This window comes from Nicotiana tomentosiformis, chromosome 11 (genome assembly GCF_000390325.3).
Source record: "Nicotiana tomentosiformis chromosome 11, ASM39032v3, whole genome shotgun sequence".
Classification (NCBI taxonomy): Eukaryota; Viridiplantae; Streptophyta; class Magnoliopsida; order Solanales; family Solanaceae; genus Nicotiana; species Nicotiana tomentosiformis.
In genome coordinates, this window is record NC_090822.1 from 45,614,632 (window position 1) to 45,686,720 (window position 72,089).

The following is a 72,089-nucleotide window of genomic DNA, read 5'->3' on the forward strand; positions in this document are numbered from 1 at the left end:
CAAATATTCCCACTTAAAGCTTCCGAATTGAGAATCATTCTATCAAATAAATCCCGAACCTTGCGAACATCAAAACCAACCATATATGCATGTGATAATATATCATATAAAGCTACTCAAGGTCTAAAAATTGCTGAATGGAATGCTAAAGCTCAAAGTGACTGGTCGAGTTGTCACATTCTTCCCCACGTAAACATACGTTCGTCCTTGAACATATCAAGAATCATTCCAAAGGCATCAAATAATGCACAAGCTCATCATACACACACCCGTGAGCGATCACATGCCATCTCAATCCATATAAGTTCATTAACACAATCCGACTGAAGATCATTCCTTCCACTTAGCTTGCCATTCTTAGAATCAAATTCCATCCTCCAGAACTCCTTCTTAGTTCTGATTCTTCCATACATACAATGTATCAGTCTCAACAAACCATAAATATGTTCCCAAGACATAATCACACGAAGTAACCCATCTCTCAGATACCCATAGCGATATATTCTAACCATAATAGCTACTCTTTATCAAACTCGATACTGGCAATGTACCTCATAAAATATAACCTCATCCCAAACCCTCACAATGTTGCAAATGGTGAAAGAAACATACAAAAACTCATAACCACACATCAAATTAATTAGTCATGGAATTCCTTTGCCCGACAAGTACCACTGCCAAAATTTGAGCTCACTAGTGATATTCTGCTTCAAAACATACCCTATCTAACTTCGATTGCACTATTTTCAGATCCAATAACCTCGTCTCAACCAGTACAAACTGTTCGACCAACAAGCCATACCAAATGTCGTCTAAAACTACATATGATGCAATTCGTGCACCAAATAAGCAACAACCCAAAAGTAGTAAATAACGAAAAGAGAACCAAATGAGAGGACTGTCTAACAAGCCTGACATATTCAATAACGAAAGCACAATGATATGAATCCTTTCCACAAGGTAGAAAAAAACACACAGAGAAAGAACTAGAAGTCATATCCAAATATAATATTGTTGTAGCGTACAACCCGATCCAATCATCATACCGCTCCACACGAGGATACTCATTGAGCCATAATCCTCATGCTCACTAACTACATACATATCAACAACCAGCACATACCGTGCATAATGATCACATCCAATTCACACCTAAATACGAGTATGAAACGTCGCTGCAATTGTAAAAACCCAACACAAGTCGAGGTCGAATCCATAGGGACCATGGTCAAACTTCAAATCCTTAACTTAACTAGTTTCTCAACCAATGGTCCAAAAGACATCCTAGCTCCTTGGGACCCCATCCAATCATACCAACAAGTACAAATACATCATTCAAACTTATACAAAGCCTCAAAATACCCATGGGAACATCACAACAAAGAATCGAGGCTCAAACCGAATAGAATTTCTCTTAAGTTGTTAAATCTTGATTCTTTCAAAAGAGTGTCTGAATTACACTTAAACACTTCGGATTACTTTCAAACTTTTCACACAAGTTCAATTCAAATAGGTAGACTTATCCAATGTCTCGAAACACCAATTGGATTCCAATGACATCAAAGTCAACTCTTGGTCAAACTTGTGAACTCTTATGTTCTTCAAATTGCCAACTTTCGACAAATAGTATCGAATTCTTTCAGGAACCTCCGAAATCAAATTCGAACATACGTACAAGTCCTAAATTATCATGCGAACCTATCAAAACAATCATAACCCGATTCCGAGTCCTTTTATCTAAAAGTCAAACGCTGGTCAACTCTTCTAACTTTAAGCTTCTAAAAAGAGAATCACTCTTCCAACTCAATCCTGAACCACTCGAAAATCAAAACCAACAATACACACAAGTATTAATACACCATATGAAGCTATTCGTGACCTCAAACCATTGAACAAAGTGCAATTCTTAAAATGACCGATCGGGTCGTTACATTCTCCCCCACTTAAACATACGTTCATTCTCGAACGTGCCAAGAGTCATTCCAAAGCCATCAAATTACCGTATAAACTTTCCATACACATACCCATGAGTGATCCCACATCACCGTAACCTATATAAGCCCTTCAACACAACTTAACTGAAGATTTTTTCTTCAACCTTAGTTTATCAACCATACACCTAAATTCCAATATTCGAAATTCCTGATACGATCCGATTCTCACATAAACATATTATATAAATCTCAACAAGATATAGAAAATCATAAATATATTCTTGAGATATAACCACACGACTTAACCCATTGCTCATATGTCCGCAACAATATCTCTGACCACAATAGCTGCCCATTACCAAATCCGATACCAGTAACATACCTCATATCCAATAACCTTGTTCCAAACCTTCATAACACTGCTAATGACATAAGAAACATGTAAAAACTCATAATCACTCACTCAGTGGAAGCTATTCGACTGACAAGCCACACCAAATGCCACCTAGTCACATACAACGCAATCCGTACCCAATTAGTAACAACTCGAATATAGCTGAAGATGGAAAGAGAACCAAATGAGATAACCACCTAACAAGTCCAACAAATACCACCACAAAGCGCAATGTTATGAACCTATCACACGAAATAAGTCCGTTGCGATGCGTGAAGCAGTGGTAAGCTATGGTAGAGGTGAACCTTTCGTGAAGTGAAGTTGGTTTTGCTTTAGGGGTGTAAGAAGAAATTATCTTTTTATTCATAGAGAGCAGCGAAAATATAAGGATATAGAACTGTTGGGTGATTGGTGGAATCCGGTGAGAGGAGAAGATAAAGAAGAAGAGACAATGCCAGTGTGAAAGAAGAAGAGAAGAGTGGCAGTTACGCGGTTAGGTTTTTGGAGTGGATGAGAAGTAAGCCTAATTGCAATAATATGTAATTTAAAGCCACTAATTTAAGGATGGTGGAGCATTTTAGGGAGAGGAAGACGAATTTGTATATGGTGTTCATTAATCTGGAAAAAACATATGATAAAGTCTCAAGGGAAGTCCTATGGAGGTGTTTGGAGGCTAGAGGTATTCATGTAGCATACATTAGGTCAATTAAGGATATGTATGATGGATCTTAGACCCGATTAAAGAAATTGAGAGGAGACTAGGGACACTTTCTAGTCATGATGGGGTTGCAATAAGAATCAGTTCTTAGCCCGTTCTTATTCGCCTTTGCGATAGATGTATTATCGTGACATATTTAGGGAGAGGTTCCATGGTGCATGTTATTTTGCAGATGATATAGTGTTGATTGATGAAACGCAAGGCGAAGTTAATGCTAGGCTGCAGGTTTAGAGACAAACTCTGGAATATAAAGGTTCCAAGCTAAGAAGGACTAAAACTGAATACATAAAGTTCAAGTTTAGTAATGCAACTCATAAAGATGAAGTGGAAGTGAGGCTTGATACGCAAGTTATCCGTAAGAGGGAGACTTTCAAGTATCTTGGGGTAGTAATCCAAAGTAACAAGGAGATTGATGAGGATATCACACATTGTATTGGGACATGGTGGATGAAATCGAAGCTTGCTTCCAGTGTCTTGTGCAATAAAAATGTGCCACCAAGACTTAAAGGCAAGTTTTATAGAGTGGTGATTAGACCGATTATGCTGTATGGGATGGAGCTTTGGCTAGTGAAGAACTCTCATGTCCAGAAGTTGAAAGTAGCGAAGATGAGGATACTGAGATAGATGAGTATGCATAGTAGCAGGGATAGGGTCAGGAATAAAGTTATCCGGGACAAGATAGGGGTAGCCCCCATTGAGGATAAGATGCGAAAAGTGAGGTTGAGATTGTTCGGACATGTGAAGAGGAGATGCCGAGACGCCCCTATCAGGAGGTGTGAGAGGTTGAACATCGTGGGCCTTTGGAGAGGCAGAGGAAGGCCAAAGAAGAATTGGAAAGAGGTGATTAGGCAGGACAAGGCATCTTCAGCTGACTAAGGGCATGATCCTTGATAGAAGGTTGTGAAAGTTGAGGATTAAGGTAGAATATTAGTAGTAGTAGAGCGTAATTTCCTTCCATTCCGGTAGCTATAGTTTACTCTTGTTTTTCTTTTTCTTAGATGTACAATATTATCCAATGTTGCTTCTTCTTCGGTTAGTTACTATCTCGCTACCGCTATGTTTTTTCTATGATTCTTTGCTATTTTTATATTTCAATTTGTTTCACTGTTGTAACTGTACTTGCCTGAGTCGAGGGTTTGTTGGAAATAACCTCTCTACCTACACAAGATAGAAGTAAGGTCAGCGTACGCACTACCTTCTTCAGACCCTACATGTAAGAAGATACTGGATATGTTGTTGTTAACGCCACTAAATATGCAAACCAGGTAATCAAAAGAGAATGGAACTCTTTACTGTGATATGCTTGTTTGGACGACCATGTGAACGTTAAAATTTTAATTTTTCCGCAATTTTCTCCTTTTGCTCAAAGTTCAAGAAATGAATCAAAGCATATAATTCGTAAAGGGTCTTTAGGCTTGAAAGGGATATTCAAGAAACCAAACGGTTTCGGCCTAAGTCTGAAAACCCCTTACATTTTATGAGCTCTTTTTCTTTCATTATTTGTTTTTGAAGGGCTTAATTTAACTAATAATACCGTAAGTACTAAAATATGGATTTTACATTTTAAAACAAAATACTATATCTGATTTGCCACTAGAGTAACTTTTTACTCCAATCTTTAATCTTGATTTTGAACCATTCAAAAAAGGTCGTGACCATCAATCAAAGTCATGATTTGAGAGTGCTATACGGTATATTAATAAAATTATCTCCGTATTATTATTGGTAACACATGTACCTACTTGGTCTTTTTACAAATAGGTAATGAGAGTTTATCCAAAATTATAACAATCCAATTTCTCGTTTTATCAATTTGTAGTCCATATTTTAGTTTGAGCCTTCGTACACATCAACATTACCATTTGAGGCTTGTTGGGAACTTGGGATGGCTTGGATTAAAATACGAGGGGTTCGGGTAGGTTTCAGCAACATTGGAACACATGGAAAAACTACAAAAATACAGGTAGACGCTATGGTTGGCGCGTGGTGCTCCCTGTGGCGCTGAGTGCGAATAGTATATGTATCTACTGCACGAACCAACTATGTTATTTCACCTATTTTTGGATTCTTGAGCTCGGTATTAGGAAATTTTGGACTTGAAAATCAAACTTGTGATTGAGATAAGTGTTCGAAACATCCTTTTGAGATTATATCAAGATTTGTGCTAAGTTTCACAATTAAACACATGAAACTTGATGGTGGAAACTAGAGATTTAGGCACTAGCCCTAAAAACACTAAGTTGATGTTTGAACATTTAATGGAATTCGAATGGAAATTTAAGCATACATTTGGACTTGTACGGTTATCGGTAATCTAGATTCGAAACTTATTTTAAGTTTTGACTATATTGATCTGGTGGTAGAGTTTTAGTGTTGACTTAGACTTTGATCATGTTTTGAATTATGAAATTGAGCAATAGCTTTATAAACGCTAACTCCTCAAATATCGGATACTACCTCGAATGAAATATATAATGGTCAACACCAGATAAAATGTCACATCTTAAGTCAGAGAAACTCACGGATACACTGACTTCTAATCCAAATATTATGCACGATTCTGCCGAGGTGAGCGGCCCGATCCCATAAGAGTAATAGCACGATTTTTTGTTGTGGCGTATGGTCCGATCCCATAATAGTTCTGCTAAGGCATTCAGCTCGATCCCATAATAATTGTGTACATTGTCGAGGGCCGACCAGCGTGAACCATAGATGCATCTCATAATACTACCGAGGTCATACGACCCTATCAATAATAGTACTACTGAGGCGTTTAGCCCGATCCCAAAGGAATAGTGAAACTTAACGGGTCACTGGCCTTACTCACAAATATATGTGTGAGTTATAAAATTTAAGAAACTTTTCGAGCATTTTTGTACGATGGGGGAGAAATCCGTAAAGGAAATATAATTTCTACTGCTAATAAAGTAGCTCCCCAAATATCTAAAATAGTAAGTCCGACAGTTTGCGCAAGCCAAGCCTCAGGAAAAAAGGTAATTTAAAGTATTTAAACAGGCAAGAATAACTCAAATATTACAATTAAAGCATGGCGTGAATCTAAGTCTACCCGGACCTAATCAGGAATTCTAGCAAACGCACGGACACTCGTCACCCTATACGTGCGTAGCTCCTATAACATGTAGCACATATCAAATATAACATCTACGGGATAAATTTTCCCTCACAAGGTTAAATGGGAGACTTACCTTGCTCCGAAATCCGATAACCGGCTCCAACGCCTTTTCAACTCCTCAAACTAATGTCGAACGATCCAAAACTAGTAAAACGACGTGCAAACCAATCAAAATATACTCAATAACTCGTAATTTAATAATTTATAACAATTCCCAACTCCACTCGAAAAGTCAACAAAGTCAACACATGTGCCCATGTGCTCGGATTCCAAAACGTTTGAAGATAAATATTACACATAGCACCACGAACTCAAATATATAATTTATTCTCAATTCCATATTCAATTTCATGGTCAAAATCCAAAAAATACCATTTCTAGGTTTTTTTCTAAAATCCCATAATTTTTACAAAATTTCATGTTTAAATCTATCTAAATTCATGTATTTAACTCACAATGAGTGGGAATCAGTTACCTCATGATAGATGATGAAAATGGCTCCTTCCAATCGCCCAAAAATCACCCAAGAAAGAGAGAAATGAGTTGAAATGAGCAAAATCCCGATTTGGCTAACATATATTCTGCCCAAGCGTTTGTCACGACCCAGAATTCCAACCTGTCGTGATGGTACCTAACACACTTGCTAAGCAAGCTGACAAACACATAACGTCAAAAATAATTGAATGGAACATGCTTAATAACTTAACAGCAAAACACTCTCATAAACATATGATAAAATATCTGAAACTCTACTACAACCACACCAAAATCTGATGTCAGCGAGTGCATGAGCTACTAAGTGTCAACACAGTCTGAAACTCTAGTACAACTGTCTGAGTAATAGAACAGTACTGAATATAATGAAAAGAAGGAGAATCAAGATCTGTGGGCGTCATAGCAGCTATCTCAAAGTCTCCGAGCAGGTACTAGCACCAACCTAATAATCACCGTGTCCATATGTACTCGGATCTACACACACAGTGCAAAGTGTAGTATGAGTACAACTGACCCAATGTACTCAATAAGTATCATAGCTAACCTTGACGAGGTAAAAGAAGAACAAATTATAAATGATGCTAGCTATCACCTGTATAGTTTCATCATTTTAACAAGTATAGAGCAATAATGAAATCAAGTCATAAAGCACAAGAAGAAACATATGTGTGTGTATGTGTACAGTTTCTCAAATACTCTGCTCAGTCAATATCCGGCATATAGAGATGATATGCAGTTAAATTAGGTAAATAATCACGAAAATTGCATGTAAATATAAAATGAAAAATTCAAACAAACACTGACCAGATTTCCTCATCCTTTCCAATTTCATACCAAACCACTGATCAGATTTCCTCAATATCCGCGTGTACACCATCAAGAGAGAAACATGAGAGGGTGACTCTAGGGGGATGGATCCATATCCACACGTAAGCACGACCAATTTAACGTGCTACCAGCCCGGCATGGTCACAGGCTCAATATCATAATCCGCCCAGCGTGGTCACAGGCACAACAACACAATGCGCCCGACGTGGTCACAAACATAATAATACAATTTGCCCGGTGTAGTCACATGCATAACAACACAATCCGCCTGGTATGGTCACAGGCATAACAATACAATCCACCTGGTGTGGTCACAGGCACAACAACAATCCGCCCAGCGTGGTCACAGGCACAATAATAATAATCCACCCGGGGTGGTCACAGGCACCCAGTCAAATCATAGCACATAGGAGCAAATAAATAAGAATATATGTACGTAAGGAATGAATATCAAATCTCATGCTCCTGGACTGGTATAAATGACATGCTAAAGTGTAGGCATGTGCAAAGTGTGCTATCATAGGTCAAACCGGCAATTTCATCATAGAATAGCATTTATCAAGTTCATTCAGGGATTAAACCTCTACGTAGCCTCCAACATGGCTCAAATAGCTCACAACAATGTTACAAAGGTGAGAAATATCATAGCTTAAAGCTTAACAATCAAATCTAGGCATATCATAACTTAAGCACAACCCGGGCATGGATAACTACCCCCGGTGTTAGCACATGGGCTCAAACCTCACACATGTGTGCACCCTATAGCACGTAGCTATCACAATAATTCAGGCAACTAGTGCCTCAACCAAGTTTAGATAAGATACTTATCTCAAGCAAACAAAATCCCTCCGCTAACAATCCCTTCCTGCGTGTATCAACCTCCGGAAGGCTCGAATCTAGCCAAAATAACATAATACTATCAATAAAAGCCATAGGGATTGATTCCAATTAATAAAGCTTAGAACTTTAACAAAAATAAAAAAGTCAACCCAAAATGTCAACCCTGGGTCTGCACCTCGGAACCCAATAAAATTCTCAAATTCCGAACATGCATTCAATTACGAGTCCAACCATGCCAAAATCATCCAATTCCAATCATAAATCAACCCTCAAATCTCACTCTCCAATAACATAGTCCAAAAATTCCCAAATTCTAACTTAGATTCATGAGAAATAGCTGTAATAATCAATGGGTATTCAATAATTATGGACAAAAGTGATAAAAATTCACTTACCTCTAGTGAAATCCTTCTCAAACATCGCCCCAAGTTCCACAACTCCAAAATTGAGAAAAATGTCAAACTCTTTGACTTTTAAGTTCTGCCTAGCAAAACCGCACGCGTGGTCACGATCTCCGCTTCTACGGAACCGCTTCTGCTGTCACACGTCTGCATCTGCGGGAAAATACTTAACTCCCGACTAGCCGCATCTGCGGCCACATTCACACACCTGTGATATCGCTTCTGCGGCCCTCGCCCGCACCTGCACATCCGCACCTACGGATCACCTCGTGCATCTGCGACCAAGGCCAAGCTACCTGACTCCGCACCTATGGACCCCTCATCGCAGAAGCGCTTTCGCTTCTGAAAAAAATCACACTTTTCTGCGAACCTCACTACCTCCCCTTCATTTCACACCTATGACCAAGGCACCGCACCTATGGTGCTGCATCTGCGGCCACTCCCACCGCATGTGCGAATGCACCAGATACCTGAAACTTCAACACTTTGCCAAAGTGTAACCAAGCTCCGCCAACCATCTGAATCACATTCCAGGCCCCTGAGACCCCATCCAAACATACCAACATATCCTAAAACATCATACGAACTTAGTCGTAGCCTCAAATCATCTCAAACAACATCAAAAACATGAATCACGCTCAAATTCAAGCCTATTGAAACTAATGGATTTTCCAACTTCTAAAATCGATGCCGAAACCTATCAAACCAACTCCGATTGACCTCAAATTTTGCAGAAAAGTCATAAATGACTCAATGGACCTGCTCCAACTCCTAGAATCAAAATCCAAGCCTGGCAATAGCAAAGTCGACTCTCAGTCAAATTTCTGAACCTTCCAAACCTTCAACTTTTCATCTTTCACCAATTCAAGACAAAATGACATGCGGACCTCCAAATCAATATCCGGAAATACTCCTAAGTCCAAAATCACCATACAAAGCTATAGAAACCATCAAAGCTCCATTCCGGATTTGTTTACACACAAGCCAATATCCGGCCAACTCTTTCAACTTAAGCTTCCAACCTTGGGACTAAGTGTCCAAATTCATTCCGAAACATCCCCGGAACCAAACCAACCACTCCGACAAGTCACGTAACCATAAGTGAACCTATAAAAGCAATAAACAGGAAAATGAGGCTACAATACGCAAGACGGCCAGCTGGATCATCACAATGTTGCCTTATGCGATCGCGGTCTAAAGCCTCGCAATTGCGAAGCAATATTACATCTGCCACCAAAAAAAGCCTACGTGATCGCGTCTGACCCCTCGCGATCGGGAAACACGACCAGTCCACCAACTGGGAATGCGGGACTAGTTCACGTTCACAAAGAACAACTCCCCAGCGCAGTTTTCACTCTATGCAAACGCGGAGCTCAACACGCGAATGCGGAGCCCTAACTCAGGCTACTATGCGAACGCGAAGCTTCACTTGCAAATGCGAAGAACATCAGGCTCCTAGCTCCAATTAATTCACGATCACAATTCTATATCTGCGATCACGATGCATTCCGAAGACATCAGAAACCAGCAGTCCCAAAACAAAGGAAAATTGTCTGAAACCATCCCGAAACATACACGAGGCCCCCAAGACCCCGTCCAATCATACAAACCAGTCCTAATACCTTATACAAACTTATCCAAAGGCTCTAAATGCTACGGATAACATCACAATCGCGAATCGTCGATCAAAATCCTTCCTTTAATTTTCAACCTTTTAACTCCGTCTAACGCATTCGAATCACGCTTAGACATTCTAGATCACGACCAAACCTTACACACAAGCTCCAATCCACTAAATAAACCTATCCAAAGTCCACGAACATCGACCGGAGTTCGATAATACCAAGTCCACTCTAAGTCAAACTTAGCAAATTTCAAACCTTCAAAAATGCAAACTTTCAACAACAAGCGTTGAATCGCTCCTGGACCATCCGATACTAAAACCGGATATACTACCAAGTCTTAAATCACTTGAACATATAGAAACTTTCAAATTCCGATTTCGAGGTCATTTATATAAAAGTCAAACCTTGGTCAACACTTCCGACTTAAAGCTTCCGAATTGTGGATTACTCTTCCAAATCAACTCCGAACTTCTCAAAAATTGAATCCAACCACCTCTTCAAGTAATAATATATAAAGTTAAGATACTCAAGGTCTCAAACCTCCGAACGACATGCTAAAGCTCAAAACAACCGGTCAGGTCATTACATCAGAATTTATTTAAGGGCCCATTGGGAGGCCTAATGAGAATGTGTATTCTATTTTAGATCGGGTTTATTTACTCAACACAAATATTATTTTGGGTGTGGAGTCGTCCAGGGTTGATCTCATTCATGCTCCAATATACTCCATGTGTTACTCTCACATGCTACGATGGGTTGTGCGACTGTTGACTATTTACACACATGATGCAGTTTTGTTTGGGGCTTGTGGTGAAATTCAAGTGAGATGAATTTTGGGTGTTGAATGGTTGATTGCACCTTGGTTATGGTTTTCCTATCTATGGTATATTGTGCTATCCGTTTCTCCAAGGTTATGGCCATGCGTTTCGTGTGCTTGTTGTTGATATACATGTGTTTGATGAGTTAGAGAATTTGGGCAATGGGTAATCCATGTGGACTGGTATGTTTGGATTAGGTTATGCGCCGCAACAGAGTTATGTTGCGATATGATCCTTTGTGTTTATTTAGTGTGTGTTTTTCCTCCTCTGTGAGATGGGTTAATAGTATTGCGCTTTGTGGTGGTATTTGTTGAGCTTGCGGGATGGTTCTCTCATTTGGTTCTCCTTCCATCATTGGTCATATTTGAGTTGTTTCTTGTTTGGAGCACTGATTGCATCGTATGTAGATCTAGGTGTCATTGGTGTGGTCTCTCCGTCGAGTAGCTTGCACTGGGTAAAATGGGGTTTTTTTACCTGGAATTTGTGCCATTAGATTTGGTTAAGGTATGTCTGGAAGAATGATATAGTTAGTTAGCTTAGATTTTTGCCATGGTTCTTGTCGGGCAAGAGCGCTCCATGACTTGTTGATCTGATAGGTGGTTACGAGTTCTACGTGTTTTTTTCATCATTGGCAGGGCACGAAGATATAATACAAGGTTTGTTTGATATGAGGTATGTTGCCGATACCAAGTTTGTTAGTAAGCAGCTATTATGGTTGGAATTTATTGCTATGAGTATCTAAGTTATGTTATATATCATGTGATTATATCTTTGGATATGGGTATGGCTTGATACAACTTGTTTAGACTTATACTGTGTATAGATACGTGAATTGGGTCTTATGATGAATTTCGGATGTTGGAGATTAGGTTCTTAGGTTTGTAAACTAAGATTGAAGAAAGAATCTTCGGCTACGTGGTATTGACGGGACTATATGGATTGAGGTAACGTGTGATCACCCATGGGTATGTGTATGATATGTTTATGCAATGATTTGATGGCTTCAGAACGACTCTTAGAACGTTCAAGGATGAACGTATGTTTAAGTGGAAGAGAATGTAACGACCCGACCGGTAGTTTTGAGCATTAAATTTTTGTTTGGTGATTCGAGGTTTTGAGTAACTTCATATGGTGTATTATGACGTTCGTGTTGGTCGGTTTTGGTTTTCGAGTGGCTGGGGATTGATTTGGAAGAATGATTCTCAATTTAGAAGTTTAAGTTGGAAGCGTTGACCAAATTTGACTTTTAGGTAAATGGTCTCAGATTCACATTTTGATGATTTTAATAGGTTCATATGGTGATTTTAGAATTAGGCGTATGCCTGGATTCATATTTGAATGTTTTTAGAAGGTGTTGGCTCTATTTGGCGAAAGTTGGCAATTTGAAGATTTGGAAAGTTTGTAAGTTTGACTGGGAGTTGACATGATTTTCGGGTTTAGATTGTTATTCCAGGAGTCGGAATAGGTTTTATGTCATTTGGAACTTGTGTGCAAAATTTGAGGTGATTTTGTATTGTTTAGACGTGTTCGGCATAAGTTCGGAATTTGGAAAGATTGAAATAGCTCATTAAGTTTGAATTAAGGTGTCATTCGTGGTCTTGATGTTATTTTGTGGGATTTGAGGCCTCGAGTAGGTCTGTGTTATGTTTTGAGACTTGTTGGTATGTTCGAATGGCGACCCAAGGGGCTAGTGTGTGATTCAGGGTGGTTGCGGGCCATTTTTGGTTGTATTGCATTGCTAATTTTGGCAAGGATATGGTATGGTCACACCTGCGGAACTTTAGGTGTAGGTGCGGATCCGCAGATGCGGCATATGAGGCACAAAAGCACAATTTGGGCAAGGGCAGGTCTGTCCGCAGATTCGTAAGAGTGTTGGCATAGATGTGCATGAGGAGCGCACTTGCGGTACCGTAGATGCGGATTTTGGCGCGCATAAGCGATGAGGATGGAGATAAATGAATTTTTCATCTGCGAAGTATTCTCCGCATATGCGATGTCGCAGAAGCGATTGTTGGACCGAAAAAGCAGAAATCCCTTAGCAGAAGCTTATATTTTAAAGGTTTTGTTCATTTTATCATATTTTGAGAATGGGAACTCGGATTTGAGCGATTTTTGGGGCGACTTTTACCACTTGGATTGGGGTAAATATTCTTGACTCGATTTTGATTATTATTCATGATTCCATCTTTGATATTGGCATTTGATGGATGAATCTAAAAGAGAAATTGGGGGTTTTGGGAAACTTTTATAAAGTGAATAATTGAGATTTGAGCATCGATTCGAAGTCGGATTTGGGTGAAACTTGTATGATTGGACTCTTATTCGATTGAGTTGTCGTAATATTTGTGAGTTTTGTCCGTGTAGCTTGTGTATAAGGATCCATTCCCTAGGGTCACCCTTTCATATTTCTCTATTGATGGTGCACACGCAGGTTGTGAGAAACCGATGGGTTTTTGGTTGATATGGATTTTGGTAATATTGATCATTTGTTGGACTTTGCATCTCTTCTCTATTTGCAAATTCCTATGATTTTACTGTATCTCTTCTCTATTTACTAGCTTCGGAGTGTATTCATTTATGCATATCTTCTCTATATGCCACCTTACTTGATGAGATGGGACACGGTACATATATTCTCTATATGTGAATCTGTGTGACTTGACTTGTTTAATCATGCATATCTTCTCTATATGCAATTATTGAAGGATTAATTAATGTTTCATGCATATCTTCTTTGTATGCAACTGATGAAGGTCAAGCTGGTATTTTACACATATTTTTTTCTATATGCAAGTTTGATGATTTAATGACATTGGACGCATATCTTCTTTATATACTAGATTGTCTGCACATTACCTCTTTGTGCACCGATGTGATTTAATCTGTGTTATATGATTAAACGGCACAATTTTTGTGTACTTGTGAAATTCAGGAATTAAACAGGTTATTAATGAGTATCATTGATAATTCTTGCTACTATTACCTCGTCGAGGTTAGTAATGATATTTGTTGAGTGTATGAGGTCGATTGTACTCATACTACACTTCTACACCATGCGTGCAGATCTTGGAGGTGAGCTGTTATGGATGACGAAAGCTGGCATTGAAGATGTACCTTCTTTCCGGAGGTATTTATTTTCATACCAGCTTTGTAAATCTAAATCTTAATGGCTCATGACTTGTACTACCAATCCTTGGGATATTGTATGAAAACTCAGCTATTTCATTTATTGAGTATATGATCTTCATTAGAATTGTGTAACTATTGTTTGGCTTACCTAGCGGGTTGGGTTAGGTGTCGTCATGACTAGGTAGAGTTTGGGTCATGACACTTGCTTCCATCAAATTTGATGAGGGTGATAGCCCATGGTATTTTAATGGCAGTTGTTCCAGGTATTTTTAGGGTCACAAGCTGGGTTGAGTTTGTTTGCTTACCATTACCTGGCAGGCAGTTTGAGGCGGGATATATAGATGCTCAGAGACTTATTGAGAAGGAATATCATAGACTCAGGGAGTCAGTAGAGTGATTAGCTACTTTTTTTGTAGATTTGTCATATTTGAGTTATTGCTTGTATAGTGCACAAATCATGTCGTTTGAGATTCTATGTGGAATTTTGTATGATTTGTTGGCCAAGCATCTTCTACTAGATGAGATGAAGTTAACGGACTTATAATTAGCGCAATCGGATTTAGATTAGGTTGGTTTGCAACAAAAATAATATTAGGTGTTGACGACCAATTTTGACCCTCCCTTTTATAATTAACTTACTTGCACTTAATAATTTTCAATAAGTATGTTAAAATATTTTCTGTTATAAAAATTAAGCAAGTAATGGCATTAATTAATAATTTAGTATTATATAATTATAAATATATTACTCTTATTATTTTTGAAACTATTAAAAATAACTCTCATATTTGTTACATAGGTTTATAAATAATTTAACTAGGTTATTTCTTAATTTTGGTAAAAATAACCCATTATTTTAAAACAAGCCCAAAATTAGTGTCACAAATAGAAAATAGAATATTTAATAATTAATTAACTAGTTATAGTAATTAATAGTGTATTTGATGATTATAATTTTATTATACTTTATTAAAATTAATTAAGTTTATTTAAATTAATTTTTAAAAAGCTAAAGGCTAAAAGGCTACAATTGCAATTGCACGATTAAATACAATGTGGCTATTCGTTAAATTAATTTCAGTCCAAAAGTACTGGCCCAAAGCATTTGACCCGGTCCAGGTCCACCCCTTCCATTCCAACTTGGCAATCCGGGCTACCCATTGAGCCAATGAAATTGCGCCACGTCATCTTTTCACAACACTCACAAAAGAAACACAACTAATCCAAACTGTCCATTCTTTAGATCAACGGCTCACATTTTTATCTCATTTTTCCCTTTACTTTTAACACCCCATCAGATTTAATCTCAGCCGTCCAAATCCAAAGATCCAACGACTATCATATTTTCTTGTTTTAATTGTTTAATCCCGAAATTATCAGGGTCGTTGATCTAAAGATCCAACGGCTAAAATTACATCCTCCGTTTTTAACTCTTAGAGACCAGCCCAACTATCCTCAAACCCTAATCATTTTCCTCTGACTCGCCCCCTCCCCCCCCCCCTATTCTCTCAACTCACCAGCTCAAATCAGTCACACTTGATCAAATCAAATGCAGAATCATCTTCTTTGCCATCCCTATCTGCGATTGTCACTGATTCCTTGCCCGTTTCATCACTTGAAATTCAAATGCCTAAAACCGAAGCCCTAGATTCAACGGTGCAATATCAAATCTTCAGATATTCTTCTATACTTTGTTAAATCTGTGGCATGTAAGGCCATCTCCCAGTGTTATCATGATTATTCTTGGTCTAGAGGTCAAGCGTAGCGACCTCTGGACATTGGAGCTTTTATCCGGTGGATTTGCCTTCAACGGACAGTTTCACCACCTCAAGTAAAAATTATCACTTCTCTCACCTCTGTCTCCTCTGATTTTACCCGATTGTGCTCACATCACCAGCTCTCCGTCACTCACCACTATCATTTGAATTCTGTTGAACCTTAAGTCATTGAATGCTACTATAAAAGAGAGCCTTCAATGCTCTTACCAACACACACGAAAATCACCTAACAAGCAGAAAATATATACCTAACTACAATATCATTTACTACACTTTAGTTTTGAGTGGAAAAATCAAGTTAGGGTTCATAACTGAGTTTTTGATTTCTTCTCCGGTTCTGAGTTCATCCACCATTCGAGCTTGAGCTTGGGATTCCTAACGGCTAAACAAAAACCCTCGTTTGGTTTGCTGCTCAAAAGAAGGTCAGTGAGCCTTGACCTTTCTTCTCTTTTAATCATCTAATTAAAGTCATATTTATTATATTATTTTCCTGTTAATTGACTTTGTTTCAGATATATTATAGCTAATTGTATCAATGTGTTTATCATTAGTTCATGACTGATCACCAAACTTTAGAGTTATAAGCTTCTGTAATAATCTGAAATCAGAATCATGTACTGATCGATTATTCTAATAATTTTGATGAATATGTTTTGAGTAACTTATGCATTGTTAGGTTTTTGAGGTTAGCAAAGAACTCCCAAATGATCCCATGTAGTTATCTTATCTATTAGACCCCCTGATGTTCTTTGTATGCTATACTAATTTGTCTTAGTATTATTGGTATGACTCACTTGATAAACTAACCTAAATGGATATGGAACCTTTAATGATAAAGATAGGGCTGTTACCTTAGTCTGGTACATCAGTTCATGATATTTAAATCAATTTCTTCTTTCAAATGTACTGCTGTGATTCTATTGACTCTTGGAAGATCATTAATCTTCTGTTAAACCTCATGACTGTGAGGTCATATCTGGGATCTCATTGTAAGAGTATGTTCTAAACTAGTTGTATCCCTGTACTTGCCCTTGTGTGTATTCTGATGGCTATTACACATTTAGCTTAAGTTATGGAGCTCAGATAAAATATATCTACGCTGTTGAGTTTCATCTGTTGTGTTAGAGTCATGACTAAGACTAAAAACTTAACATGTATAACTGATTTTTAATACAATACTTTTTAATGTCTTTTTTTCTGAACCCTATACATAATGATACTATTAGTTTGACTCAACCATGTTTGTGATGTTGTAATCCTGTTAGAATGTTCTTTGTATGTGCGCTCTTGGATACTCTGCACTTATCTTATTCTTAAAATAACATTGTCTGCCTTTCATGTTCATGTATACTTCTTCATTATCGCTTAACTTCACCAAGCTCCCTTAAATGAACTAGGCTTGGCTTATGAATCCAAGGTGAATTTTCTGCTATTACCTGTTCTGTTTGACTATAATAGTATGTATTAAATCCCAGTAAGGTTGGTATGAATATGAAGTTGAGAGCTTTTAGAAGAAAGAATCATGCCATGAGAATGACATGTTTATTTGCATCCCTGTTAACATCCTTTAAAGATTCCAATTGAAGATGATAACCTGTATATCTAATAGAAGTCTAAGACTTAATATAGGGATAAACTCTTCAACATAAGCTGTTAAGATAATATGATCAGTACTTGAGATTTCTGAACTATGCACCTTTACTACCCTTAAGTTATATGATTAGTTTTCTGGGTTTCTAAAGTGACTTGATAGGGCTCTTTTCCCCTGTGTGTGCCTGTAACTGATTTTATTGAGTACTCTTAAACCTGTTAAAGTATATGACAAAATATTACATGCTTGTATGTGAACTATGATCACTTTTGGTGTTATCTGTAATATTTTGAACAGTTATTTACAAGAAATGTACATCTCCTTATGTGTTGTCATTACTGTTGTATTGAAATTTATATTGGGTGCCTCATTAGCATTTAAACCTGTAGGGAATAGTTAGTATGAGTAGTTAAGGATATTTAGGAGTAGAATTTAGTTCTTGGTTGAAATACTCTTCCTGACACAAGCACTGCTCGGAGTCCTTGAGACCCTTATGAACTTTGAAGTGCCAAGGGTCTAAAGGGTGTCTTGGCCATGAATGAAATTTTACCTTAAGCCTTTAATTACTGACATTTGCTAATCTCTTTAGGTTTAGTGTTGAATGAAAATAAAGGCTTCACTATAAATTGCTTTACTCTTTTTTCACTTCAAATTAATTTACATTCCTAATTACTAATGATTGCTATAGTTTCATCTTGGGCCTATATTGATGTTATTTATGTTTAAATATTTTATTGGGTCATATATCTAATAATGTTTTTCTTTTTTACATGTGTGTCTGAATTGGGACTACCGAGTTCTCAAAGAACTCTGGCCCAAATTCTAGCCTAAACTCGGAGTCGTCTGAAGCAGATGTTGTTCGTTTCATTGTCTACAGGGCCCAATTTCCTTCAGGCTCAAACCATGAGTCCATTTCTTTTACTCTATTGCTTTTATAAGTTTTTTGTTATTCTCATGTGTATATAACATTGATGATAATTGATTGAATGCTTTCTTTTATTTCTTTGAATTACATTAACAACTTAGGCAAGCCTTAAAAAATATAGGTAAAAATAAAAGTACTACAACTTAGTAGTAAATAATTCTAATTGTTAATCACTTCTATTATTCAATTTTCATTCTTATTCTTATTAACAATTTTCATGAAGTTTTTGAAACTAAGACAGATTCGCAAAAGTTGACAATCTCTCTTTCTAAAACAAGAAGAAAACCGAAATACTAGAAATGATTTCCAAAAGCGGGCTATTTCTACAGATCAAACAAACATTGCTGCAATCAAATATCTTGAAACGATTTCTTCAAATTTTGAATATAAGGTTTGAAATCAACTTTCAAAGTATATCTAAACCTCACTTCCCCAACAGTTCTTACTTTACACAAATAGCCACTTTATTTTGAAAATCAAATGTTTTGAACTTAACCTCATTCATTAGTAAGTAAGTATTATAAACTCAGTGTTCTAAACACTCTTTCAATTGTATAGACATCTTTAAAGGCTTTTCTTAAAAAAATATAATGTACACTTTTCAAAGTATATACACTACTTTTCTTTCAAAATGATAAGTTTTAAAGCGTAACATAAGGTGAGCCGTACATTTTTAAGTACTAAGTAAGTAAGATATAAACACTTAATTCTCCGAACCTAGTCTAAGTCCTATGGAGCTACCTTAGGTAGATTCTAGGGCGTGCCTAACACCTTCCCTCTAGAAAAACAAGAACCATTACCCAAATCTCACTCGTTAGCAGACTAACAGGATAATGAACTTAACAATTAAAAAGGTACCCTCGTATACCTTTAAATATTAGGCGGTGACTCTCTTTTATCATCAACAAGGACACCACTAGCTGCATCTTGTTTTGACTCATACAAAATAGGGTGCAACATTAGGCAGCTCAGAATAGGCAATGGTTCATATCGGAAGAGAGAAATCTGTGACTTGTTCCTATGACAGGTAGTTATGAGTCTCTACATATTTGTTTCATTATTAGCAGAGTCTTGAAGACCTAGAAGAAGGATTTATTTAAGTTGGGGCATTTTAACTAGTGTTGGGTTTTGCAATGAGCAGTTATGGGAAAAAAAGATGTGGGATGCATCATATGGTTACATTCCAGAAGTTCAGCTATGACTCAATACATGTCTTTCAGATTGAGATATTGGATATATACAAGATTTGGGCTTTTGAGGAGGTTCCAGCTAATAAAGATGAGTTCATGAGCTTGCAAGCTAAGGTTAACGAAGAAATCCTTAGTTAATGGGTTCTAATGGTATTTTCAGTATGGATGCCGCATTAGATCATTGATAGGAATGTGTAAGATGAGTATTCATAGTTGCTTGATGGCTTCGGAAGGATTATTGATATGTTCAAGAACAAACATATTTTTAAGTGGAGTAGGATGTAAGACCGAACCGGTCGTTTTGAGTTCTAGCATTCCATTCTATGGTTTAATACTTCACGTAGCATTCCATTCTACGATTTTTATTTAGTGATCTATGACTTGCAGGTACAGATGGTTCGGGTCCTGAGAGGCTCGAGGGTGTTTTGGTATGCCTATTTGACAACTAGAAGTCTTAAAGTTAAAAGAGTTGGCCAAAGTTAAGATTTTAGGTAAACGAGCTTGGATTCATGATTCAAAGGTTCTGATAGGTTTGTATGATGATTTTGGACTTTTACATATGTTCGGTTTAGCACCGGAGAGGCTCGGGTATGATTCAGATGAATATTATGAAAGTTGTACTTTGAAGAACATAAGAAAGTTCATAAGTTTAGTTTAGATTGATTTATAGTTATGAAATTTTCATATGTATTTTGAGCTCATGGACAAGTTGGAATAGGGTATATGACTAGTCGGGATAATTTGGAGGGGTCATAGAGGGCTCGAGCGAATTTCAGCATGTTTGGAGAGTATTTAAGAAGTACTAAATTATAACAGCTGCAGAAAGTGCGGTATCGCACTTTAAAGTGTGGTCAACAATTTTAATTATTGAAGTCGGCAATTTGTGTAACGACCCGACCGGTCATTTTGAGCATTTACGCTCCTTTCAACTATCCGAAGTCTTGAATAACTTCCTAAAAGGTATTATGACTTGTGTGAATTGTCAGTTTTGATTTTAAGGTATTTCGGAGTTAGCTTGGAAGAATGAATTTCATGTTGGAATTTAAGTTAGAAAAGTTGACCAGATGTGGACTTATATGTAAACGACCTCGGGTTTGAATTCTGATAATTCCAACAGCTCCGTATGGTGATTTTGGACTTAGAAGCGTATTCGAAAAATTATTTGGATGTCCGTAGTGGAATTAGTCTTAAAATGTCGAAAGTTAAATTTTTGGGAAGTTTGACTGGGGGTTGACATTTTGATATCGGGGTCGGAATCCAATTCTGAAAATTTGAATACCTCAGTTATGTCATTTATGACTTGTGTACAAAATTTAAGGTCGATCGGACGTGATTTAATAGGTTCTGGAGTCGTTTGTACAAATTAAAATTTTTAAAATTTATTAGGCTTGAATTGGAGTGTAATTCATGGTTTTAGTATTGTTTGAGGTGATTTGAGGGTTCGACTAAGTTCGTATGACGTTTTAGGACTTGTTGGTATATTTGGTTGAGGTCCCGAGGGGCTCGAGTGAGTTTTGGAAGGTTAACGGATCAAAAATTTGGACTTGAACAGCTGCTGAAATTATCTGATATCTGAATCTGTTTTCCTTCTACGCGATTGCGTGAATGTGTCTGCGATCGCGTTGGCTTAGTTGGTCAGTGGAGGTTTTTGTTCTACGCGATCGCGTGGGGATATCTGCGATCGCGTAGGGTTAATTTGACCTAGTGATATTTTGTGCTTCGCGATCGCGTGAAGCGGGACGCGATCGCGTAGCTATGTGAGTTTGTTATTCGCGAACGCATGAAGAAGGACACGTTCGCGTAGAGGAAATAGGGCAGAAATGGAAATCACGCGTTTTGTGCTTCGCGATCACGTAGTTAGGTCTGTGATGTTTGCATCGCGATCGCATGGGAAAGTCCGCGATCGCGTAGAGTTAAATCTGGGCGGTGGAAAATTGTTCTTCGCGATCGCGTGGAAATGTTCGCGATCGCGTAAAGCAAATGACTGGGCAGAGTGTTTAAGTTCTGAAAATGGGACTTCGTCCAATTTTCTATTTTTGATGGATTTGAGCTCGAGAAGGGGCGATTTTCTTGAGTTTTTCAAGGAAAATAATGGGGTAAGTATTCTTAACTCAATATTGGTTAAATTACCAGAATCCATGGTTATTTTTATCATTTAATTGGTGAATTAAGTTGGAAAAGTTTGAAAACCCTCTTGGTTTAAATTGATGATTTGAGGGTCGAGTTGGGGTTGGATTTTGGTAAAATTAATATGGTTAGACTCGTGGTTGAATGGGCTTTCGGATTTTATAACTTTTGTCGAGTTCCGAGACGTGGCCTCCACGGGCGATATTTGAGCTAAATTTCAGATTTTTATGGAAAATTAGTATTTTCTTATGGAATTAATTCCAATAAATTTTATTGACTGAATAGAATTAATTGTGGATAGATTCGAGGCGTTTGGAGGCCAATTCACTAGGCAAAGGCTTAGCAGAATAAGAATTTCACGGTTTGAGGTAAGTAACAGTTATAAATCTGGTCCTGAGGGTATGAAATCCAAGATTTTGGTATCATGTGATTACTTTGGAGGTGACGCACATGCTAGGTGACAGGCGAGTGGGCGTGCACCGAGGGAATTGTGATTTGGTCCGTCCCGTGGAAACTATAAAGTTGAATAACTTGTTGTTAGCTATGTGCTCTCTATGTGTTGTGGAAATTTGACTGTCAGTCATGTTAGAAATCATGTTTAGGCTATATGTTGGTATTGTTGGGACCCACAGAGGTCGAGTACATGTTGAATTATCTGTTTAATTGTTGTTTTGTACTCAATCATAGTTTACTTGATTATTTTATCCCAGTCTCTATTATTGATTATTGATGCATCATATCATTGTTGTTTGGGCTGATTTCATGATTGTTGAGAGCCCGAGAGACTGGAGAGATTTATGACTGGGCGAAGCCGAGGGCCTGATTATGAGATATTATACTATAGTACGTGAGTTGTCCGTGCAGCACGTGAGTTGTACGTGCGGATCCAGATATTGATAATATAGCACGTGAGTTATCCATGCAGCACGTGAGTCGTCCGAGCGGATTATAGCGCTTGGGCTGTAGGAGCCCCTCCGGTATCTGTACACCCCAAGTGAGCGCGGGTACCCATTGAGTGTGAATGCTGAGGGCTGGGAGCCCAGTGAGTGATTATTGTCCTGAGAGGCTGTACTTGCTTTTCATTTGTTATTGCACTTAGTTGCTATCTGACATTGTTGTGAAATTTTCTGGAGGATTTTTGTCACGACCCAAAATCTCACCTGTCGTGATGGCGCCTATCTCAATACCAGGCAAGCCAAAAATCCTAATAAATCACCATTTCTTTTAAATTTGAAAACAAATTAATTAAATTCAGCGAAAGAAATCTTAAAATTTCAAATATATCACTCCTACAACCCGGTGTCACTAAGTACATGAGCATCTAATATGAATACAAGTCTGAAAATACGGTCTATAATAGTCTGAGACCAAATACAGTAAATAAGGAGATAGAGATGGAGAGGCAAGGTCTGCGAAATACGACAGCTACCTCAAAATCCCCTGAAAATCAGCTGTACGGAAGAATCAACACATGCTATATCCGGGAACACCTCAATCTGCACACGTAGTGCAGGGTGTAGTATGAGTACAACAAACTCAGCAAGTAACAATAATAAATAAGAAACTGAAGATAGTGATGAGCTACAATTATAATTCATTTTAAGTAATTCCAGCAAAGATTAGACATACTTTCAAATCCGGCAGTTTAAGTCAAATCAATTTTTATACAATTCAAGTTCATTTAATCCAGATATAGAATCTTTCAAAAATTTCACCACAATAACAGATAGCAACTAAGTGCATCAACCAATGAAAAACAAGTACAGCCTCTCATGACAACAATCACTCACTGGGCTCCCAACCGTCAGCACTCACACTCAATGGGTACCCGCGTTCACGGGGGTGTACAGACTCCGGAGGGGTTCCTACAGCCCAAGCGTTATAATCTGCATGGACAACTCACGTGCTGCACGGACAACTCACGTGTTGCACGGACAACTCACGTGCCATAATATAAATATCTGGATCCGCACGGCCAACTCATGTGCTATAGTATGATATAAGGATCCGCACGGCCAACTCACGTGCCATAGTATAATATTTCACAATCAGGCGCTCGGCCTTACTCATTCATAAAGCTCTACAGTCTCTCGGGCTCTCAACAATCATGAAATCAGCCCAAACAACAATGATATGACACATCAATAATGAACAATAGAGACTGAGACAAAATAATCAAGTAAACTATGACTGAGTACAAAATAACAATTTAAGCAGATAATTCAACATGTACACGACCTCTGTGGGTCCCAACAATACCAACATATATCCTAAACATGGTTTCTAACATGACTTATAGTCAAATTTCCACAACACATAGAGAACACATAATTATCAACAAGTTATTCAACTTTACAGTTTCCACGGGACGGACCATGTCACAATCCCCTCGGTGCACGCCCACACGCCCATCATCTAGCATATGCGTCACCTCCAAAATAATCACATGATACAAAATCCGGGGTTTCATACCCTCAGGACCAGATTTAAACTGTTACTTACCTCAGAGCGTGAAATTCTTTTACTCTGCTATGCCTTTGCCTCGCAAATCGACCTCCGAATACCTCGAATCTAGTCACAAATAATTCGTTTCAGTCAATAAAATTTATTGGAATTAATTCCATAAGAAAATGCTAATTTTCCATAAAAATCCGAATTTTAGCTCAAAAATTGCCTGTGGGGCCCACGTCTAACCATACCAATTTTATCCGGAAGCCCATTCAATCACAAGTCTAACCATACCAATTTTATCAAAATCTAACCCCAACTCGACCCTCAAATCTTCAATTTAAACTAAGAATGATTTTCAAACTTTTCCAACTTAATTCACCAATTAAATGATAAAAACAACCATGGATTCGGGTAATTTAACCAATATTGAGTTAAGAACACTTACCCCGTTATTTTCCTTGATAATAACTACCGAAGATCGCCTCTTCCCGAGCTCAAATCCGTCAAAAACTAAAAATGGGACGAAGTCCCATTTTCAGAACTTAAACTCTCTGCCCAGACATTTGCTCTACGCGATCGCGAACATTCCTACGCGATCGCGAAGAACAATTTTCCATCGCCGAGATTTTACTCTACGCGATCGCGGACTTTCCCATACAATCGCGAAGCACAACATCACAGACCTACGCGATCGCGGACTCGTCCACGCGATCGCGAAGCACAAAATGTGTGACTTCTATTTCCGCTCCACTTACTCTACGCAAACGTGACCTTCTTCACGTGTTCGCGAGTCACAAAATCCCAGAGCTACGTGATCGCATCCCGCTTCACGTGATCGCTAAGCACAAAATTCCACTGCCTCACATTAATCCTACGCGATCGCAGATATCTCCACGCGATCGCGTAGAAAAAATACCCCCATTGACCAACTAAGCCTACGCGATCGCAGACGCATTCACGCGATCGCGTAGAAGGTAAACATCATCAGATATCAGAAAATTCCAGCAGCTGTTCAAGTCCAAATTTTTGATCCGTTAATCATCTAAAACTCACCCGAGCCCCTCGGGACCTCAACTAAATATATCAACAAGTCCTAAACATCATACGGATTTAGTCGAACCCTCTAATCACCTCAAACAACGCTAAAACTATAAATTACACCCCAATTCAAGCCTAATGAACCTTGAAATTTTTAATTTCTACAAACGTCTCCGAAACCTATCAAATCACGTCCGATTTACCTCAAATTTTGCGCACAAGTCATAAATGACATAACGGAGGTACTCAAATTTTCAGAATTGGATTTCAACCCCGATATTAAAAAGTCAACCCCCCGGTCAAACTTCTCAAAAATTCAAACTTTCGGCATTTCAAGCCTAATTTCACTACGGACCTCCAAATAATATTCTGGATGCGCTCCTAAGCCCATAATCACCAAACGAAGCTATTGGAATCAACAAAATTCAAATCCGAGGTCGTTTACACATAGGTCCATATCCGGTCCACTTTTCTAACTTAAATTTTCAATTATGAGACTAAGTGTCTCATTTCACTTCGAATTCCTTCCAGACCCGAACCCACTAACCTGGTAAGTCATAAAATAATTATAAAGTATAAATTGAGCAGTAAATAGGGGAACGGGATTATAATACTCAAAACGACTGGCCGGGTCGTTACAATTTTATATCTGGAATACATGAACTTGAACTGTATAGAATTGATTTGACCTAAACTGCTGAATTTTAAAGCATGTCTATTATTTGCTGGAATTACTGAAAGTGAACTATAACTGCGTAGCTCGTCACTATCTTCAGTTCCTTATTTATTATTATTACTTGCTGAGTTAGTTGTACTCATACTACACCATGTACTTCATGTGCAGATCCAGGTGTTCCCGGACATAGCGAGTGTTGATTCTTTTGAGCTGTTAATTTTTCGGAGATTCTGAGGTAGCTGCCGTGTTTCGCAGACCTTACCTCTCCTTCCCTATCTCCTTGTTTACTATATTTGGTCTCAGACTATTATAGACCGTATTTTTCAGACTTGTATTCATAATAGATACTCATGTACTCTGTGACACCAAGTTTTGGGGAGATAGGCGCTATCACGACAGGTCAGATTTTGTGCCGTGACAAGTTGGTATTAGAGCCTAGGTTACATAGGGCTCACGAGTCATGAGCAAGTTAAGTAGAGTCTTGCGGATCGGTACGGAAACGTCTGTACTTATCTTTGAGAGGCTGCCGAACCCTTAGGAAAATTTCCCTTCTTGTATTCTATCGTGCAGAATTGATTCAGCTTGAAACATAACTCTCTGAATTCCTTCCTCGCATTCGTATGAGCACATGAGCGCTCGGTATCAGTTGTACATCGCCAGCTTGTGATTCTACGAACGATGTTTGAGATGTATATTCCGTGTTTTGGTGATGGGCCAGTCTGGAGGACTTGAGGCCAGGTTTAGACCGCAGCTTAGGCTCGGTAGCTTCAGTTGTAACTTGTACATTTGGACTCATATGTCCGGTAATGTCCCTACGAGTGAAATTTGTGGCTCGATGAGCGGCGGAATGGCTTTGTGATGAGTATGATGTAACTGTGGGATGTGTTAAGACGATTTGAATGTTCTTTTATTCCAGCTCAGTATATGATTTTGAGACTGTGCACGGGTTGCTATGATGGTTATGCGTTGTTATCGCACAATATTGGTGTAATGGTAAGGTGCTTGTTATGCGTTGAGGCGGTGAATGGCTCAAAGAGAGGATTTCTCAGTACATGATTAAGGGGTTTAGCAATTAATTCCAGCGGAGGAAAGGCAGTCGGACTATAGATGTCCAAGTTTGGTTGTTAAAGTAACAAGACTTGGTATTTGCGAGCATGGTCAAATTTTTATTGTAATGCTGTATCGTCGTCCTTGTTTGAACGCATCATGGTTCATCAGTGTTATGATCTTCTTGGATTTCGCCTTCGGGGCAGGGTGTTATGAAATGGTGCATGAGGGGCTGTTGCCAAAGATAGTTGTGTGCAGCGGTTCAGAATCGAATGGGTATTTCTAATGTTGGTGGCTCGATAAAGATGATCTTCGTAGAGGCTTAGAGTCGGTAACAATTTATTGTTTCAGGTGCTACAGAGATCTATTTTGATTTGATGCAATAGTTGGGCAGCAAATTATGAGGAAAGACATGATGGGAAGTGTTTCGCGGTGGTTGGAGTACTAGCAGGTCAAGTAGGAGAAGTAGAGGTTGAGAAGTTGCTTAAAGGAGATGATTTAACCGAAGTAACAGTGACAAATTAGCATATGGATTCTGTGGTAGGGTAATCGCATGCCTTGAGAAAATGTAGAATGGTTTGGAATCGTGATAGAATGTGATTTGTCCTACAGACTTTATTTGGGGTGATGGTTACTGTACGAAGAAAGATTGAATATGAGAGAAAGGAGTTTGTTTGAAATGAAGAGGGATGTGAAGATCTGATTATCGTTTCAGGCGCAATATGACTTGAGTTCGGAAGGTATTGTTGAACTTTTAGTTGATGTCAATAGGGAAAGTGCAGACATAGACAAATGTTGGGCGAGCATGAGCTCAGGAGAATTTATTTATTTCGTGGTCGTTGCACACAGTGCAGCGTCGTTGGAAGATGTCGGTAAGGAATTCCACAGGTGGGTTATCTCCTGTGAGTAGTTAGCGGTGGCGTGATGTTGATGAAACTCCTGCGAGAAATATTAGTTGCTACCTGGTAAGAGGTTGAGTGTATGACAATGGCTGGTGATTCAGAAGGTTCATGAAAATCTTAACAAAAGATTTCGAGATGTCTGGCGGGTTAACGATGCGAGATCTTGGTATTTGAGAAGGAGAAATCCTTACGGGTTCTAATTTTATATAGTTGCAGCTAAAAGCTAAGTGGGGGAGCCTACTATGGACGATTTGATTTCATGGTTATGTGTTAAATTTTAGTTTTGGTCGGAGGCGTACTTGTGAATCAGTTATGACTTGCAGAGATGGAGATAGAGGATGACTCGAGTAAGGAAATTCCTGAATACGGGTTATAGGGCACTTTATAGAAATATGAAAATTTTGGAATGATTAAGTTGTTATTTTGAAGGATGTAGTGCACACGAAGTATGAATTTGGTTGGTCCTGTTAAGGCAGGGTTACTTATTTGAGTATTGACTGTGTTAAATGAGCACATGTCTTTCGGCCCATATGGGGCGGAGTAAATTAGATTTGAGTAGAGTGGATGACTCTCGAAAGGGTTCTAATGGAATCAAAATGTATATGTGAAAATTGAAATTTTTTTGAATTTGTATATCACTAGAATCAGTTACTTACATTGGATGGTATCGGGATGTGCAGTAATTCTGTTTGACTATGGATTCTATATTTCAGTATAAGAAAGGAAAGAAGAATAATTTTAAATTCACATAACGTATTTTCAGAGTGAGTGTTACGGTTGGGGTATTTATGAAGGTGCTTAATATGAATACAGTGGCTTATGGGCCTTAGGGCGATGTTGTTTTATGTTAGGATGTCTTGTAGTGAGCTTTGGGTAAGGATAATAGTGTTTTGACACGGAGAAATGTCAACTTGAGGGTGATTCAGAAGAAACTCGGAGAAAATAGGACAAATGGGTAACATGCTGGATCAGTATGGTAATGGTATGCTTGGTTCTTTTGGTTCTTATGATGATGTGGGGCTTTACGAGTGTTTTGTGGCAATACTCTCGGATTCGGCAACTTGTGTGGCTTGGTGGAGTTGGACGAATTCAGTTCTGATTGCTTGGTTAAGTGCAAATGGATTTTAAAGAGTTCATAATGGTTTCTACCATGGGTTGAACCGGATATTTTCTACCGATGTATGGAACGTGTTGTGTATTGTGATTTCCTCTTGGAAAGAAGCAAAAGAAAGGTTTCTAACTAATAAGGTATGTAATTTGCTGGTGACTCAGAGTTGATAATGGGATTCTTGTGCTTTTCACATGATGTAATAATAGATGTGGTGTGTTGTGCGGGATTAGGATTTACATGTACAAAATGATAGTTCAATCTTGAAGAGAAGGTAACGAATGTTGGACAGCATGGTCAGTTTCAGATATTTTGATTAATGTTTTGAGAAGGGTGCGCATTTCAGAAGGCGCGTTGTGTTTTGACTTATGGATGTTCATCGATATTGCAGTACTCATCTAGTTGATAGACTGCTGATATTCAAATTATTGCTATGTGGCACGGAAGAATTATGAAAGTATTCCTCATGGGATTATCGTGAATGGAAGATGTGTTAGCCATTTTAGTGCTGGAGTTGGGATCAATTATGGTGATTCATGTGTTTGATGAATTTGGAGACTGAGAGTTCTCAGAAGTATATTGTTTCGGGGTTGCGACCTATTTTAGGTGACTATTTTATTTTAACTCAGTGGATGCACTAGTTACGTTAATTATTGTGATAGCTACGCGCTATAAGTGTGCATATATGTGAGGTTTGAGCCAATGTGCGGGCATTGGGGCAGGTATTTATACTCGAAAGGATGCTTAGGCTATGATATGCCTAGAGTTGACTGTTAAGTGTAAAGTTATAATGTTTCCCATATTCGTACCTTTGTTGAGAACTATCTAGGCTATACTTGAGGTTACAGTGATGATGCAACCCTGCATGCTATACTAAAAACCTTTGAAATGCCGCCCTAACTCAGGATATATGACGGCACAACCGACCCTGAAGATCATGTGACTCATTACGTCACCACCGTAAAAGGCAACGACCTTGCCAAAGAACATGTGTCTTCTATCTTGCTGAAAATGTTCGGCGAAACCCTCACAAGAGGGGCATTAACTTGGTATTCGCAGCTACCAGCATGCTCCATTGAGACCTTTGAAGAAATGGCCGACAAGTTTGTAACGGCCCACGTCGGAGGCAAAAAGGCCGAGGCGAAAGTGAACGACATATTTGATGTTAAACAATCTCTGGGAGAGGGACTGAGGAACTTCATCGCTCGTTTCAGCCGAGTAAGGATGACTTTGCCAAACGTGTGTTAAACAATCCACAATGCTTACTATGCCGAAGTCCGTGCAAATGAGGATGACCTCAACAGACCAACCCATTGGCTAACCTCAGTACAATCGGAATCAAGAAAGGATCGAAGAGACAGTACTAGAAGAGATAATCCAATTCCGCAACCTAATATGAAACACCACCAACCATATATCATAACGGCATCCGCCCCCTCCCCCCGTTACGGAGAAGGTCCATCCATACCAAGGACGGGAACCCATCCGAACTATAGAGGTATGCCCCCTATTATCTGCTCACAATTTGTGTGTGTCACCTACAGAGATAGTCTATGCCCCGGAGAAGCTCGAGCCAAAAGTGAAGTGGCCGCCAAAGATGAGATGGGACCCTAACACCAAATAATTTGACGCCCTCTGTGAGTTCCATCAAGAACGAGGACACAAGATGGAAGACTGCATCGCCCTAAGGCAGGAAGTCGTGAATATGATATGACAAGAACACCTTAAAGAGCTACTAAGCTGTAACGACCCGACTTGTTATTTTAAGAATTAGCGCTCCATTCAGTGACTTAAGGTTTCGAGCAGCTTCGCAATATGTATTATGACCCGCGGGTGTGGTCGAGTTTGATTTTCGGAAGATTCAGAATTAAATTAAAAGAACAATTCTTATTTAGAAGCTTAAATGGAAAGAATTGACCGGGGAGTTGACTTTTGAGCAAACGACTCCGGAATGGAATTTTGATGATGTCAATAGCTCCGTATGGTGATTTTGGACTTAGGAGCGTGTCCGAAAAATTATTTGAAAGTCCGAAGGTCAATTCAACGCATTGTGGCGAAAGTTGGAAAATAGAAGATTTTGGAAAGTTCGACCGAAGGGTGAAATTTTGATAACGAGGTCAGATTTCGATTCCGGAAATAGGAATAGCTTCATTACGTCAATTATTACATGTGTACAAAATTTGAAGTCATTCCGGATTGATTTGATATATTTCGGCGCAAAATATAAAAGTTGGAAGATTTGAAAACTTATAATTCAATTCGATGCGCGATTCGTAATTTCGGTATTGTTTGACGTGGTTTGAAGCCTCGACTAAATTCGTATTTTATTTTGGGACATGTTGGTATATTTCGTTGAGGTCCTAGAGGCCTCGGGTGAATTTCGGAAGGATAACTGAGCAATAAGAAATAAATATTTGTGTGACACATAAATTATCCCATTAAGAGTAAAATATAAGTTCCGTGTTAAAAATTACCGATTTGAAGTGTGATAGCAGACTTTGCACATGCTTACACTATGGCGTGCTATTTATACTAGTCCGGGAGCATGAGAATCTTATGTCATTATCATATACAAGTGTACTTATTTAATTACTCATGTATGATATGCTGGGACTGGAGGCCTGTGACTATGCCGGACGATTCATATTATTGGCACGTGAGTTGTCCATGCCGTGTGTGGGAATTCTATTTCTATAATAATTTATCTGATCTATTAATTTCCTTCCTCTACAAATGTGCACATGCACCTACGGTTATCCTCTTCGCGAAATTTGAGGAGTTGGTTGTAACATTGTGGTTGTGGTGATGCTTGTTGAACTTGCAATACAGTTCTCTTCCTTGAGACATCTCCCATATTTGGGTACACGGATTGCGCAGTTGTGGCTTGAGTTATATTGATGTGGCGTGTCTGTGGGATAGTTGTGTTTAATAAAATAAGGTCATTGGACCTAGAATGGGTACTATCAGGCTTGATTATGGTATATTCAGGAGGATAATATTGAAAGTCAGCTTAAGAGAGGATTGTGGTTCTGGTTGGGGCGAGAGAGCTCTATGACTAGTTGATCTGATGAGTGGTTATGAGTTTTTGATTGTTTCTTTCATCTTTGGCAGTGTACAAAAGTTTTGGAATGAGGTTTTATTGAATGCGGGGTTTTATTCTAGTACTTGATTGGTTTTGAGTAGTTACTGTGATCAGAAATGGTGTTACCAGTATGCGAGTTGAGTAGTATGTTATGCGATTATATCTGGGATTACGGTTATGTCTGGATACAACTTGTTCAGGCTTATACAGTGTGTAGATATGAGATTCGGGTCTTGTAAGAAATTTCGGATGTTGGAAATTTGGGTTCTAAGTTTTACGGACTAAGGTTAACGTAATGATCTTCAATTGTGTTGTGTTGTCAGGTCTATGGAATAGAGTGGCATGGGATCACCCCCAGGTATGTGCATGGTAAGGAGGAACGGTAATTTAAAGTCTTAGGAACAACTCTTGGCACGTTCGAGGACGAACGTATGTTTAAGTGGGGGAGATTGTAACGACCCGACCGGTCATTTTGAGCATTTACGCTCCTTTTAACTATTTGAAATCTTGAATAACTTCCTACGAGGTATTATGACTTGTGTGAATTATCGGTTTTGGTTTTAAGGTATTTCGGAGTTAGCTTGGAAGAATGAATTTTATGTTGGAATTTAAGTTAGAAAAGTTGACCGATGTGGACTTATGTGTAAATGACCTCGGATTTGAATTTTGATAATTCCAACAGATCTGTATTGTGATTTTGGAATTAGGAGCATATCCAAAAAATTATTTGGAGGTTCGTAGTGGAATTACGCTTAAAATGCCGAAAGTTAAAATTTTGGGAAGTTTGACCAGGGGTTTGACTTTTTGATATCGGGGTCGGAATCTGATTATGAAAATTGAAATACCTCCGTTGTGTCATTTATGATTTGTGTGCAAACTTTGAGGTCAATCGGACGTGATTTGATAGGTTTCGGAGTTGTTTGTAGAAATTAGAAATTACAAAGTTCATTAGGCTTGAATTGGGGTGTAATTCATGATTTTAGTGTTGTTTGAGGTGATTTGAGGGTTCGACTAAGTTCGTATGACGTTTTAGGACTTATTGGAATATTTGGTTGAGGTCCCGAGGGACTCGGGTGAGTTTCGGATGGTTAACAGATTAAAAATTTGGACTTGAACAGCTGCTGGAATTTTCTGATATCTGATTCTATTTTCCTTCTACGCGATCGCGTGAGTGTGTCTGCGATCGCGTAGGCTTAGTTGGTCAATGAGGGGTTTTGTTCTACGTGATCGCGTGGGGATATCTGCGATCGCGTAGGGTTAATTTGAGGCAGTGATATTTTGTGCTTCGCAATCGCGTGAAGCGGGACGCGGTCGAGTAGCTATGTGAGTTTGTTATTCGTGAACGCGTGAAGAAGGCCGCGTTCGCGTAGAGGAAATGGGGCAGAAATGGAAATCACGCGTTTTGTGCTTTGCGATCGTATGGTTAGGTCCCCGATCGCGTAGGTTTATGATGTTATGCAACGCGATCGCGCGAGAAAGTCCGCGATCGCGTAGAGTTAAATCTGGGCGGTGGAAAATTTTTCTTCGCAATCGCGTGGGAATGTTCGCGATCGCGTAGAGCAAATGACTGGGCAGAGAGTTTAAGTTCTGAAAATGGGACTTCGTCCCATTTTCCAATTTTGACAGATTGGAGCTCGAGAAGGGGCAATTTTCGGGAGTGTTTCAAGGAAAATAACGGGGTAGGTGTTCTTAACTCAATATTGGTTAAATTACCCGAATCCATGGTTGTTTTTATCATTTAATTGGTGAAATAAGTTGGAAAAGTTTGAAAACCCTCTTAGTTTAAATTGAAGATTTGAGGGTCGAGTTGGGGTCGGATTTTGGTAAAATTGGTATGGTTAAACTCGTGGTTGAATGGGCTTCTGAATTTTGTAATTTTTTCGAGTTCCGCGACGTGGGCCCCACAGGCGATTTTTGAATTAAATTTCAGATTTTTATGGAAAATTAGCATTTTCTTATGGAATTAATTCCAATAAATTTTATTGACTAAATCGAATTAATTGTGTTTAGATTCAATGCGTTTGGAGGCTAATTCACAAGGCAAAGGCTTAGCGGAATAAGAATATCACGGTTTGAGGTAAGTAACAGTTATAAATCTGGTCCTGAGGGTATGAAACTCCAGATTTTGGTATCATGTGATTACTTTGGAGGTGACGCACATGCTAGGTGACGGACGTGTGGGCGTACACCGAGGGAATTGTGACTTGGTCCGTCCCGTAGAAACTGTAAAGTTGAATAACTTGTTGTTAGCTATGTGCTCTCTATGTGTTGTGGAAATTTGACTGTAAGTAATGTTAGAAACCATGTTTACGCTATATGTTGGTACTGTTGGGACCCACAGAGGTCGTGTACATGTTGAAATATCTGCTTAATTGTTGTTTTGTACTCAGTCATAGTTTACTTGATTATTTTATCCCAATCTCTATTGTCCATTATTGATGTATCATATCATTGTTGTTTGGGATGATTTTATGATTGTTGAGAGCCTGAGAGACTGGAGAGATTTATGATTGAGCGAGGCCGATGGCCTGATTGTAAGATATTATACTATAGCACGTGAGTTGTCCGTACAACACGTGAGTTGTCCATGCGGATCCAGATATTATACTATAGCACGTGAGTTGTCTATGCAGCACGTGAGTTGTCCGTGCGGATCCAGATATTGATACTATAGCATGTGAGTTGTCCGTGCAGATTATAGCGCTTGGGCTGTAGGAGCCCCTCCGGAGTTTGTACACCCCTAGTGAGCGCGGGTACCCATTGAGTATGAGTGCTGAGGGCTGGGAGCCCAGTGAGTGATTATTGTCCTGAGAGGTTGTACTTGCTTTTCATTTGTTGTTTCACTTAGTTGCTATCTAACATTGTTGTGAAATTTTTTGGAAGATTTTATATCCGGAATACATGAACTTGAACTGTCTAGAATTGATTTGACCTAAACTGCTGGATTTGAAAGCATGTCTATTCTTTGCTAGAATTACTAAAAGTAAACTATAACTATGTAGCTCGTCACCATCTTCAGTTCCTAATATATTATTATTATTACTTGCTGACTTGGTTGTACTCATACTACACCCTGCACTTCGTGTGTAGATTCAGGTATTTTCGGACATAGCGAGTGTTGATTCTTTAACGCAGTGGATTTTTCGGAGATTCTGAGGTAGCTGCCGTGTTTCGCAGACCTTGCCTCTCCTTCCCTGTATCCTTATTTACTGTATTTGGTCTCAGACTATTATAGACCGTATTTTTCAGATTTGTATTCATAATAGATGCTAATGTACTATGTGACACCAGGTTTTGGGGAGTGTTCGTATCAGTATTTGTGGGATTTTGTACTGTATTTAAATATTATGTTTTTCGAACTTAAAGGAAATCGGGACTTATTGATGTTATCGGCTTGCCTAGTATTGAGATAGACACCATCACGACAGATTATATTTTGGGTCGTGACAATTTGTAACAGCACTTAGCATTTTGAAAAGTGTGATTCGCACTTCAAAGTGCGACCATCACTGTTTGGTAGAAATTTTAGCAACTATAAATATCGAGATTTTGTAATTTTTATTTCATTCTTCACCATCTTAGGAGACTGGAGAGCTCGACTTTGAAGGATTTTGACTTAGATCTTCAACACCAATTTGGACTTGAATTTTGAAACAAGTTACATATTTGAACTCATGAGATTATGAGTCAATAGAATTTGACTTTGGTTTTAGGTTTTGTGGGCCCATTTAACTTTTTATTGACTTTTGAGATTTTGATAAAGATTGAATCTTTCTTTTATAGGATTGATTTTTATGGTATTATTTGACTATATTGAGTATTATTTGGCTAGATTGTAGGTGACTGGAGGCCGTAGTAAAAGAAAAAAGTATTTTTGAAGGTTGAAGCTTGTTTTGGAGAAGGTAAGTTTCATGCTTAATCTTGACTTTAGGGGATTTTTTTAAAAATGGACTTATGCCCTACATGCTACATAGTTGGGAGCGATATGTATGCGAGGTAACGAGCATATATGTGAATGTCGAGGTTGTACCATACTCTAGATAAATTTTAGGTTGTTTATACCTCGTTTGGCATATGTTTCATTGTATATGCTTTACTTGATTTACTTGTGTTAGGACTCTATGTGCATCCTCACATGCTAGTATCATGTTATAGGTATCTCTCTTATGCTAGTGTAACATGATAGGATATTGTATGTCATGACTAGTTGTTGGATGACTACTTGGGTATCTTATTCATGCTAAAATAAAATTACAGGCATTGTTCACATTCTACTTAAACATTATGTATTTTATGTATTTGTGTTACATGGTAAAACTGCATAGTCATACACTATCTTCATATATGCACCATGGTAGTATATATATCTAGTTCTCATCATTCATCTGAGACTATTTCTACGTATGAGTTCACGTTCCTATGTTGACACATTTGTTGGGCTTGTGAATTTATGTTTTTGTGTTGAGACATTTGTTGGGCGCGTGGATTCACGTTCCCATTTTAATATATTTATTAGGCATGTGGATCGTTCCTGTATTGGGATATTTGTCCGGACGTATGAATGTTTTAGTTGTGTGTGATTATGGATCCGCCTCTCTAGAGTCACTGAACATTGAAATTCCACCGGCAGTGTGCACGCAAGATTGTGGACACATGGATTTGTGTCAGTTTCTGGTACCAAGTAAGAGTCTTTATCATGCATAGACATTCTAAACTCACATAGGAACATGAGCATATCATTTAAATATACGTATTCATGTAGTTTACACATGCACAAGACTTGATAGCAGGTTATTGGATACTTGGAGGGTGTCGGAATGATATAATATTTGAGTCCTTACTACTTGTTGCATATCTCCTTTATATATGAATTTGGTGCATATATATAAATATATATATATATATAACTTGTTATTTGATGAAGTATGCTTATGATCTTCCTCTTTGACTGTGCACCTTATTATTGATATTTTATATTTTTTGACTATTTCTCGGTTATTGTGAATGCTTATGAATTGCACATGATATATAAAGTGAGTGTCTTTTGACTAAAATCTCAACATTATTTCGTTAAGTCTAGTCCTGATACTCACTAAGTACATGTGGTCGGTTGTACTCATACTACACTTCTACACTTTGTGTGCAGATTTTAGAGCTGAGCAGTTGTGGAGTTCGGGAGTGAGCATTGAAGACATATCAGCGTTATACTTATTAGCTGTCATTTATTTATGGTAGCCTAGGATCTTGTATTTTGTTTATGTATATTCAAACATATAATGTATTTTCTCATATCAATATTAATTTTCTACTCTTAGTTGCTCATAACTTATCACATTAGTTCTTAGGATAGTTTTTATCAAAATTTTGTGTGCTTATTTTATTATTTAGTTGATGATCTTAAGTTTGGATTGTGTTTTATGTCGGTTGGTTCGCCTAACGGGTTGGGTTAGATGCCATCACGATCTGGTGAGATTTGGGTCGCGACACACTGAAAGGGTTATACAGCTTTCCCATGCTGCTATTGTAAGTTGCCTGCAGTGACTTCAGCACATTTTAATGCAGTCTTAGTTGTTTTAGCTGGGATTTCTTCTACAGCCCCTTTCAGTACAATCTCAGTTTTAGCTGGGGGTCCTGCTACATTTTCGTTGATCAAATATTTATGTTGCCACACACGTGTAATCACCTGCTCCTCTTCTATTTCTCCTTTTCTTCTCTCGTGGAACCTCTTTAAACTCAGCCTCCTCTTGTTTAGTTTCATTCCTTCAGCAAGAAGAGACATCATGGCCAAACCTTATACAATCAGTCCAAAATTTAGGCCGTCAGTCATAAGCTATTTGTTGATGAATTAGACCAGAAGGAGTATCAATCTTAATATAGTCAGGTAATGAATGTGATATATCAGATTCTACTAACACTAGCATAAGAGATCCTATCATATTCAGCAGTAAATTTATCAGTATATAAAGGTTTTCCCAAGTCTAGTCAATTTATTCAGAGCTTCACTTGACCAATACCCCACTGAAAGTCTCGAGAATTTAACCCATAAAGGTATAACACTCAATATTCAGGATCAAAATAAAAATCAATTACCGAGTTCTTCAAAAAAATTAGCTTATTATAAAAAGTATAAGGCCATGCCTGCATAACTAAATCTAGATTCTCAACTATCTGGAACTTGAAGATATAATATACTTCATCATGATGAAGAATTTTAGGTTTTGAAACATAATCCCATTCCTAATAAACATAATTCTCCATCGACCATATACATAACCAATTAGAGTAGAATTCCAGTAGTACTCTTGCGGTTTATATCTTCCTTAACAACTTTGACCACAAATTTCCCATTATGCATAGTAGGAGGAACATAGGATAAGGGTTTACCCATTTGTGAACTTCGATTGCTCGTCATATTTGCGGCTTCAAAGCTGTAGCAATATCCTTTGGTGGACTCAAAGGTGCAACTCTATCTTCGACTGGAGTTGGATGTGCAGAGGTTCCAGCTTCCGAGAATTGGAGTCTTCGAGGAGTATGAATTTCTTCTTACCTTTGTTAATTTTCTCTTCCGCTTTCGGAGGAAAATTGTTCTTCAATTTAGATCCATATTCAACTTCCTCTTCAACAGATTAAAATTTAGGAGGAAGGAAACTTCTAAATGTTTACAGGACCAATATAATTGTTGTTAAATACCTCTAGTCGTAGTCACCCATTGTTGCCGGAGGAGATGGAGTCGTTTTCTTTTGTCGAGCCATTTTTAGGGATCAGCGTACGTTAGCATCCCTTGCTTAACGAGCGTCGAGAGAGAAAACCGCCTAGAGAGAAAAAAACGAATCAATCAATGAAGATGGATATTGAGATATCATATGTTTTATTTGTACATATTGTTATATGCTTTATTTGTGCATTGGTTATATGCCGTAGATGTAGTTATTGTGGTTACATGCATATTATTGTTGTTGAATATAATATATGTATAGGTTTTGATGAAGAGTACTTTGTTTATTGATTCTTACCACTACTTCGTTGCGAGTGGCGTTCAAGGATACTTATTGAGTACCACTCGTACTCAGGCTCTCTTATTTATATTATACTAGTGTAATAACCACAATATTAATACTAAATAACTCCTACTCCCTCCGTTTTAATTTATTGAATCTGTTTAATTTGGTACAGAGTTTAAGAAAAAATGAAGACTTTTGAAATTTGTGGTCCTAAACAAGTCAAAAAGGGGATCAGAATATTTGTATGGTTATAAAAGATTTTCATTAAGGGTAGAATTATAAGTTTAAGCAAAATTATTTCCAAATTTCGAAAGGGGTCATTATTTTTAGAACTGACAAAAAAATAATAGGTTCACATAAAGTGGAACGGAGGGAGTAGATAAATTACAATAAAAATCCTTGAACTAGTATACCTTAGTTACGAGAAATTTACAACATTTCATTTGGTGGGCAATCCAATTTGGTGGGCAATCCAAGACTAGCAATTGTGGTTCAATCACATGCATGACATAAAAGTTGTAATTAACTGAATTTGGATTCTTGAAAGCTCATGTGATATTATTGTATATGGATTTTACTGTTTGACCGAGACCGGGAGACCGCATCGGAGGACGACCTCGTAACGGAGTTGACTAAAATACGAGGACAAGGTACCGAGTTCAGAACCGAGGTACCTGTCGAGATCGAGGCTAGTAGCGATCGAAGCCAAATGAGACAGACATCGAGCAAGATCGAAGATAGCATAATAACGAAAAGGCGAGACATCCGTGACTGGTCGAAGATCACGGCGTAAATCTCGGTGACTGGTCGAGGATCATGGCGTAAATTTCGGAACGGATCGAATCAGAAACGGTTAATTAACTAATCATGGAATTTCCTTTTATAATTAGAAATATACCATAAGTGGGATTCCTCTACTATATAAAGGGGAGTCCTAATCATTTTGTAGACCACGATTCACAGAGATCAAACCAATACAATTTTCTTTCTCGTTTATACGATTGTTCATCATCTTGTTATATTTTAATTGTTCTTGCATCAACCAGTTCGAGGATATCCAGACTCGAGGGCGGAGTTCCATTCTAACACTGGTTTGCTTTACTTTATAGTTTATTTATGTTATTAATCCTCATATTTATCAATTGATATTAAGTGAAATCACGTGTTCTTAGAGCCACACTATAAGTTTAATGGTTATTCAATTTTAAGGGTAAACAATTATATAGGACAATATTACTATAAAATGGTTTAAAATTTGTGAGACGTCCAAAATAGATAGCTCGTGGTCATATAAGTTGATAGAGGGGATACAATTTATTGAGGAGTTTAAGTTTTATACACCGATGTATTAATATTTTTTTCCATAATTATATCGCTTAAAAGGTAATTACATTAATAGTAGTATTCATTTGTAACTTACAATGAATTATAAGTTTGTCTACTATAACATGTTAAATAATAGTGTAAAAATCATTATACTATCAGTATATATAATTTAAAATCTTTAAATAAATATTCAAATTAATATTAAACTTCATTGTTTAGGGCATCTATATCTATATATAAATCTATATATCTATATCTATATATATATATAAATATAAAGCTGGAACTGGCCCGGTGATGTGGCAGTCTTCTAAAGCCATCATTCTTATTTGTCTTTTTTCTCAAATTTTCTTTTATTTCATGTCTAAAAAATAGATAGAAAATTAAAAATATAATATTTATGTCGTGTCTCATTATTAGCATTTACTATTACGTTTCTTGAAACGTTTCAATGAGACGGTTTCCAAACACAGCAAACTAACGGTTGCAAATTAAATTTGTGACGAGGGATTCATGGTTTAAAGGTCTGCAGCCAACACCTCCATTTACAACTAGCAATATTGTATAGATTCTTTTGGGCCAACAGAACGTCTTATCCTCATCCTTTTTCCCAATTTTTTCCTTGAGCATTTGTTGTTAGAAGTTACGGGAATAAATCGAATGATGGGTTTAGATTTACCGGTATATCTTATTTTGAGTTTGTTTGGGTTGACTTCCAAATGACTATTGCATTGTAGATAATTTCATGAGAGCTCCGCCAAAAGGTTTGAATAAGAATGATGTTGTTTACATATAAATTTATCACTTCCCTCGCACATTCGAATTTATCGCATTTACAGGTAAAATTTTGTGTTTGTCAATGTAGATGGAGTAAATTCAATAATGCAATTTCAGAGCATACATTGACGCAATTGGAGAAATATTGATGCTTTATGACTACTAAAGAAACTCTCCATTTCTCTGTTAGACACCAAGAGGGTATTGATATATACGGTGCTTTTCACTTTTCACAGATAACTTCATATTTCCTATTTTCTTTGTTACTTGCAGAAGCAAAAAGTATTTAAATTCTGAGAACTTTCAGCGGAGCTTTTTAGGAGAGAAAGAAATGCTGGAATCTTCCAAGAGTTTGAAATCGATCGAAGGCGGCCTTTTAGCGACTTAATTGGTAATAACTATGATACATTTAATTTTCATGTTCTAACAAACTGCTCTTATTTTTAATATTTAATTTTTATTCTTTACATAGATGCCCCAACAACACAACGATATACTAAAATCATGATTTTTTTTTCCGGGTTTATTTAGGCAACTATCATGCATGGAGGAAGTTTAAAGTTTTATTATCACTTAATTATTACACGCTCAGAGTAGTGATACAAAAAGACCCTACGATTTCTTCCCTTCAGTTCAATGTGTATGTAGGGTGATTTAATTTGAGATAGTATGGAGATCAATTTGACTGTCTTAAGTGTTTAGTAACACAAATATATAAGTAGATACGTTCTGAACACTAGTACGGCTCGTGAGTGAGATATCAGAGTTGGTTGCCAATTCTCATGGTGAGCCACCTGTTTTAGTCCTCTAGATGCTTGGAGTTATTATGTCGCTTTTGTATTTTCTAGTCATACAGTTGTTGTATTTATTCTTCTTTCAGAACCTCGTGACTTATATGTACCCGATCCTACGTTATTGATTTGGCTTCTATGTTGTTATAAGATTCATCAGACTCTATATTTATGCTTATGACATTTTATCGGGTGAAATTCAAAAATAGCCAGATTTAGAAGTGATAATTGATAAATAGCCACAGTTTTAAAAGTAATTGAAATTTAGTCACTTTTCATGTAAAGATAAATCTGAACGAAAATACTGTTCAAAAATCCGAAAAATATTCCAGCATAATATACTGGAGTTCCAATATAATATATTGGTCCAACATAATATGCTGGAAGTTCATACACAGGTGCTCCAATCTCCGGTATATTATGCTGGAACTTTCCGTGTGTTGGAGTTTTAGCATAATATGCTGGAAGTTCATACACATGTGCATCAATCTCTAGTATATTATGCTGAAACTTTCCGTATTGCAGCAAAATAGTGGCTATTTTTCAATATGCAAACGCTAACTATTTTTTAATTACCAATGCAAAAACTGGTTAGTCCGTGCTATTTTTTCATTAGACTTGATGTCGTTTTGGGTTGTGATTCGAATTCATATTATTTATTTCGTGTTTCGTCCGACACGGGAATGTTGGGTGCCACTCACACATATTAGTTTTTGGGCCATGACATAAATTACATGTTATACATTTTTGGGAAAAGGGTTAAACATACCCCTCTATTATTTATTATTTAAATGTACCCTCCGTTATATAATCGGATCGAATACACCCTTACCGTTAGATGAAGTTTCAAAATTGCTCTTGTTTTAACGGATAGACAGGTGGAGGCTATTAATAGAAGACCCAATCGTTTGAATAAAAAAACTCAGCCCCGTATCCTAATCATAACTTATTCAGACCCGCTTCCCCTCCCTTTCCTCCCATAAAAACCATTAAACCCATAACTCCTTGGTTTGTCGTTAATTCTCTTTCTCAGTAAATACACAGACATCCGACTGTTATGGCATTATGAAATAAAAATAAAAATCAGATTTTGTTACTGATCTACCAAACTGATCATGAAACAAAGAGAAAATTTTAAAGGTTTCCACTATAGCAATACCAAAAAATAACAGAACCTTTAGTTCCTCTTAAAGCCTGCTAACGACGGAGTTTGCTTCAAAAATTTGAAGAAGAGTTTTTTATAATAATTTTCAATTCTAATAGAAACTGTTTCAATAAAAAAAATTTAAGATAGTTTGTCGACTTATGCAAAAGGAAAGACTTTTCTTTCTTGGTAGTTGGCTGAAAAACAATTTTGCAAATCTCTCTATATATATACATATAAAAGAGGCATCACCTCTTAGAAACTAGGATTAATATTTATCTTTTTTCTTAAATTTTTCTCCTTTTCCTTTATTTAGTGCTCAATTAATAATTTGAATAGTCGTCTTAAATATGCATGCCTCCATCCTTTTCCCATCCTTCTTTCCACGGCATATAATAGGCCCATCGTTAATATTTTTTGTGGTAACGTTGCTTCTCTTCTTCTTCTTTCTCTCACTTGCTACTTGCTAGAGATAAATTTCTCTCTCTTCGTTTCTTTCTCCCAATTGTCCAAGGTAAATTCCTTCATTTTGGTTTTGAGATTAATCAATTCTCTTTCATATTTTATTGATGTTTAATCTGGTTGATAAATTATTAGTTGGAACTGTGAACTCTTCATTGCAAATTACTTCTAACATGGTAATTGATATGAACCTTACCACTGATGAACTTATCTAATTTTAGGCATTTTGAAGTAATCAACATTAAATACGAAATCGATTGCAGGAACTGATTGAATGCTACGAAATCTGGCTATTAGCAAATTCATTTCGTATAGGATGAAGCAGACAGAGGGTTAGTCATGCTGAATATATTGAGTAACTATTATACATACATATAATGATACTGTTCTAACTCTAACTATTCTGTAACCAATTTATCGTCGGTGTTCGTTTTCATTCGGTTCTATTTTTTTTTATATCAAATGATTTTTATTTTACTTTTTCCTTTCATTATTTCATTTACTTTCTTTTAAAATGTAGAACATCATTAAGTATTTTGGTTATTTTCCCTTTCCAAGATTAATATTTCATGTCATGTCAATTAAAAGAGGATAAAACTCATTGAATCTCACGTTAGATCATTCCTCCTCTTCATCTCTTATCCTTCTCCATTCACTCTTAAACTCTCAACCTAACCCTCTAAACCCAAGTTGAAATTAAATCAAGAGAAATTATTAACTTTACAAATACCAATGTTTTTTCAAGATTTACTGTCGTTCTTTATGGCTGAATCTTTTTGGAAATGCATCTCCTTTCCAAGGACGCACTGGTGAGGTGAACTCTCTCTTATTTTTATTTTAAGTTTGAAAATTTATTGTAACCATTATATCACATTAATTGTTCTAAATGTTCATTTCTAATTTTTCTTTTTGAGATTAGAACTTTATTGATATTTTGTGCTTTCAAATTATTTTACATTGTATGTGGGCCATTTTGATTAAAAAAGGTCAGGAGGGAGGTCTCAATCAGTATGATTTTGTGGTGCATTTGGATATCTAAGGTTCATCAAATTTAAACAAAATGAAGGCTTTCTATAATATTCATAATTGGAAGTTGGAACATATGTTTGCGCTGTATATATTTACAGATAATTTAAGAGTTGAAATGTAAGTGTATTTAAACTTGGTTGAGTCAAAAGTGCGAGTAAAAATAACATTTTGGAAAAACTAAATCTTTAGGACAAAAAAGGTGGGTCTCATAAATAATCATATATTAAAAGAGAACTGAATTGTGTATGAAATAAGTCTCCTTTTAGACATATTTTATTTATTTATTTATTTTGACAAAAAAGGACAATATTATTTTAAAGATTGCACCTGGCAAAATATGTGCAGGCAAAAAGTCTGACTTTACCTTTTCAATTAACATCTCCAGAAGTCTCCTTAATACCAAATTGTTTAATTTCCTTTTCCTTTTTTGCTTTCTGCGAACAATTTTTTTTGATAATTTGTTTTGGTCATTTTCCCTTCATTCTTTTCATTCAACTTATATTTAAAAACTCAAAACCCATTAATAAAAACACAACACTAATTCCCTTGCATTAGGAAGCCGAAAAGACTCATCAGATTTTATCTTGGAAAGAGCTTGAAAGCTCCTCACCTAAGTGACATCTTTTTTGCCTTCTCCGAATGCTGTTAACTAATACTAATATTAGTACTCGCGCGATGCGCGGACATAAACAACGTCAAATTATGATTTGAATTATTTGAACTATGTGAAAATAACCTTAAAATTTAACCTTCTATATAAATAATTATTAAATATTAATTAAGAAGCAGGATATGAAATCATTTTTCAGATCTCATATTGGATAACATGTTATCTTTTTCTATACCGTAATAATCCAACCTCTTGATTTTGGCACTTTGTATTTTATTTTACGGAGAATATGAAATTGAATACTAAACATATAACGTTGTGAACTGTCTTGTTTGAGCATAATAAATCATATTATTTTAGCAAAATTCTTACTACCGCTTTATTTTTCATCTCAAGTTCAAATAAGTCTTATCATTCTATATTTTTAGACATAATTTTTTTCTCTTTTTGTTCTTTGCCTATAATTATTGCATTATTTATTACTTAATATTGTTATACTGTAATGTGATCTTTTATTAGCTTATAAATTGACTTAATGTCTTGCTTATGACCCTATTAATAATCATCAATGAATATAATTTTTTTATGCTTAAATTTTAATGTATTCTTACACTATTATTCTCTTACTCGGAACTCTTTCACCATTCAAATTTATAAATAATATTTTTGAGTATTATTTAATAATTTAATTCATATATTTTAAATAAATTTAAAATATAAGTGTCATCGCACTATCTATATTTTCCTCTTTATACATTCTCTTCCCTACTAAGTAATTTTGATTAGCTTTCTACACAAATATTTTTGGCCAATACTCATATAATATCACGTTTTATTTAAAAATATAATTTTTAATTGTCTAAAAAGTAATACATAGGTTCTTTTATTGTTTCAAATCTATTGAATTTTTTATAATTATTTTTTGTATTACATGCAATTAAATTTTCTTTCTCTTTTAGTTTCAAGAAAATATTTAGCTTGTAATTTTCATTAGTAAAATTACCAACATGAGATATTTATTTAGTATATTAAATTTTTTAATTTGGTATCAAATTCTTATTTTTCTTTATCAAGCAAAACTTGAATTTTATGATCATTTCATAAATTTTTTAAGTATTGTATACTTACTTTATTCTATTTTCTAAAGTAATTTTTAGTATAAAGATTGTCACATTATTTCTAATTTATTTTTATTATTTAATATTTTTTATTTTTTATTTTATCTATTAGACTTTAGTTATGTGGCCTTATCCACATGCATGCCATTTCTTATCATGCTTAAACAAAATTTTCACCTCTCAAATTTAAATAAGTTTTAACCTTCTTTTTTGTATGATGAATTTTTTGATTTTTTTCTCTATTTGTTCCTTAGTTTTGCTATTATATTGTTCAATACTTAATTTTATTACATTGTTATGTGGCTTTTTATTAGCTTGTCTGAATTTAATATCTATTTTTATCATGTTAAGATTTGTTCTTATTAAGTTTAAACTTTTTAATTATATAAAAAATATTTATTGCGTATAAAATATTTGTTTGCCCGATTTGTCAACACTAATATGACTTTATTATTCTTGTTATTAAAATAATTTTTACTGGCTATTTTTTTTTTATCTTATAAATAATTTGTATATTTTATGTAAGATCTTATTTTGCCGCTTGAATTTTTTTATTTTTAAAATCATTAAATCTTTAATATCTTAAGTAAATTTTTAGTTTTTCTGTATTGTAACTTACTCCAGAGTATAAGTAGTCATATGTTATCTTTATTTATGTTTTTCTATTTTTTATTTTTTATTTTTTACCTCCATATTTCTAGCTAATATAGAAGAAAATCTATGAGTGGATCAATATATAAATATAGATATACATATAAGTATAAATATAGATATATAGATTAGATTTATATAAGATCTATTTAGATTATGTATAATATCTATTTCATTCAACTACTTCCATTAATTATGTTTTTATTTATAATTTCTAATTATTATTGTTGTCCTAAAATTGCCAAGTGGCTTCATTTTAGCTTGCCACTTGGCTTAATCACATGCTTCACTACCATCCTTTTAATATAATATAGATTATTTGATATGTGTTGCAAATAAATAATATTCATTATATTTGTAGACTCTATAGTTATTGTTTCTTGATGGAATATGTGTGACTAATGTAAAATGCATTTGTTCTAGGAATTAATGATTGACCAGACAATGGTACCAGTTAAGATTAAGTTAAATGAGGTTACTTCATGATTATATGAACGCACAATTAAATAAAAGTTGAACAACATAGATGTCACAAGAGCTTAAGGAAGTCAGTATTTGCTCCGACTATAGATTTTTGTAACTTTGATTTGATGATGTCACGATCCAAAAATCTCACCACAGGTATCGTGATGGCACTTAGTCTCTAAAACTAAGTAAGCCGATTATAATCATAATTCAATCCATTTTTTTAAAATATATAATTTAATACAACCTCCCAAGACTGATAATACTGAGTCACGAACTCTAACTGAATACATGGAATGATCTCGAGGACCGAATGTACAATACTGTTCGAATAAGAAATTAACAGTACAATAAAATGGAAAGACTCCAAGGGACTGCGATGACCAAGCAGTCCTACCTTGAATCCTTGCGATCATACTCAAATCTCTATCCGAATCCGATATCTTCAATACCCGGCTGTGCACAAAAATGTGTAGAAGTATAGTATGAGTACACCACAGTCGATACCCAGTAAGTATCAAGTCTAACCTCAGTAGAGTAGTGGAGAGGTACAGTCAAGACACTCACTAGTCAAATAACCTGTGCAATATAGCATACAAAAATAATAGAAAACAAATAGCAGTGATAGCAATATTAATCAACTAGTGATTTAAACTGTAAGGCAACAGGAACACCATAAATATTGCTCTAACGAATAATAAACACAAGTACAACCAATTAATCAAGTCCTTCAAGATATACATCTTTTATCTATAAGTTTTTCAATAAAAGTCTCTAGAATATAATTATTTTTAATAAATATATTTCGAATATACTTCCTTCAAATAAATATCTTTCCATTATAATTCTTTCAAATAAATATCTTTCGAATATAATTCTTTCTAAGTAAATATTTTTCAAATATAATTCTTTCAAGTACATATCTTTCAAATATAATTCTTTCAAGTAAATATTTTTCAAATATAATTCTTTCAACTAAAATTCACCATGTGACACCTCATTTAACTTTCCTGGTATGAGAAATATATTCAACATATCGCATCAAATGGCACGGCAATACCTTCGTGTACTAGTCTCATTCTCTTATATATATATATATATATATATATATATATATATATATATATATATATATATATATATATATATGCCAATTCAATTGGCACGGCAACACCCTTCGTGCATACATATAACAATACCAACTAGGTGGGAGAAAAATCAATAACAATAAAAGAAATAAAGTGGGAGGCACACAGTAAGCAACAACGACTACAAGTCACATAGTGCATAATAACATCTCAAGATAAATGCATGAATGTATACACAACAAAACGATATCACAATATAATGTATGTCTCTCATCCTCGCCTGCACGGAAACACCCTTCGTGCCATGAATATATGATAATATAAAAATAATGGCACGGCATCACCCTTCGTGCTTTTACTCTCATCCTCACCTGATAATACAAATGAAATGGCACGGCATCACCCTTCGTGCTTTACACTCTCATTGGCACGGCATCACCCTTCGTGCTTTACACTCTTCCTTACCAAGCACATGTATATCATTAACAAGCAAGGTAGGAAGCATAAATAACATCAAGGAGGTTGTTTAAACCACAACACAATACAACAATTTATATCACAATTTTCCACTGACCACAACCAAATTCTAAATATGTAGCAGAATCAATAAATTTCTCAACAAATAGCCCAAGGCTCCACGCAACGTATATAAAACCTCAAACAATCAACAGAGATGGAAAATACTCAGTATAGGGTAACGCCTTCATTAATCTAAATTCTTAATAATTATATAAACACCTCTTCTTAAGCTTATTTAATTAATTATTTGTAAATAAAAAATTCATAATGAAATTAATTTTCAAGAAATATCAAATCATCAATTCACTGAATCCACATAAATATACAAGTAATAATCACATCAAATTATCATATAAAAATAAATTCAACAAACACGAATTGAGGCATGAAAAAATAGATGATTTAATAAATGTCAACAATTATCCAATTTACTACACAATATGCCTAAGACCTTAACCCAATATACTTTGCACATATAAGATCGAGTACGTACTCGTCACCTCGCGTACATGGCTTTTTATATTTCACAAATGGCCCATAAGACTCGATGCCTAAGGGGTAATTCTCCCACTCAAGGTTAGGCAAGATACTTACCTTTTTGAAGTTAGGCCGATATTCCAAAATAGCCTTCTTGCTTGAATTGACCTCCGGACAGCTCAAATCTATCCAAATTAATTGTATAACTTCATTAAAATTCATCGAAAATAATTCCGGATAATAAAATACCAACTTAAAATTTTATTCTAAAAAGTCAGTGCGGGGCCCCTCCCCTCGGAACCAGACAAAAGTTTTACGAAATCCGAGCACTCATTCCGATACGAGTTCAACCATACCAAAATTATCAAATTTCGATAACGGATCGCCCTTCAAATCTTAAATTAAAGTCTAGAGGATTTCAACCATTTTCAACTCAATTCACTAATTAAGTGATAAAAACAACAATAGATTCATGTAATTTAACCAAAATCAAGTTAGGATTTCTTACCCCAATATTTTCCTTGAAACACTCTCGAAACATCACCTCACCCAAGCTTCCTTGGTCCAAAAATGGAAGAATGAGACGAATTTGGACTTTATTCTGCTGCTAGGGTTTTGTTCTTCGCGTTCGCGACCCTCCCATCGCATTCTCAATGAACAAATTCTCCAACAGCCATTTTCAAACTCTTCTTAGACAGCCTCTAGTATAATGGTCATAGCGTTTTGGATAAAACTCCAAATGATAAATGGTTTAACTTTCTGAAAACTAGACTCCAAGGGCTATAACTTTTGTATGTTGCTCATCTCCGAGTTCCTTATATATTGCAAGATATAAGCTTCCACATTCAGCCCTTTGCAACAGAGATTTTCAAACTCTTCCCAGACAGCCTTTAGTGTATCTACCATAAATGTTTTTACACAACTCCAAATGACAAATGGTTTACCTTTATGAAAACGAGACACAAAGAGCTACAACTTTCATTTTTGGATCATCTCCAAATTCCTTACAGATTGCGAGATATGAGCTTCTAAAATCAGACGACAGACAACAAAAATTCCTTCTTCGCGAACGCGAGAGCCTCTCCGCGAATGCGAAGAACAAAGTCCCAATAGCAAAATCCTTCTTCGCGAACGCGAGAGGCTCCCCGCGAACGTAAAGAACAACACCAGAACTAGCAACCATCAGCATTAAAACACCCAAACTTGATCCAGAACCACCCCGAATCAAACTCGAGGCCCCCGAGACCCCATCCAATTGTACCAACCAGTCCCAATACATAACACAAACCTGCTCGAGGCCTCAAATCACATCAAACAATATCAAAACCACGAATCACACCCCAATTCAAGTTTAATAAAACTAAGAAATTTCAACTTCTACATTCGACGTCGAAACCTATCAAATCAAGTCCGATTGACCTCAAATTTTGCACACAAGTCATAAATGACATAACGGACCTATGAAAATTTTCAGAACTGGATTCCGACCCCGATATCAAAAAGTCAACTCCCTGGTCAAACTTCCAACTTAAACTTCATATTTTCGCCATTTCAAGCCTAATTTAACTACGGGCTTCCAAATAATTTTTCGGACACACTCTAAGTCCAAAATCACCATACGAAGCTATTGGAATAATTAAAACTCTATTACGGGGTCGTTTACTCAAAAGTCCAACTCTGGTCAACTCTTTTCAATTAAGCTTAAAGAATGAGAATTGTTCTTTCAATTTAATCCTGAATCTTTCGAAAATCAAACTCGACCACACCCGTGGGTCATAATATATATTACGAAGCTGCTCGAGACCTTAAGTCACTGAACGGGGCGTTAATTCTTAAAACGACAAGTCGGGTCGTTACACTCTTCACCTCTTAAACATACGTTCGTCCTCGAACGTGCCAAGAATCTTTCTAAGGACATTAAATTACTGAGTGTATTCTTACACACATACTCGGAGGTGATTCTATTTTCCGCAATTTAACATGGGTCTGACAATACCATCTCAGTTGAGATTATTTCTTTTATCCATACTTATAAACTTTAAAACCAATTTCTTACACTCCAAACATTTTCAAAAGGCCTGATTTTCACATCAACGCACGGTATTAGTCTCAATTGGCTATAGCAACTCGTGCCTACGCACACATCAACTTTCTTGATAGTGTTGAAGTACTTCAAAAAATTTTGGGGTGTTACATTCTCCGCCACTTAGGATCATTCGCCCTTGAATAAGAAGTAGAGTCCGCCCTCAAACACATAACATAACTTATCTCTTCTTTCGCACGTCTCAATCCCCCAAATTTTACTAACTCCCAAATTTTTCAGAAATTTCGGCAGAGTCTCCCCTGTAAATGGGGCATATCTACCTGCCAGAGTAACACCAAAACAACTCCTAACAACATATCCCCAACCCAACAAAGCACCACAATGTATATATTAATAACACTAATCTCAGCATTACAAGCACTGCATTATCATAATAATATCAGGATATGAAGCACATCATATGTATGCCCATCACCATATCTCTGGTCTTAATAGTTGTTCATAATCGATTACAACATCGCCAATTAACCTCATATTAACCAAAACCTCATTTCAAATTTTCACAACACTTACAGCAAAATGTGAGGCATGAAGACCTCATAATTATTTACCCAACTTAACGAGTCACATTTAACACCACCTGGGCACTCACCTCGTGGGCTAAAAATCAATATTTTCCTCACAATTATGGATAAATATGCACAGAAACACATAAAAGAATTATCAAATAAGCTTAACAGGCATGACTCCTTATTAATACTATAGTACAAATTTTAATTTCACAAAAGGAGAATTTAAACTCATAAGTTTTTTACCACAAGTACCTCATCCTTATATAATTTCGACCGCGGCTTATAGCCCAGTTTAATTATTTCTCACCATATAAAAAAAATGTGAGGATCTCATCCTCAACTCCAAATCACAAGTATTTTTGCACATTGTGCCAACTGAAAATTTTAATTTCCTTTCTTTCTTCTTTTCAATAAATTTCATAAATAATTTCCACAACACATAATGAACCCCCATACCGGTAGGGCATATAATTCATAAAATTGTAATCAATTATCCCGAAATCGCATCAAAACCCACTGTAATGAGTAATAAGAAGTCACCCTTTGGACTCATAGCCCACAATAATGTACAAAATAAAATGATACACACGGGCTAACACCATAAAATCTCCCAACAGGGATAAACACTGAAGTGGAGTACAAATTCACTAATCCACCATATAAGGAGCGTGAAAGGAGTTTTCACCTCGATAATCGGAATCGAATCAAAATAAAAATAGTGCTCCTTTTATTGTAAATTGATTCATACCTGTAACGACACTATATGGTGTATCGGCCTCAGCCAAATCATAGCAATTATATCAACGGGTCGGGCCTCCACCTCTTAGGCGCCCTCTACCCGCCTGTCCTCCACCCCTAACTGACTGTGCACGTGGAGTATTAACTGGAATAAAGCTTGTAGCTTGAGTAATATGATGAAATCCACCCCTCCCAAGTCTGGGAAAATTTCTCTTGATGTGTCTAGTATCACCACACTCATAACAACCTATCTGAGGCCGCGGCTGCTCGTACTGAGTCTGTGCTGGATAACTGAAATAACCACTGTAAGAACCTCATTCCAATGGTACACTAAAGTATTAACTGGAACACTATGAGTATTTTGAATTGCAGATTGGGCTGACCGATTGCCCGAGCCTCTGCCATGATGAGTCATAGATGCAGAGTAGAATCCACTAAATCCTCCAAAGTTCTGAGACCTTTTGGCCTCTTTAGCCTCCCTTTCCTCACTTCGAACACGTTCTAACATCCTAGCAATCTCTACTACTTGCTGAAATGAAATGTCAGTCTGCAACTCTCGAGCCATACATATTTTAAAATTATTATCGAGTCCTTCAATGAATCTGCGTACTCGCTTTCTAACTGTACAAACTATGATAGGTGCATGGCGGGCTAACTCACTGAACTTGATAGCATATTCTGACACTGTCATGGTGCCCTGACGCAACTGTTCAAACTCTGTGCGCCACGCGTCCCAGAGAGTTTGGGGGACAAACCCTTTCAAAAATATCTCCAAAAATTGAGCCCAGGTTGGTGGCATTGCACCGGCTAGTCTACCTTCTTCATAAACTTGCCACCACTGATACGCTGCTCCTGACAACTAAAATATAGTAAAGGCAACTCCACTCACTTCCATAATACCTATGGTGCGGAGAATACGGTGACACTTTCCAAGAAATCCCTGGCCATTCTCGGTAGCTGTGCCACTAAAATAGGTTAACTATATCTCTTAAACCTCTCAAGCCCTTTTTGTTCTCCTAATGCCTCTGGCCTAACCTCAGACATGACTGGAATAACAGGTTATACCGGCACCACACCAGAACCTGACCAATGTAGACATGCTGCTCTGGAGTACGGGCGGTAAGAGTCTGAGCTATTCCCCTAATCTGTGAAATATTTGGTGCAACGGAGATCAACCCTGCTTAAGTTAATATACCAAACATGTTCAGGAACTGTGCTAAAGTCTCCTGAAATCCTGGGGTAACAACAGGTGCTTCCGGTACCTGTCCCCCGACCGGAGCTACTGGCGGCTCCTCAATTGTTACTCTGACAGGTGCTCTAGCTGCGACATGTGCCCTTACTCGGCCTCTACCTCGGCTTCTACCTCGGCCCCGGCGTCTTGCGGCTCTAGCAGAATGCATGGGTGTTTGCTCAGATGATGCGGTAGCACGTGTCCTCACAATTTGTGTGAGAATAAAGATACAAAGGCTCAAATTCCAAAATCAACAAATTCCGCACGACAGGAATGAAAGAAGTGAAAATTTCCTAACAGTTCTGTAGCTTCTTGAAGATAAGTACAGACGTCTCCATACTGATCCACAAGACTCTACTAGACTCGTTCGTGACTCGTAGAACCTATGAACCTAGAGCTCTGATACCAACTTATCACGACCCAAAAATCCCACCACAGGCGTTGTGATGGCACTTAGTCTCTAAGACTAAGTAAGCCGATTATAATCATAATTCAAGCCATTTTTTTAAAAACAGATAATTAATACAACCTCCCAAGACTGGTAATACTGAATCACGAACTTTAACTGAATACATAGAATGATCTCGAGGACCGAATGTACAATATTATTTGAATAAGACATTAATAGTACAATAAAATGGAAAGAATCCAAGGGACTGCGATGACCAAGCAGTCCTACCTTGAATCCTTGCGATCATACTCAAATCTCTGTCCGAATCCGATGTCTTCAATACCCGGCTCTGCACAAAAATATGGAGAAGTGTAGTATGAGTACACCACGGTCGGTACCCAGTAAGTATCAAGACTAACTTCAGTGGATTAGTGACGAGGTACATTCAAGACACTCACTAGTCAAATAACTTGTGCAATATAGCATACAAAAATAATAAAAAACAAATAGCAGTGATAGCAACACCAATCAACTAGTGATTTAAACTACAAGGCAACATGAACACCATAAATATTGCTCAAACGAATAATAAACATAAGTACAATCAATTAATCAAGTCCTTCAAGATATACATCTTTAATCTATATGTTTTTCAATAAAAGTCTCTAGAATATAATCATTTTCAATAAATATATTTTGAATATACTTCCTTCAAATAAATATCTTTCCATTATAATTCATTCAAATAAATATCTTTCGAATATAATTCTTTCAAATAAATATCTTTCCATTATAATTCATTCAAATAAATATCTTTCGAATATAATTCTTTCAAATAAATATCTTCCGAATATAATTCTTTCAAGTAAATATTTTTCAAATATAATTCTTTCAAGTAAATATCTTTCAAATATAATTCTTTCAAGTAAATATCTTTCAAATATATTTCTTTCAAGTAAATATCTTTCAAATATATTTATTTCAAGTAAATATCTTTCAAATATAATTCTTTCAAATAAAAGTCACCATGTGACACCTCATTTAACTTTCCTGGCGTGAGAAATATATTTAACATATCATATCAAATGGCACGGCAATACATTCGTGCATATATATATATATATATATATATATATATATATATATATATATATATATATATATATATATATATATATATATATAGACCAAATCAATTGGTACGGCAACACCCTTCGTGCATTTATCTCTTTCTCACTGTACATACATATAACAATACCAACTAGGTGGGAGAAAAGTCAATAACAATAAAGGAAATAAAGTGGGAGGTACACAGTAAGCAACAACGACTACAAGTCACATAGAAAACATAGGTGCACATATCTCAAGATAAAGGCATGAATGTATACACAACAAAACGATATCACAATATAATGTATGTCTCTCGTCCTCGCCTGCACGGAAACACCCTTTGTTCCATGAATATATGATAATATAAAAATAATGGCACAACATCACCCTTCGTGCTTTACACTCTCAATGGCACGACATCACCCTTCATGCTTTACACTCTCAAATGGCACGTCATCACCCTTCGAGCACATGCATATCATTACATGTATATCATTAACAAGAAAGGTAGGAAGCATAAATAACATCAAGGAGAGTGTTTAAACCACAATACAATACAATACAATAATTCATATCACAATTTGCCATTGACCACAACCGAATTCCAAATATGTAGTAGAATCAATAAAATTTTCAACAAATAGCCCAAGGCTCCACGCAACGTATATAAAACCTCAAACAATCAACAGAGATGGAAAATACTCAGTATAGGGCAACGCCTTCATTAATCTAAATTCTTAATAATTATATAAACACTGCTTCTTAAGCTTATTTAATTAATTATTTGCAGATGGAAAATCCATAGTGAAATTAATTTCCAAGAAATATCAAATCATCAATTCTCGGAATTCACATAAATATACAAGTAATAATCACATCAAATTGACATATAAAAATAAATTCAACAAACACGAATTGAGGCATGGCAAAATAGATGACTTAATAAATATCAACAATTATCCAATTTACTACACAATATGCCTAAGACCTTAACCCAATATATTTTGCACATATAAGCCTGAGTACGTACTCGTCACCTCGCGTACACGGCTTTTCATATTTCACAAATGGCACATAGGACTCGATGCCTAAAGGGTAATTCCCCCACTCAAGGTTAGGCAAGATACTTACCTTTTTGAAGTTAGGCCGATATTCCAAAATAACCTTCTTTCTTGAATTGACCTGCGGACAGCTCAAATCTATCCAAATTTATTGTATAACTTTATTAAAATTTATCGGAAATAATTTCGAATAATAAAATACCAACTTAAAAAGTCACCGCGGGGCTCGCCCCTCAGAACCTGACAAAATTTTTACGAAATCCGAACACCCATTCCGATACGAGTTCAACCATACCAAAATTATCAAATTCCGATAATGGATCGCCCTTCAAATCGTAAATTAAAGTCTAGAGGATTTCTACCATTTTCAATCCAATTCACTAATTTAGTGATAAAAACAATAATAGATTCATGTAATTTAACTAAAATCATGTTAGGAATTCTTACCCCAATGTTTTCCTTGAAAAGCTCTTGAAATATCGCCTCACCCGAGCTTCCTTGGTCCAAATATGGAAGAATGAGACGAATTTGGAATTTATTCTGCTGCCAAGGGGTTTGTTGTTCGCGTTCGTGACCCTACCCTCGTGTTCTCAATGAACAAATTCTCCAATAGCCATTTTCAAACTCTTCTTAGACAGCTTCTAGTATAATGGTCATAACCTTTTGTACAAAACTCCAAATGATAAATGATTTAACTTTCTGAAAACTAGACTCTAAGGGCTATAATTTGCGTTTGTTGCTCATCTCCTAATTCCTTATATATTTGGAGATATAAGCTACCAAAATCATCCATATACAACAGAGATTTTCAAACTCTTCCCAGATAGCATGTAGTGTATCCACTATAACAGTTTGTACACAACTCCAAATGACAAATGGTTTACCTTTCTAAAACCTAGACACAAAGGTCTACAACTTTCATTTTTGGATCATCTTTAAATTCTTTATACACTGCGAGATATGAGCCTCCAAAGTTAGATAACGGATAATAAAAATTCCTTCTTCTCGAACGCGAAGAACAAAGTATCAACAGCAAAATCCTTCTTCGCGAACGTGAGAGGCTCCTCGCGAACGCGAAGAACAACACCAGAACCAACAACCAGCAGCATTAAAACACCCAAACTTGATCCGGAACCACCCCGAATCAAACCCGAGGCACCCGGGACCCCGTTCAATCGTACCAACCAGTCCCAATACATAACACAAACCTGCTCGAGGCCTCAAATCACATCAAACAACATCAAAACCACGAATCGTACCCCAATTCAAGTTTAATGAAACTAAAAAATTTTAACTTCTACATTCGACGCCGAAACCTATCAAATCAAGTCCGATTGACCTCAAATTTTGCACACAAGGCATAAATGACATAACAGGCCTATGAAAATTTTCAGAACTGGATTCCGATCAAGATATCAAAAAGTAAACTCCCCGGTCAAACTCTTAACTTAAACTTCATATTTTCGCCATTTCAAGCCTAATTTTACTACGGGCTTTCAAATAATTTTTCGGACATACTCCTAAGTCCAAAATCACCATACGAAACTATTAAAATAATCAAAACTCTATTCCGGGGTCGTTTACTCAAAAGTCCAACTCTGGTCAACTCTTTTCATTTAAGCTTCAAAAATGAGAATTGTTCTTTCAATTTAATCCCGAATCTTCCGAAAATCAAACTCGACCACACCCGCGGGGGTCATAATACATATTACGAAGCTGTTCGAGACCTTAAGTCGCTGAACGGGGCATTAATGCTTAAAACGATAAGTCGGATCGTTACAGATGATCTTTTAAATTTTATGTTCATGTTCGTGCATGATTTCTAATGCATTTGCTCTCACTTCAGAGTAATTTCTCCTGGAAATTTTAATGAAGGTCTTTTGTGAGGTCATCATTTTTCTTTCCCTTTTATTTAAGGTGATAATATATTTTAATGTTCAAATATTAGAAAAAGATTTGTTATTAAATTCAAGAATATCTTTTTATGACTGCGCGAAACGTGGACAAATTTACTAGTATTTTAATAATTTAAAAAGATCAAAATTTTGAAGCAAACACCATTAAATGAGCCGCAATATTGTGAAAATAATAATTAGCAAAAGTAGAAATATAAAAATATAGTGTTCAGATCCAGAAATACACAACGGAAGGAAATGAAAAACATTAGCAGACCTCGGAACCAAATCGATAAAAATATTTTCACTATCATTTTTCCATATATTTTGTATGACTACATAAAACAAGAACCAAACCCATTTCATAAAACATTGTTAACTTCAAAAATCTTCAAGCACAAGCACAAGAACATGGATTATCAACCACAATGACATCCTCTTTGCCGCTCTTGTAGAGCAAATACCTAATTACTGTCGTTGGATTAAATACTTCTAATGGACCGGGGGTTGTTCTCCAAATCGTTTATGGGTTAGGATATGGGGCTGGGTCTTTTTATTCAAACGGTTGGGTCTTTTAATTAATAGAGATTTTTTCGTTCCTATACACTATTTAAAATTTTATTACAAAAAATGTCCACGTTTATTTATTTACCCTACCTAAATAAGTTTTATCTACAAAATATATACATTTATTTAAACTAGAATCCTTTCTGCAGTAGCCTTCCTTTTTTAGACGCTGGAATTTAGGATCGCGTAGGATGGAATATGGGATTGCGTAGGATTCTTCAGAGATTTTACTGACGCAATCATCGCACATTAATCAAGCCAATGTATTTGTAGAATCCTGCTATTACGCTGATTTTCTCTGATTATCATTGCAGTGTAGGCATGCAAAATTTATTGAATTTAAATTCAATAAAATAATTTAGACTATTTTAAATATATTAGTCCAAATAAATATTATGGGCCAATATAATTAGATTAAATATATTAGTCCAATATATATGGATTAAATAATGAAGTTCGGATCCGTTGGGCTAACCCACTTAATTGGGCTACAAAAATAATGAGCCTATTTTATTAGGCCTAAGATATTATCTTCCTACATGCCCAGTTTGGTGCCACACGTGAAATGACGTGGCACGTCAAGTCAAACAGAAGAACCAATAGGATCATGCCACGTGTCAAAATGACAAGGCATGCCAAGTCATATTAGAAGGCCATTGAAATCATGCCACGTGTGCAAGTGACATATTCTGGCCAATCAAATGCGGCCTTGTCACACTTCAATTTGATTGGTCGAAAAGAGTTTGTTCTTATCATAACTCTTCCCTTCCACAACTATAAATAAGAGTCTTCATAACTCAGAAAAGACACCAAAAGTTATAACAAGAAGCAAAAAAGAGCTGGATCAAACGCTGCAAATTCCTCCACAAGTTTCAAGCTTCAAGCAATCAAGTCCAAGTTCAAGCAATCAAGTTCAAGATCAAGAACGAAGAACAAATCAAGTTCAAACTCAAGAACGAAGAACAAATCAAGATCAAGCTCAAAGGCCCTTGAATTTATATTGGAAAAGTAGAATCAGAGGAACCATAGAGATTGTAACACTTAAATATTTGAAATAAAATACTACGATTATTGCAGTATTTGTTCGGTCTTGATTTATTTTCTCGACGCAATTTATTGTCTACACGCAGCATAATCAAGTTCTATTCTCTGGAATGTGCCACAACATATAGCTGAAGAAGTTGTAATGCTACCTACTGGGAAAAGACAGCCAGGGAGACCTCAAAAACAAAAATATAAATCATATGATAAAGAAAATGCAAATAAGTACAAGGTTTCATGTGGCAACTGCGGACTAGAAGAACATAACAAAAGATCTTGTAAGAATACTCCCAAAAGGAAATAAAAATTAATACAGTCACAAGATTTGTTTTTCCTGTGTACTGTTGAAGATAATATGTAGTTTAAGATACGAAGTTGTATTTGTTCTGTTCTGGAGAATTATAGTTGATGTGTAATTGTGTTGTTAATTTGAATAAAGACTGTCTCGTATAATGAAATGTTTTCAACTCTTAATACAATTGGTTTGAAGTTGTTTTATTCAATTACTGAGTTTATTTATTTCAGCCTTTCCTAACAACACTGCTTAAAATTGAATGGATTAATTATTTTTTTATATTAGTTGTAGACATAATTGTAGTTAAACTGTAAAGAAATTATATGCTAACAATATCGAGATCAAGTACTAACAACTTTCAACAAAAAACAAACAACAGATATTTTCTATTTTAAGTAGTAGAATGCTGGACAAAATAACAAAATAAAAGGTAAAACAGTTGTATCATAAATCCGCTACAAATAAATTGCAGCTGACTTGTTCTTAGTTAACAATTTGTCTACAACTTTATTACAAACCAGCTACAACTAAACAATTTAACTACAATTCATTATATGCTAACAATATCGAGATCAAGTACTAATTCTTTCAACCAAAAAAAAATTACAGATATTTTCTATTCTAAGTAGTAGAATTCTAGACAAAATAAAAAAATAAAAAATAAAATAATTGTAGCACAAATCTGCTACAAATAAATTGCAGCTGACTTGTTCTTAGTTAACAATTTGTCTACAACTTTACTACAAACCAGCTACAACTAAACAATTTAACTACAACTTTTCTACAAAAAAGGCAACTAATACTTCTTTTTCCGGACTTGTGTTTTCTCGTTCATAGCTGGTGCACCTTTTATTCTTGCTAATATGCTAGTCACCTCACTTTCACTAATTGCACCAAGCTCTTGCTTTTTCCAACATAATCTCAAAGTAGTGCCCCATAGCGTCTATGGTATTGATCAATATCAGAAATGTCTTCCTTTGAAATCGCTAGCTCTCCAATGATGACATATTCTGCAAATGTAGCCACGTATACACCACAATCACTGCAAAAAATAATTAGGGGAAAGATTTAGCATTCATTGTAAAATAAAATCTGTTAAATATATAGAAGGAAAAAGCAATATTTTCATACAGTGATCCTTCTTTTTGTTGGGGTATCTCACCGACCAACCATTGAATGTCAAGAGGGTCAGTAACATCTTTTCAATGTATGCCTTTGTGTTCTTGTAGTTGATGTCTGGATGCTTTCCATAGAAGCCGGTGCATGACAAGTAGAGGGGGGTCGTAACAACAAACTTGTTGACAATATATTCAACAAGGTTATGATTTCGTGAAGAGACCATAGAATCATAAACATATAGAACCCTATCGGTAATGTCAAACACAACCAACAACCAACAACCAATGAAATTTCTTCATAATATTTATGGGCATAATCACAAAATCAACTTTATCCCATGCAACATTTGCAAGTAACCTGTACCCCAATATGTATTCTGATACGACGTCCTGGGGTTTGACAACAGCAAGCTTCTTATCGGCAGGAGCATTAATGTACCTCTGATAAATTTGTTCAATTCTAGTCTTGAACATACAGTCAGTGGTTGTAAACCGCCTTTTGTTTTGAGGACCTGTCACTACCCGAAATTACCCACCGACGGGACCGTGATAGCGCCTAACATTTCACTTGCTAGGCAAGCCAACGTTAGAGAATCATTAACCAATTCCTTATTTCCATTCAGTAATTAAAATAATTAACTAAGATGAAATGTAATAAGTGCGGAATATCTTAAAACTGTATTAACTACTACCACCCGGATCTGGAGTCACCATTCACGAGCATTCTAGAATTCACGACAAGTAATAGTCTGAAAGAAATACAACTGTCTGAATGAAAGAAAACAGTAGGACATAAAAGATAGACGGGGACTTCAAGGTCTGTGAGTCGACAGATCTACTTTGAGTCTCCGGATAGCGGACCAGTAGCAAATCTCGATCAACCTGAGCCGGTATAAAAATCTACACAGAAAGTGCAGAGTGCAGCATCAGTACAACCGACCCCATGTACTGGTAAGTATCGAGCCTAACCTCAGCGAAGTAGTGACGAGGCTAGGACAAGACACCCACATATAACCTAAACAGTATAATCATGCTAGTGGCAACAACAGTAAATAAAGCAATAACGCAAAAATAATGGGAAGGGAACATACAGTGGGGGAATACAACATAAAGAGTGAGAATAATAAAAAGAAAGAATTAAACAGAAAATCCTTAAACGAATCAAGCAATTAAAACAGCAAAGGAAAACTGCACGGTATCACCCTTCGTGCTTTTACTCTCAACCTCATCAAATAACAAATAAGACTGCACGGCATCACCCTTTGTGCTTTTACATTCTTCCTCACAATATAAATAAATTATGCACGACATCACACTTCGTCCTTTACACTCTTCCTCACAATATAAATAAAATTATGCACGGCATCACCCTTCGTGCTTTACACTCTTCCTCACAATTCACAGAATCAATAACAACGGATAGAGAAAAGTTTCACAAGAAATCAATATTTCATCAATGATTACTTTCACAATTTAACATCTCGACCTCGAATCAATATTCATAATTTTTATCGACCCTGGTGGAACCGGATACAAGTCTCCTAACATTTCAACAACAACAATAAGCATGGATAACTAGATTTAAGACTAATAATTTGCAAGAAATGGAATTTCATTCGCATGCTATTACTTGACCACAATGTATAGATGCTCGTCACCTCAACTATACATCGTATTCAACAACAAACACGTAGCAAATACTCACACAATACCTATTCCCTCAAGCCAAAGTTAGACACAACACTTACCTCAATTTCGCAAGCCACTTACTGCTCAAGTATCGCTTTCCCTTTAGAATTCAACTCCAACCCACTCGTATCTAATCATAATCAGTTTAATATCATCAATTATAGCTAAAGGAATCAACTTTAATGCATAATTACAATTTTCCTAAGTTTTCCCAACAAAAGTCAAAAACCGACCCCGGGCCCGCTTGGTCAAAACCCGAGGTTCGGACCAAAATCCATTTACCCATTCACCCCCGAGCCCGAATATATAATTGGTTTTTGAATCCGACCTCAAATTGAGGTCTAAATCCCTAGTTTCTACCCAAAACCCCTAATTCTACCATGAAAACCTTAGATTTTAGGTTGAAATCATGTAAAATGTAGTGAAAGATTGAAAGAAACTAGTTTAGAATCACTTACCTATGAATTGGGGAAGAGATGGTCTTTGAAAAATCGCCTCTTGTGCTTTAGTTCTTGAAAATTTGGGAAATGAATAAAAATTCCCGTCCAAAAGTCATTTTGTACAGTTGCAGATGTCGCATTTGTGACATGAGCTTCGCAAATACGAAGCTCACAATTGCGAAGGGGCTATCGCAATTGTGAAGCCTTCACAATCTTGCTTCCCTTCGCAAATGCGAGTAAAGTGTCGCAATTGCGATCACTGACCTCGCAAATGCGGACAAAAGATCGCATTTGCGATCTATACCCCTCCCAGACTCCCTTCGCAAAAGCGAATAAATGTTCGCAATTGCGAACATAAGCTGGCCCAGCTTCTCTTCACATTTGTGATGAGACGTTCGCAAATGTGACCTCAACAGTGATCGCAAATGCCAACCCTGACCTTGCATTTTCGAGGTCTGAGGCCTGCAACACAGCTGAAGCACACCAGCTATTTTTCTAAGTCCAAATCACTCTGTAGCCTATCCAAAACTCACCCGAGCCCTCGAGGCTCCAAACCAAACATGCACGCAAGTCTAAAAATATCATACGAACTTGCTCGCACGATCAAATCACCAAAATAACATCTAGAACTACGAATTTAGTACCAAATCAAATGAAATTCTCAAGAACACTTTAAAATTTCTATTTTTCTCAACTGGATGTCCGAATCACGTCAAATCAACTCCGTTTCTCACCAAATTTCACAGACAAGTCTTAAATATCATGATGAACCTGTACCGGGCTCCGGAACCAAAATACGGACCCGATACTAACAATTCCAAATATCAATCAATTCTTAAAAATAATTAATTTCTAGAATTTTAATTTTCATCAAAAATTCATAACTCAAGCTAGGGACCTCCGAATTCAATTCTGGGCATACGCCCAGGCCCAATAATTCAATACGGACCTACCGAGACCGTCAAAGCACGGATCAGGGCCCGTTTACCAAAAATGTTGATCGAAGTCAACTAAAATTAACTTTTAAAGCAAAAATTCTTATTTTCATTAGTTTTTAACATAAAAGTTTTCCAGAAACCAGTCCGGACTGTGCACGCAAATCAAGGAGGGTAAAAATGAGATTTATACGGCTTAAGAACACAGATTCGAGTTCTAAAACATAAGATGATCTTTTGGGTCATCACATTCTCCACCTCTAAAACAACCGTTCGTCCTCGAACGGACATAGAAAAGTACTTGGGCTGGTGAAAAGGTGGGGACATCTACTCCGCATATCGGACTCGGACTCCCAAGTAGCTGCCTCAATAGGTTGACCTCTCCACTGCACTCGAATTGAAGGGTAACTCTTTGATCTCAACTGGCGAACTTGCCGGGCTAGAATTGCCACCGGCTCCTCCTCGTAAGTCAAATCCTTGTCCAACTGGACAGAACTGAAATCTAACACATGGGACGTATCGCCCGGGATGTGCAGAAGTATAAAACCTCTCCTTTTTATCAACTTTCTCCACTCCAAGATCATACCACGGCTTGAGCTGGTTATCTTTTAAAGAATAAGGCGCCTTCCTCCTATTTAAACACATAGCAATTACAATTAATCAACTGGAAATCCAAAAATTGAATGCACTCGAAAATATAAAAAAATTGTATGATCTAACCTTTTTGAAACCGTATCGGTGCCAAATTATAACCACTTAATGAATTCTTCCAACAAGTCAGAATTAATATCATCGCCAATAACCCCAGTAAATGGATGCTTGATGAGGAAAATTGGAGGTCCAACAGAAGTGCTTCCCCAGAACTGTAAAAAGGGGAGAAAGGGGGATCTGACATGCTTTCTAGGATGCATTGTTCTTCCTTAATGCACAGGGGTTGTTTCATCTTCATTAAGCTTGCCGAACATAACAATCTGGGAGAAGTTCTCTGACAGCTCAAAATCATCAAGTGTTACTTCCTTTTTTTCAGACCTGGAGTGTAACAACCCGACTTGTTATTTTAAGAATTAATGCCATGTTCAGTGACTTAAGGTCTCGAGAAGATTTGTAATATGTATTATGACCCGCGAGTGTGGTCGAGTTTGATTTTCGGAAGATTCAGAATTTAATTAAAAGAACAATTCTCATTTTTGAAGCTTAAATGAAAACACAAATTGACCGGAGCTTTGATTTATGTGTAAACAACCTAGGATTCGAAGTCTGATGATTTCAATAGCTCTGTATGGTAATTTTGGACTTAGGAGCGTGTCCGAAAAATTATTTGGAAGTCCGTAGTGGAATTAGGCTTGAAATGGCAAAAATAGAAAGTTTAAGTTGGAAGTTTGACCGGGGAGTTGACTTTTTGCTATCGGGGTCAGAATTCAATTCTGAAAATTTTCAGACGTTCGTTATGTTATTTATGACTTGTGTGCAAAATTTGAGGTCAATCGAACTTGATTTGATAGGTTTCGGCGTCGAATGTAGAAGTTAAAATTTCTTAGTTTCATTAAGCTTGAATTGGGATATGATTCGTAGTTTTAACATTGTTTGATGTGATTTGAGGCCTCGAGCAGGTTCGTGTTATATATTGGGACTGGTTGGTATGCTCAGACGGGGTACCGAGTGGCTCGGGTGAGTTTCGGGGTGGTTTCAGATCATTTTTAGTTGCTCGTTTTTTGCCACAGAGGTATGCATCGCGATCGCGGACAAACGGTTGCGATTGCGAAGAGTAATTTTGTTGTTTGGAGACCGTCAATCGCGATCGCGGAAGCCTTTTCGCAATCGCGTAGAGGAAACTCCTGCCGCACTGACCCAATTTTCGAAGCTCATATCTCGCAATCTATAAGGAATTTGTGAGATGATCCAAAAATAAAAGTTGTAGCCCTTTGTGTCTAGTTTTCAGAAAGATAAATCATTTGTTATTTTGGGTTGTGTACAAAAGGTTATAGTAGATATAGTACAGGCTGTCCGACAAGAGTTTGAAAATCTCTATTGCATAGGGCTGACTTTGAAAGCTTATATCTCAAAATATATAAGGAATTGAGATGATAAACAAATGAAAATTATAGCCCTTGGAATCTAGTTTTCATAAAGTTAAACCATTCAGCATTTGGAGTTTTGTACAAAACGTTATGACCATTATACTAGAGGCTGTCCGGAAGAGTTGGGGAGTTTGTTCTTCGCGATCGCGATTGGTTTTCCGCGATCGCGAAGAGCAATTTAGGGGCTGAAAATTTTTGTGCTTCGCGATCGAGAAGAGTAAATACTTGGGTAGTAGCTATATTTCGAGGTTTCATCCATTTTTAACATATTTGGAGCTATGGAGCTCGGATTTAAGTTATTTTTGAGGCAATTTTCACCATATGGATTGGGGGTAAGTGTTCTATATCCTAAAGTATTTATATTTCATGAATCTATGATTATATTCATCGTTTAATTCAGATTTTAATGGAAGAAATAGAGATTTTTGTAAGATCTTCCAAAAATACAAATTTAAGATTTGGAGGTCGAGTTGTTATTGGAATTCAATAAAATTGGTATGGTTGAACTCGTATCAGAATGGGTGTTTGGATTTCATGAGAATTATGTCAGGTTCTGAGGGGCGGGTCCCACGTTGACTTTTGTTGACTTTTTGGAATAACTTTTTAAGTCGACGTATTATTATCCGGAATTATTTCTGACGAATTTTAATGGAGTTATACAATTAATTTGGATAGATTTGAGCTGTCCGGAGGTCAATTCAAGCAAGAAGGCTATTTTGGAATATCGGCCTAACTTCAAAAAGGTAAGTGTCTTGCTTAACCTCGAGTGGGGGAATTACCCCTTAGGCATTGAGTCTTATGTGCCATTTGTGAAATGTGAAAAAGCCGTGTACGCGAGGTGACGAGTACGTACTGGGGCTTATACGTGCAAAATTCATTGAATTAAAGTTTTAGGAATTATTGTGTAGTAAATTGGGAAATTCTGGAAAACTATTAAATCATCTGTTTGCCATGCCTAAATCCTTATTGTTGAATTTGTTTTCATATGATAATTTGATGTGATTGTTACTTGAAATATTTATGAAATTTCGTGAGTATTGTTGGTTTAAAAGTTCTTGAAAATTAATTCCAATATGAATTTTCTTATGCAAATAATTAATTTTAGCGAGCTTAAGAATAAGTGTTAATATAATTATCTAAATTTGCATTAATGAAGGTTTTGCTTTATGCTGAGTAATTTTTATCTCTATTGATTGTTTTTGGGTGTTATATACATTGTGTGGAGCCTTGGGCTATTTGTTGTGAAATTAATTAATTTTTGTTATAACTTTGGAATTTGGTTGTAGCCATTGGGTAAATTGTGATATGAATTGATTTTATTATGTTGCCGTGTTAACTGCCCGTGTAAACTGTTATGTTGTGTGAGTTATTATTTTGGGGAGATAAGGGTGGCATTTCACCATTGATATTATGGGGGTATAAGGGTGGCATTTCATTGTTGTTGTGTTTGTTGGAATATTGTCTGGGCGGAGCGATAAGGGTGGCAATAGGAGCGATAAGGGTGGCTATTGATATTGTCTGGGCGGAGCGATAAGGGTGGCTATAGGAGTGATAAGGGTGGAAATAGGAGCGATAAGGGTGGCTATTGTCAGGGATGATATGTGATGATGTGGGGTTGTGGTGTTGATAATTTTCATGTGATGTTGTGATCTTTTTGTGTTTACTTGTATACCTTGTGCAATTTGTCTTATTGTTGGTAAATTAATAACAATCTATTTTATGTTGAAATTGAGAGCCTGTGGCTATTGCGAGGCGGATTATAAATTGAAATGTGGGCACGAGGTGCCGTGAGTAAATAATGAGGATATTTGGCATGTGAATTGCCCGTGCATTTGTGATATAAAATGTGGGCATGAGGTGCTGTGATGAAATGATGATGATAATTGGCACGTGAATTGTCCGTGCAGTTGTGATTTGATTTAATTATGGGCATGAGGTGCCGTGAAAATATGAAAATGGGCTGAGACCCGTGTTTACGAAAAATATAAAAATGGGCTAAGACCCGTATTTTTTATGATTATGAAATGAGGTGTCACATGATGACTTTTTAATTGAAAGAATTATATTCCAAATATTTATTTCGAAGGGTTTTTATTCAAAAAGAATTATATGAAAGAATTGTATTTGAAAAATAATTATTTGAGAAAACTACATTTGAAAGAGAGTTATTTGGAAGAATTTTATGGGAAGGATATTTATTTGAAAAACTTAAATTTAATTGTGCGTACATGTATTATTAATTATTGGGTGATGTTTATGGTATTCTTGTTGTCTTGCTGCGCATAACATTGGTTGTTTTATCCTGCTCTTATTGCTATCTGTTTCCTAGTATTTTGTATATTATATTGCACAGGTTATTACACTAGTGAGTGTCTTGACTGTACCTCGTCTCTACTCCATTGAGGTTAGTCTTGATACTTACTGGGTACCGACCATGGCGTACTCATACTACACTTCTGCACATTTTTGTGCAGAGCCAGGTATTGAAGATAACAGACATGAGCAGAGTTAAAGCGGGATCGTAAGGATTCAAGGTAGAGCTGCTTGGTCGTCGCAGTCCCTTGGAGTATTTTTATTTCATTGTACTATTAACTTGTAATCAAACAGTATTATATATTCGGTCCTCATGATCATTCTATGTATTCAGTTAGAGTTCGTGACTCAGTACTACCAGTCTTGGGAGGTTGTACATTATAATTATTTCCGTTGTTAGTTTCAAAAAAATATGGCTTCAAAAATATAATGGAAATCGGCTTACCTAGTCTTAGAGACTAGGTGCCATCACGACTCTTGTGGTGGGATTTTGGGTCGTGACAAGTTGGTATCAGAGCTCTAGGTTCATAGGTTCTACGAGTCACGAACGAGTTTAGTAGAGTCTTGTGGATCGGTATAGAGACGTCTGTACTTATCTTCGAGAGGCTACAGAGCTAGTAGGAAAAATTCACTTCTTTCATTCCTTATCGTGTGGCATTTATTTAGCTTGAAGCATATATCTTATGTTCTTTTGAATCCACTCGTGTATGAAATTGCGCACTCGGTATCAATTATACGCCAACGGTTTGTGATACTACATAGGGGTTATAAGGGTGCCAGGGTTGTTCAACCATTGTTACAACGTGTCATCAAGATCGAGGATGCGGAAGTATTTAGAGATCATTCAATTGTGCACATGGGGGTGCAGTAGGTTCTGACATCTGGTTAATAAGTATGATCTTAAGAAGGTTTGATTAATTGCCTAATCGTCACAATCGTGGTAGGGTCACGAGGTGGATGTAGATATGAAGATAGTTGGTGGTGTTAGAGACTATGTAGTTCGTATGGGATTTCTATTTAGCGAAGGGTACATACTAGCAGCCAAGGCACTGGAGAAAGCCAGTTTAACTGTCACGAGGATGACATGCGCCAAATAAATTACTTGAGGTATCTTATGACCGGTGTCCTACGAGCGATAAGGTTAGTATTGTGGATCATCAGTATGTTTCCTATGGCGTCGTGCCAAGTGAGGGGAGTCCACTATCAACGATCAGATTGCGGGGTCATGTGCTATTTCAGTTTGGGCCTGAGATGTATTTATGTGGTATTGAAAGGTTCTCCGAAACTTGTATATGATTAAGAGGTGAGATTTGTATGGGATGATGCTGGGGCTTGCGGTATTTCCGCATCCTTAATAATTCTACATTTTAGTACCATCAGGGTCACAAAAATAATTTCAGAATATTCGGGGTGCTATAATAAGTTCTTTTAATGCACCACCAGCACGTGGTTCTTACAGTGGTTATTCCAGTTATTCGTCAGAGATTAAGTTTGAGCAGTCGTGCCCGCAGAGGGGTTGTTATGAGAGTGGTGATACTAGACATATCAAGAGAAATTGTCCCAGACTTAGGAGGGGTAGATTTCAATAGAACACTCCAGCTACAAGCATTATTCCAGTTGATACTCCACGTGCACATTCAGCTAGAGGTGGAGGACAAGCGGGTAGTGGGCGCCTAAGAGGTGGAGGCCTGACCCGTTGATTTAATCACTATGATTTGGCTGAGGTCAATACACCAGATGATGTCGTTACTGGTATGATCCTGATTTTTATTATAAAAGGATATTTTCCTTAATTTGATTCGATTTTGAATATTGAGGTGAGTCCTCCTATTATGCTCCACTTATGGGTGAGCTTCGTAAATTTGTGACTCACTTATATGTTTATCCCTGTTGGGAGATTTGAAGGTGTGAGTCCGTGTCTGTCATTTATTTTTGTACACCATTGAGGGCTATAAGTCCAAAAGTAATTTTTATTATTCATTACAGTGGGTTTAATGTGTTTCGGAATAATTGATTCCAATTTTTATGAATGATACGCCCTAGCGGTATGAGGGTTCATTATGTGTTGTGAAAACTGTTTATGAAATATATTGAAAAGAAGAAAGAAAGGAAAAATTAAAATTTCAGTTGGCACAATGTGCAAAATACTTGTGATTCGGAGTTGAGGATGAGATCCTCGCATTTTATATATGATGTGATATATTTAAACCGGGTTACAAATTGCGGTGGAAGTTATATAAGGACGAGGTCCTTGTGGTGAAATATTTATGAGTTTAAAATTATCCCTTTGTGAAATTAATTTGTACAATAATATTAATAGGGAGTCATGCATGTTAGGCTTATTCGATAATTTTTGTATATTTTTCTATTCATATTCAACCATTTTCGTGCTGTAAACATTGAGTTTTAGCCTATGAGGTTAGTGCCCAGGTGGCGTTAAATGTGACTCATTAATCCGAGTAAGTAATCATGAGGTCTTCATGCCTCACATTCCGTTGTCAGTGTTGTGAAAATTAGAAATGAGGTGGTGGTTAATATGAGATTAATTGATGATGCTGGAATTAATTATGAACGGCTTTTAAGACTAGAGATGTGGTGATGAGCATACATATGATGTGCTTCATGTCCTGATATCATTGTGATAATGCAGTATTTGTAACGTTGAGATTGTGTTATTGATATATACATTGTGGATGTGTTGTTAGGAGTTATTTTGGTGTTACTCTGGCAGGTGGTTAGGCCCAATTACAGGGGAGACTTTGCCGAAATTTCTGAATTTTTTTTTTTGGGAGTTAGACAAAAATTTGGGAGATCGAGATGTGCAAATAAGAGACAAAATTATGTTATGTGTTTGAGGGAAAATGATCCTAAGCGGGGAAGAAT

At 36.6% G+C, this 72,089-nt stretch overlaps 2 protein-coding genes and 1 long non-coding RNA gene across 3 annotated transcripts; 2 read left to right on the forward strand and 1 right to left on the reverse strand.

Annotated features, from left to right (window-relative positions):
* Positions 1-2,892: 2,892 nt before the first annotated feature.
* On the forward strand, positions 2,893-3,670 carry LOC104091887 (uncharacterized). Its single transcript, XM_070189124.1, has 2 exons — positions 2,893-3,007; positions 3,300-3,670. The coding sequence occupies exons 1-2, from the start codon at positions 2,893-2,895 to the stop codon at positions 3,668-3,670; spliced, it is 486 nt and encodes a 161-aa protein (XP_070045225.1).
* A 37,433-nt stretch (positions 3,671-41,103) lies between these two features.
* Positions 41,104-42,225, forward strand: LOC138900927 (uncharacterized). The gene is made up of 3 exons (XR_011412280.1): positions 41,104-41,321; positions 41,423-41,725; positions 41,866-42,225. It is a non-coding gene; the product is annotated as an uncharacterized lncRNA (long non-coding RNA).
* Positions 42,226-53,289: 11,064 nt separating this feature from the next.
* On the reverse strand, positions 53,290-53,841 carry LOC138901368 (uncharacterized). Its single transcript, XM_070189125.1, has one exon. The coding sequence runs from the start codon at positions 53,839-53,841 to the stop codon at positions 53,290-53,292; it is 552 nt and encodes a 183-aa protein (XP_070045226.1).
* Positions 53,842-72,089: the final 18,248 nt, after the last annotated feature.

Coding starts and splice junctions, on each gene's coding strand:
- LOC104091887 (XM_070189124.1), top strand. CDS start 2,893: ATGGTGGAGCATTTTAGGGAGAGGAAGACGAATTTGTATATGGTGTTC. Junction 3,008..3,299: donor GAGGTGTTTGGAGGCTAGAG/GTATTCATGTAG, acceptor TGGAATATAAAG/GTTCCAAGCTAAGAAGGACT.
- LOC138901368 (XM_070189125.1), bottom strand. CDS start 53,841: ATGCCACCAACCTGGGCTCAATTTTTGGAGATATTTTTGAAAGGGTTT.